A 72089-nucleotide genomic window follows, 5' to 3' on the forward strand; every position below is an offset into this window, starting at 1 on the left:
TTGGCAACAGGGCCCTTCACATGTCCTAGCTGACTTTCTTCTTAAGTTGTACACTCTCACACTGGCTAGGTTGAACTCTCAGACCTTAGTGCCCTTGCACATATTATTCATTGTCTTTATTTCTATGTCCTTCCCCCATCCTCATCTTCACTTGCCCAACTCCATCTCTCCTCCTGAGTTTGAGGGGTTGCTTCCTTGAGAAAGCCATCAGTGACAAACTCCCTACCCAGATAGCTGCCCATCCTCTCTATTCTTACAGCTTTCTTCAGATCTCTGAAATAGCACCTAAATATCTGTCAGTTCCCTCGGATCAGGAACAAGGACCACTTCTGGCTTCCTCTTAACCCCTGTGCAACAGGCATTGGATGGCTAAGCAAACATGAAGCTTTCCATACTGTAAATCACTTTCCACTCTGTTCCTAAGAGCATCAGGGCAACTTCCCATATTTTAACTACAAGAGGCCCATCGCCCTCACTCAGGAGGCCCAAGAAATAGGTAATGAGAGTTCTGTAAGCCCATTCCTATAGAATTCCTATAGGAATTTCTATAGAATGAATGGTGTCCTCAGAAAGTATACTCTGGGACACTCCTGGGAGCCACTTGTCAAAAACATTCCTCATGGGTATCTCAAAACAAAATGTTGGGGGGAGGGGACAATAAAAAATATTTCCCTTTCTATTTTATGCAGTGATCCGTGGCCTGTTAGGAACCGGGCCACAGAGCAGGCGCTGAGTGGTGGGTGAGCAAGTGAAGCTTCATCTACCGCTCCCATCTCTCCCATTACTGCTTAAATTACCGCCTGAACTATCCCCACCCCCCTTCCATGGAATAATTGTCTTCCACGAAACTGGTCCCTGGTGCCAAAAAGGTTGGGGACCGCTGATTTAATGCATCATCACAGAGCATAAAGAGAAAGTGAGAGAAAAACAGAGAGAGCAGGAGGGAGGAAGAGCAGTGCAAGGAAGAGAGAATGAGCTATTCAATGTCAGACTCTTGCTGTCTCCCTATACCTCCTACTACTGCCTTTTCCTTGAGAAATCATCCCAGCCAATGCCTTGCCCCTTTCCCATTGATCCTTCTATCTGGGATTTTCCACTGCTGACCAAAAATAAAAAGGAAAATTTGGGTTGTACCAAAAATCCAAATTGTGTGATTTTACTAGGATATTTATCTAGATAAATGTCTATCTTATCAATATAAGTGCCTATATTACATTAAGTAGTATTTATTTTGTTCTGGCAAATAAGAATAATGCAGGGTTTCTCTTGTCTCTGTAACCAGCAACATCCAACAAGTCAATTTGGTTTTTCCTCAGATTCTTTGAGAAATATTCTCACAATAAGATGGCTTATCTTTCTAATGTTTTAAATGTAGATTGTCTGAAGCTGCTTTTCCTTTCTTCAGCTGTTTACTCTAATGTTTGGCATCTGTGGATTTTAGTCCCAGAGTTAGATCAGCCTGGAGAGTTTCTAATTTCTTGATCTCTCAGTTCTGGCCTGATTCCTGCCCCCTGGGAAATATAATGCTGCTTCTGGAATCTTTCTAAATCACACAAGGACTGTTGTATAACAACATATCAGTGATCAGAGTTTATGACTCAGAGCTTTTGAAAGTCTAAATTCTAGTATCTGTTCTTACACTGTCTCCTGGTCAGGGTTTAGGCCTCCCAGTTTTTCCCCACTTCACATTATAGAAACTAGATCCAAGAATTGATGAGACAAACCACATTTGCAAAGATAATGTTAGATTATGATAAGGGCATAGTTTAGAGAAGACAAGAATAGACATAAGAGGAGAGAAAGGTTAGTGAATATTTGGCAGTCATTTAGAAATTAACCCAATATTGAGTATCTACTATATGCCAAGTAATTTCACATATATTCTCCCATTTAATCATTAAAGTAACCCTGTGGCATAGGCATTAGTTGTCTCATTAAAAGAGAAAACTGAAGCTCAGAGGGGTTAAATGCCTTGCCCAAGGGTCCCACTGCTAGTGAGTGTCACAGGATTTGAACTTAGGTCCTTTGACTCCTGGTACTGAATTATTTTCACTGCACCACTCTGTTGAAAAGACTAGTACATTCCACTGTTGGCAATTTGTCATCCTTTACCTGTGATTCACTTTTTAATGTAAGCTTTACTAAAATAAATTCATTTTTATTCTAGTACAACCTCAAAGGTTACCTTGTCTAGAAAAGTGAAACTGAGAGGTTGTCCCTATTCTTAGAATAGTCTAAGCAAGAACTGGGAAAGGTGGAATTTGTAGAGAGTTGATACCATTCCCTGGATCCTTTACAAACAAGAATAAACCCCTATCTAATGCAGACTACTCAATGCTGCCTCCTTTTAGACTAAGTGGGGCTCTTTTACTGAGGAAGCTGCTAATATGGCATCAGGCTATTAATGGGAAAAGCATTTACTTTAGATTAAGAACAGTGTAAAGTAGAGCGGGGCCCTCTATGACTGCCTATTAGGGATGTTAATTAAATATTTATAATGTCTAAATTAGCATAGTGAAAGCTCAATTCATCAATTTGTTCTGGTCTGTAAGGGGGAAAAAAATAACTCCAAATGCCCCTGAAGAAAGATGCTATGTGAGCCAATAGGAAGATGACTGAACAATTTATTATGATTGTGGTAAACTTTTTATTTTGATTTTATTTAAAGGTACTTGTTGCAGCACCTTACCTTAAAGACCATTTACCACAGTCAATATACTGGAGGGCCATGTATTATTCATTGTTATCCAATGAAAAATTTGCTAAGGTGCTTCAATGCTGAATGTCTGATTGATTAATTGATTTCTTGATAGTTACTTCCAAAAAGTAAAGACTAGGTTTAATATTGAGAAGTGGGGCTGGAAGCCAGAAGCCCCAGTTCCTTCCTCTATTACTAACTAGCCTGCTGAAGGACCTAGTTTTCCAAGCCTTGAAATGATATCTTGCTAATAGAGTTGTTTTCAGGCTTCATGGTTAATAATTGAGAGGAATAGTTGGAACTTCTGCTGAAAACTGCTAAGTATGTGGCTGCTTCTCCTTCTGTCTAGTGTAGGGAAGCCAGGAATATTAACACCTAAATGCCCACAGCCTGTGAATGCTTAATGAATGTATTTTACGAATTCCTTTTAAAATTATTTTAACCTCATTTTATTATCAGAAAGTCCCAACCGTCCAATGTATTTTCAACTGTAGATGAGGCTGGCTGCAGTGGAGACTTCGTCACCAATACTTTAAAGGAAGTTGTCTGTAGCTGGCTTAGGACTACAGGTTGTCTGTAGTGGCTCATCACCACTCACACATGTTTGGGTAAATACACTTAATTATGGGTGGAGTTTGGAATTTTTTACAAATCCATTCTCCCCACACTGGCCCAGTAGTTCCCTGATCATATTTAATGAATGTACTTCTCCCCCAAAGCTAAAAATTAAAAAATAAAACTATTAAGATCTTATAGTTTGTTTTGGCTATAATGAACTGTTTTCCTTCTACCTTGTAGGTTTTCTTCTCCAATGAAGAAGTGACCCAAAATACAATCTGACCCCTCTTTATATGGGTGCATCTAAGCACCCTCTTTCTTTCCTGCATCAGACAAGCTGGCCTTCCCTAGAGGGCGGGCTGGCGTGAAAGGGTTAAAGGTTCTCTGGTCAAAATGACCCAACAGAAGGAGCCCGGCCCAGAGCTGAAATCTAAGTGCTAATGACCGCTGCCCTTCACCCTGCTGCTGTCCACCGGCCGAACCTGAGGCCGGGTGGGGGCCGGGACTGGGAGAGGGCACAATGTTCTGCATTTAACATTTGAACTTCTCCTATCCGAGGCAGCAGGCCGTTTTGTCCTGAGGTCGCTGACCCTGGCTCCCCCATCAGCTGCCCTGAAACCTTAATTGAATGACAGATGGTCATCTTCTGGGGCGCCAGAAGCTGCGGGCTGCCAGCCGCGCGGGGGCTGCGGCCCCAGGCCCCAGCGGTCCTGCCCCGGCCCTGCCAGCAAGGGGCGGGCCGGCAGAGGCAGCAGGCGGCCCGCTGGCGCGGCGGGGACAGTGGGCTTAGGCCAAACGCGCGGCCCCGCACCCCCTGGGTAACCAAGGGTCTAAGTGGCCGCGCAGGCGAAAAACCTCTGGATCCTATAGCGCCCTTCCCGGCCTCCCAGGCAAACCGCCCGACACAGGGTAGGCCCAAGTTAGGCCTTGGGCCCTGGAAGGCGGCCGAAAAGGGACAAAACTTCTCGCCGTCTGTGCCGGAATGCCCATATTCCAGCAACCGGGGGCCCAGAGCGTCGAGGTCTGGGATCCGTGCGGCCTGAGACCGACAGGGCAGCGTCCAAGCCCAAGATGCCCACCTACAGGCTTGCCCATCCGCCTGGGCCGGCGATCAGGCCCGGAAAAGGCCGGATTCCACGCCGTATGCCCTGCCGCACGCGTCCTGCCCTGAGCCACCACGAGCGCCTTCGGGCGAGCGCCATTCCCTGCCGGAGGCCACGCGAGCCAAGCTGATGTTCGCACGCTGGGGTCCCGAAACCACCCCATTGCGAGGAGCTTTCAGGGCTCTAGGGTAAAAGATGGGCGCCCGGAGGCACCAAGGTCCAGCAGCGCTATCTCAGCCGCCCGCCCGCGCTCTAGTGTCCTATTTCTTTAAAATAAAAGCTGCGAGCCCTACAATTACTGGGATTACAGTGAGCGGGTATTGATCCGCAGCCGGCATTGTAGGATCAAGCAGGCGGGCGGAGGCAGACGTCGCCGCCCCCACCCCTCGCCGCCGCCTAGTCCTGCAAAGCGCTAGAAAACCGTTTCCAAATGTTTGATTTCAAACGCACCATCAACACCTGCTGCAAAAGAACGACCACCCCCCTCCTCCTCTTTGCCCCCACCTCCTCCTCTCCGCCCGTGGGCCTCCCAGGCCCGAACCAACTACACAGCCACCTTAAGCCCTTTTTTCCCTTCTTTCTTTCTTTCTTTTTCTTTCTTTCCTTCCTTCTTTCCTTCCTTCCTTCTTTCTTTCTTTCTTTCTTTTTCTTTCTTTCTTTCTGTCTGTCTTTCTTCCTCCTTCCTTCCTTCCTTCCTTTCTCTTTCTTTTTTTCTTCCTTTCTTCCTTTCTTTCTTTCCTCTCTCTTTCTCTCTTCTTTCTTTCTCTCTTTTTTTAAATTACTGAGGGAAATATACACATAAGCCAAAAAAAAAAAAAAAAGCCTCCCCGGCAGGCGCGAGCGGGGGTGTTGAGGAGGCCGGCGAAGGCGGTAATGCAATCCTAATGCATAGACAGCTGACATCAACTTCCGTCAGGAAGCTCCTGGAGATCGAACCTTTCGATTGTAACTGGGACAATTTGCATAGTGATTCCTTTTCAGTGCTTTCCCGGGTCCGTAACAAGCCCAGGCAGCTATTCAAATGCAAGATGCAACCCCAAATGCAAGACTGGCCCGACCAAAAAGAGCCATACGGCGCCCGGGAGAAGCGAGACCGTTGCTCTGGATCTCATCCTTCTCTCTTCTTCTTTCTTCTCTCTGTCTCTTCTCGGGTTCCTGATTTAGCTGGGAGCTGTTTATTTATGGCTGCAAATGTGTGCGTGCGAGAGAAAGGGAGAATTGATCTTTGCCTGGACTTAAAGATGGAGCCGAAGACGCTGGAGGGAAGTTGGGTTTGTGCGCCTAGTTCAGACCCCGGGCACCGAAGGGGGCCGTTTGGCACGAAGCCCGAGGTCTCTCTTTTCCGCACCCCTCACCTCGCGACCTTGCAGCAATCTGCGGGCCCTGTAGCTGCCTGGTTGACCCACCTGCCCGGGGCCGAACTGCCGAGAAAGGCTTCATGAAGGGAGCCATCCCGTCCCTGTCTTTAAAATGAGAGCAATAAAAGGTATCACCGGCGACGTGTGCGGATCACTATTTCTTACTGTGCGTTGGCTGAGGGGGGCGGGGAGGGGGGTGGCTTATAGGATACGTGGGAGGGGGAAATTAGGGGACTAGAAATTGGGCTCCCCCGCTTCGTTTCCCGGTTTCTTTCTCATTTGAAATTACGCAGATTGACTCTCGCTTCCCTCCCTCCTAGGGGTCAAATCCTTAAACGCGAACCTGATCACTTGTCACAGAAGCAACTTGCCATGAAATCTGCTAATGCGCACCGACTCGCCCACCAGGGTAAGCCAGTCTCACAGGCGCGTGCGGGGGTGGGGGTGGGGGGTAGGACGGGGCAGGGGCTCCAGGGTCCCGGCGTCGCTGGTCCTGCTGAGCCTGTAGCCACGCAAACAGGGTGGGAGCCGAGGGAGGAGGGCAGAAGCCGCGTCACGGCCAGCGAGCCGAACGAGGGCGCCCCCCTCCCAGCCTGCCCTCACGGCCTCGGCCGCTAACAAGTCCTCCTGGCAAATTTAAAGCAGCAAATGAGGGCGGGGATGAGGCCTCCCAAACAGGGTGTAAATAATCCTGGCGCGCCCAGCGTGGTGGCGGGTGTGCGAGCGCGCGTCTGCGGTTTGTGCGCGGTTCTCCCGCGAAGCCGCGTGAAGCGGCAGAACCGCACCTGCTGTCGTGCGCGTCGTAGAAGTGCAGCTAGCCAGATTCACTGACCCGAGGAAATCCCCAAATTAGAACTTGTCCACACTTCCCTAGGCCGGTTGCCGCTTTCTAAATCTCCCAGGTTGCTTGGCTGTCTCTCCAAATCCAGCCCAAACCTGCTAAGGATGATCACAGGCCACTGTCCTTGCAGCACTGACCGTTCTCTCGATGGCAGAAACAGCTCCTCTGGTCAGACAGCTTAAAGCAGCAGCTAAATTCGTGTCTTTTTTTTTTTCCTTTAATGACGAAAAGAAGCACAGATTTCCTAATGTTCTTTGTTTATATCGGTTCGGGTGCTGCAAGCTGTCTGACCATGAGCTTTTTCGTTGCGCCTGTTTCATGCAGAGCACTCGGGATGTTTTTTAGTCTTGTATCTTAAAATATATATATAGAGAGAGAATGCTTTCCCGATCGTCTTGCAATAGGTTTCTTAAGAACCAGACATGTAGGGAAGCTTTGGGGATTGGATGGTGAGAAAAGCAGACTGGAAGGTACAAATAAACCCAATGCAAATTGAAAACAAATTGAACAGAGGAAATGATTACGAGAGAAGATGAGGGAATTAACTGGTCTGGAAAGAGCAATTTTAAGGTCTGAATTTTTCAGATTTAATGGCCACACATAACAAATTGAAAGGAATTAAATCTATTCTTTTACCTGTGTATTTTTTATTCACAACCAAAGAACACAGGCACTCCTGGGTTTCTTGGTCAAGTGCACATTCTGAGGCATTTCAAAGGACAAGTCAGCTTTGGGGTGCTTTCCTACTTTTTCCATAAACTACAACCAGTTTAATTCTGATGGAAAACAATTTAAGATTTACTTTTGGTTGTAGAAAAAAAGAAAAAATTTTAAATCCTGACAGTTAAACTATTACCAGATTCTAAGGGGTTAATTTGATATAAATAACCTACTTGCCTGTGAGCACAGAATCTGGAAGTTAGAGGCCCTGGTGGCAAAAAGACTCTGTCTGGTGGTGACAGAGCTTTGTGCGTCTGAGGGGGTCTGGAGAGGCTCTAAGCCTAGCTTTGGGTTTGTTGCATCCCTCTCACTCTCTTAAAACAGTAACTCAAGATGTAAGTAAAAGTGTTTTCATTTTTTATTGATCCCACTAACATCTTTCATTATCCAGCATGTAGCCACAGCAAATTATTGCTCATTTGATACCGAGAATTCTATTGACCATCGCTTTCGTTGGAGAGAGAATTCTAACTACTCTGGCTTCTCTGTAGTCAGAGCTGAGGCTGAGGACATTCCTCGGCTAAAACCCAAGTAAATTGAGCCCTCAGCCTCCAGGAATTGATGGAGATGTGTTCATTACATTGAGCCACATGAACATGCATAGAGATCTGCTTTTTACTCTGCCTGCCTTGCCCCCACTCATGCAAAAGGTCGGCCCCTTTGGAACAGATCTGCCTTCTTAGGAGGCTGGGCATTCGTTTCCCTCTCCTGGACCCCTTCTGGCAACTTCTTTTTAGCTCTGGCCAGGGTTAAGGCAAGGGAAATGACACAATGAAAGCCTGCTCTTGTGATCAATCCTGTGCTCAAAACCACCCCAATGTGGACACCTGCGGAAATCATTACCCCCGCCCCCCCACCAAAAAACTCCTAAAATATCCAGATGAGTGACTTTATAGTCTCGATATAATTTTCTAAATTAAGCTGTCATCCCCTTCAAGATCCCATGTCATCAAAGAGGGCTAAGTACGGGAGGAGGGAGCTCTGAGTTCAGCGTCTGTTCTCTCTTTAGTTGGCAATGGGCGTCCAGCCCCGAATGATAGCCCGGGCAACTCACGTACTTGGCCAGTGCCTGAACGAGGATGTGCCCTCTCCCACCCTGGCCTGGTGAAGGCCTGACCTTTGACCCTAGGGCTAGCAGCTCCAGGGCACTCAAGGCTGAAGAGGGACGAAGGTAGGAAAAAGAGGCTGGAGACATGGTCCGGGAGAGGAAACGAGAGGCCAGGTTTGTTCCCCAAGAAGTTAGTGGCTGAATCTGCCTTCACGCCGAAAGGAACCCGAAGCTGCCCTACAGCAGGGGCCACCCGACGTCTCAACCCTCGGGCTGCCTTCCGCCTCCCCAGGGTGGCTTCCTCGGACCTGCGTGTCTGGACCCATGCGCCTTCGTGGCCTCCCTTTGGGCGTCTCCATGAAAAACGACTTGCGGGTGCGCTGACCTGACACTACCCGGGAGAAGAGGGAGACGTCGAGCCCGGCAGCGGGTGGGGCTCAACCACCGCTAGCCCGCCATCGGCGCCCAGCCAGGCCTGTCACATTTCTCAGTAATACATAATCCACGGCTGCTGCCCCATAAGCCCTCAACCCCAAGAGAAGGCAAGGACGACCTTGGAGAAGCCATGCCCGTGGGAACTCGGTGGAGGAGATGGTTCGGTTGGGTTTCATTTCCACAACCACCAGGAGATAAGTCCCCTCGGTTCCAGAACAAAAGGAGAACAAATTACCGACTATAACAAATGAGTCGGCGTGTGCAGCCCACCAAACAGCTCCAACTCCAAAGGTGAAGGCACAATTGGGGCTCTAAGGGATCCGTCTTGGCAGTTATTTTCCTAACGGTGCTAAGTGTGCGTGAAACTGTTCGCACTCTCTCGGCGCTCCATGAAACCTCACGCGTTTGGGAGCTACTTTGTTCTAGAACAAGGTAGTAACGGGGTGGCAGCATGCTCTGCGCACGCTGGACTCTCACCCAAGAGCAGCGGCCTAGAGACGAGAGTAGATTCTAACTCAGCTTGTGGGGATGGGGGGATAGGGGAGGAGTATTTACGCTGAGATTCACACAGTGGATTTTTAGTTGCTGTTGTTGTTTTTTTCTTTTTGTTTTTAACGTAGATAGATAACCCTGGCGTTGGTGTAACCAGCGCGCGCGCGCCCAATGCAGTCGTGTTCCTCGAATGCACGCCCCGCCGGCCACACTTGGAGAATCCAGCCCACAGTGGTTTCGGAAACCCCATTTTCCTGATTGCATCCCAGGCTCTGGAACCCCGCGAGACTTCCGGGGGAGGGAGCCCCATCCGGGCTAAGTAATGGATTAGACACACACACACACACACACACACACACACACACACACACACACAGACGGAGGCAGTGCTTCGTAGGATCGAAGATCCAGGGTGGCTAGATGGGGGTCTGGGAGGCTACGACTGAGGGAGGCCCTGGCGCTGCCGGAGTTGTGCAACCACTAAAGCAGCGCAATCCTGATAATTATTTTGGGAAGAAAGACCTGGGACCTAGGTTTGAGCTAAAGAGGGTAGGGGCAAGTGACAAATGACCGAGCATTTCTTTGGAATGAGGGGGAACTGAGAACTACCCAGCTGGCCCGGAGTTGCCGCAATCTGGACATTAGGAAATATATTCTCCTCGCACACACAGCAGCACACATCTCCGATGGCAAGCTCACCCCTGCCCAGGGAGCCTCTGGCTCGGCCACTGCACCTCCCAACTGCTTTTTCAGCCTCCTTCAGGTTTTACCAGGCAAATGAAACAAGAAGAACTCGATAGTAAATTATTTTATTCAGACTTCTGTCTTTTTATGAAAATAAAAGGCAACACTTTGTCATTTTTAATCATATAAGCAGACAATAAACCTAATTTCGATATTGATTTTTTCCAGAATCAAGTGATTTTGTGCAGTGTCTGTTGTATTTCCTTTCCGAGGAAGGGCCATTTGCTGGTAGATTGTGTGGCTCTAAGACTTCACTACATATAGTTGATTGTGGACTTTGAAGCCAGGTAGCTGAGAGGGGGCTTTTCCTGGGTGGCAGGAAGTTTGGTTTTTGTCTAATTATCTAGATAATGGTTTCAACTTGGCCTCTCCTGGTGCCCTAGGACAGATTTAAGGCTCAAATGGTGCTTTTCGGAGTTATGGCCTCAGAAATTCACTTTAATTTTTTTCAAAATCAAAATCAAATGAACAAAAATAAAAACAACAACCCCCAAAATCTTGATGATGTCAAGGGCCCAGACAACACCATGAGGAGCGTTAGCAAGGGGAGTGCACTCTCCCAGCAGCCCCAAGTTCAGGAAATGGGCATGACCCTGAGCTGGCCAATCTTGGACTGCTGCAAAGGCCCAGCGGAGAAGTGTCAGGGGATGCCAGTTACTGCCAAAGGGCTCAGAGGCATGGATGATTCCTCCGAGTTCTGGTGCTCTCTTTCTTTTTTCAAAAACAATATTATATTTGATGTTGATGCCAAATGGAGTTGGCACCTCTCTTGTGAAAGTCTAGAGGTGCAGAGAGATCGGCCAGGCCTCCACCTAGCTCTAGAAGGAAGAGAAGGAGGGAGGGAATGAGGGGAGAAAGCTGCACAGAAGAAAAGAGTGAGGTGGAGAGAGGAAGGAAAGAAGAAATCAAGAAAAGAGGTGGAGAGGAAAGAAAAACGGAAGGAAGAGGGGGAAGATAGAAATAAAAGGGAAAAGGAGAAGTGAAAAGGACGGTGAAGGAGAGGAAGAAAGGAAAAGAAAAAGGAAAAATAGATTTTAAAAGACCTAATAAAAAAAGTACCCCATCCTTAAGAGGGAAACTGTTTGCTCTGTGGACTACCTGGGACTTTCCCCGCAGCTCCGGGTGGTTTCTCCTCCCCACAGGAACACAGAACAAATGACAGTCCCGAGCATAAATTCAAAGACCCTCAACTCCTACTCCAATCCAAAAGGCTGGACTCAGGGCACACGGACCGCTGGGACCCACCTACTAACCCAGCGTCCGCCGATGCCCCCCACACCCCCCGCGGTGAATGGCAAAGGTTACCCTCTCCCCCCTATCCCCCGACCCCCGCCGCTGCTTCCAAGGGCCTAGGACCCTGGCTCGGGGGAGGGGACCTGGCGGTTCTATGCCTGGCAGAGGGGTATGGAACCTAGGGCCTTCGAGTGACCCTAGGGCTCTGACCTTTTCCGCCGTCCTCCAGGGTCAGTAGTTAACCTTTCGCTCCCCGCCCCCGCCACTCAGTGGCCCTCGGCTAGGGAGAGTGGGTCAATATTTGGGACCAGCATAGGAGCGGGCGGCGCCCAGGCCGAATTGCAAGAGGATGGGGCCCAAACCAGCATGCTCATTCTGCTCCCCACGCCCAGAAAACCGAGCTTCATGGATCCCTCGCTTGCCCGGCGCTGGATGCCAAGGCCCGGTTAAACCCCGTACCTGGTAAAGAACCCGCTGAGGCACATAGGAAGAGAGTGGACTTCTTTCCCATTTTTCCTGCCCTGTTTAGAGCAGTTTCTCTTCTTTCAAAGTGTCACGCACCCCTCAGACACCAGCCACCCGTTTGCATTTTGGGGATACGAAGAGCTTTGGTCAGGTGGGAGGCAGTGCAGAGTCAGACTTGTGCCCCCCTCAAGCCCGAAGCATTTAACTCCTCTGTGGGAATAGGTGCCAAGAGAACCAGTGAAGAAATCGAGCCAAAGTCCGTGCTGCCGGGCCCAGCTGATTGCCTCACCATCCCTGCCGGGACAGCAGGAACCAGCCTAGCGCCTGCCCCGTTCCACTAACTTCCGAAAGCGCCTGCGACCGGCGCCCCAGAGGGCTCTCCCGGCGGGGACCGGGGAAAGGTGGGCGGCAAACCGGAGGCTGCAGAGGCTGGCGGAGCAACCCCCGCCCCCAGCTCCCCGCGGCTTGGGGTTTTCGCGGTCTCCCCAGCTGGAGCCGGGGCCGCCAGGAGCCGAGAGCGTTAGGTTCAGATGCATCAAGGATCTGAAGTCATTCATCCGGTTTCATAAATAATTTTCTTATTACACTTAAGCCCGATGCCTGCCCCCTTCCCGTTTTTATTGCGGGGTTTCAGCGGCTAAAAAGTTTCTAAGTCGGGTGGGCCGTTGTTTTCCTTTTTCCATCATTAACATCTTTAATATAAGCTATCAATAACCCTGTCGTTCGGAGCCGAGTTTCACGGTATTGATCCACGCGGCTATTCATCTCTGCCATGCAAGACACGGAATAATTTTCGCATTACAGTAGCTTGGATTTGCTTTTAATTCATATTTAAAGCTGCAACCGGCTCGGTGGAGCGCTCTGCGAAAGACTAGAGGCGCCTAATTAATAATAAGTTAGAAACGAAGGAAGGCACCGGCGAATAAATAATTAATACAGACATCTATGTCTCTTTGAATATTGCTCCTTTAAAAATTTAGACTTACCAGGACCATACTGTAAGTCTGCAATTTATATTGCAGGGATGATTTAAGAAAGCTATTTTTTTCCTTGAAATACAATACTAAATTATTTACAGTGTTTTTGCAAACCTAAGTTCCTTCATTAGCCAGCCCCTCCGGCTTGTTCCTTCCAGGTGGAAAACACTAATTTAAAAAAATAATCATAATAAGAATCATAATAAACTCCCAGGAACCACTGTCTGCAATTAGCGAAGGGTGGCAAGGGTGGGGGCTGATTGGCTGGAAAAGAGGAGTATGGGGTCTTCAGCCCTCCGAGGGGCTGAGAGCTGCCCCGTGGTGGTGGGCGGGGGCGGGGGGTTGTTAGGAAGAGAAAACAACAAAATCCAAAATCATTGGGCAGTGACTCTGGGCATTCGATGGTTGCAGAAGAAACAAAGTTTTAGGTAAACTCAGAGTCCTCAAGGGGACTCCAAGTGGGAGGAGGCTATGATTGGGAGGGTCCCAAGTCCTTCCCCCTACACCCCATGCAGGAAAAAAATAGAATTTTTAGAGAAAAGCTATTCAAAGCCAGGTCTGGATTCCAGGCTATCCAGGAGCTGCCAGTGGGCTAGAAGAGATAACAAAATTCAAGTGGGTCAGAGTGACTGAAGATCTGACGATCGGACGAGGTTTTGTGTGAGAGAGACTAGGATTTGTTTGCCATATTGTTAGCAATATTGATTTTTTTTGTTACTTGGATTAATGTATGTTAAACAGGGAAATGCAGGCATTAGTCAAGTACATTGTAATCATCTATTGTTGAGACCGACCTTTCTCAGGTGAGTGCTGGAGGCTCAGGACTATGAGGCACTTCCAGGGGCTGAAGACCATCCAGGCCCAGGTAAGGGCATCCGAGATCCCCCAGGGTCTGCCGGTGTAGGGAGAAGACAACCTCAACTCCAGCTCGCTCTCCCTCCCCCCTCCTTTTAGAATTACAGGCTTATTTAACCAACCCACTACCCCGGTATGTCGGGCTCAATCTGTTGCTGGGTTAAATGATGATTAGAGAAATTGAGAGGCGGAGGCATTCTTGACACCCAAAGTTCCTCACTGCTCCCCCACGCATCTTCCCCCACAGCCTCCTAGCCCCGCCTCCAGGTCTATTGGCCCTGGCGACCATCCCATCAACCCCCTTGGGTCTCGACCAAGAGTCCCCAAGGCTGGGGACTCGCACATGCCAGTCAGTGGCCTGAGGCTTGGAGGGGAGCACAGCCCCTGCGCCTACACAAGTACATCAAGTACATGCATAACATGCATCTACACCGTTAGGCCTGAAAAAAAGATAAGAGGTGGGGAGGGAGACGCCTGGAGACCCTCCCGGCCCGACTCAGGACCTTGGGTGCTGGCCCGGCCCTGAGAAGCGTGCTCAGAGACAACGCCCCTCCCCCCATATCGGTCCTCAGGGTCGTCTTCCCCTCACCCAATCCCAGCCCCGCCCCCCACCCCCGCAGGCCTTGCCGCCTCACCCTGCCATTGGGGGAGAGGGGTTCTAAGGTCACACACTCTGCTTTTCTTCCCAACCCCCCTCCCGCGCCCTGGGTCACCGCATTTATGGGGCAAGATACCTTCACGCACGAAGGTCCTGCCGCATCAAGGTGAAGGTCTTTTCCGAGCTCCACCGACCCTGAAGGGCTTGCACAGAATCCCTTGGGCCTTGGACGGTTCAGAAGGGGGCAAGAGGGTGAGCTTCAGGGTTAAAGGGCGGGGATGGGGGTGGGGGAGAGACTTTTGGGCGCCTGACGACTCCATAATCCTTCGCCGGAATGGCGCTCGGGCAGGCGCTCGCCCAGAGCCGGAGGGTCCCACAGCCAGAGGCTGCATCTCGTGCCAGCCACGAGGGTGAAGGGATGAGGAGGCCGAGACATGCAAGGCGGACAGGGCCGGATGGGCAAGAAAAGAAGGAAACGTGTGGAAAGTGTGAAGGGAAAGGAGAGACAAAGGTTGGGAGGGAAAAAGGAGGCTCGGCCTGGAGAAAACACAAGGCCCGGCGCAGCCCGGGAGGGAGGCACAAACAAGGGATGGGGAGCCCAGAACACCGGCGTTTCATTTTTAAATCTTCTAGGTGTCTGCGGGTCAAATAAAGACAAGGGCCGTAACGATTATTCTGTTAAATCTATGGTACTTGACTTCGCAAACACTAATTGATTAGACACCAAAATGATTTGTTTAAAGAGTTTTCCTTCCCAAGGGCAGCTGCTCTCGGGCCCGGGTCGGCGTTATCCTGCGAGGCTGCGGAAGAGATCGGCCAACGCGCCGCGCGCCAGGCCGCAGAGGCCGCAGTCGGCCCGGGGCTGTCGGCGCGGGTCCACGCCCCTTCAGCCTCAGGCTCCCGGCTGGCCCGCACCCCGCTACCTCCGCCCTTCCTGTCCTCCAGGTCCGGAGCTTGCTCCACCTGGGGACCTTCTTGAGCCCACTGTGCTTTCTGCCGCCCCCTTTGCTCTGAGTTGTCCACACTTTGGGTCGCTTTGATCTGCTCCAGAGAAAGGGCCCCCCTCTCCCTTGCCTCTGGCCTCCCCAGCCTCCAGCCCTGGCATTCTCTACCTCGGCGGCGCACGGCTAACCCAGAGTAGAGCCCCAGAAGGGAGGCACTGGAAGAGCATTAACCACCTCCCCAAATCTGGTAAATTCTTTGCCCCTACCCCATCCCGCAGTCCGGATAGGTCTCCTTTGTAAAATACTTCAACAGTACAAAGATAAGACCAAGAAAGAAAATCCACTGAAGGGTTGGCCAGAGAAGGTCACCTGCCCCGGCATCTAGCTGGCTGCGTCCGCAGCGGGGTCCTGAAGCCAGCATGTCCCACCTGGGAGCCTTGGACCCCACCCGAAGCCCCAAGGCATCAGGACACCCCTTATCCCTTCAGCGCTCTCAGCTGGAGACCTTGAAAAGCCCTCGCCGAAGTGGGCAACCGTTGGAACGAATCTAAGTCCAAGAGAAGCCGCCTCTAGCTTATCGGATGGAAGTAACCGGAGATGCTCCCAGAGGGGTCTGAGGTCCTAGAAGCGCTGCCCCGACCGCCCTGTGCACCTCCTATAACCTGGAGTCCTCTGGGGTTGGCACCAGCTGTCAAAGAGCTCTTCACCAGAGCGTCTTCTCTGGGATGTGGAGGGTGCGGTTAGGAGATGGAACAAAGGAGAGTGCAAAACACAGAATAAAAAAATACATTGTTATGAGCAAAAACCGTAATTTACATTAAAAAGGAACAAAGGAAACCGAACAGATGAATAAAAAGTATATGAAGGTCAAAGGTTGATGAAGAGGGCTAGAATAATTGATTACCGCTTCCTTCGGCCCCCATAAAGTGGAGAGAAGCCATTGACTAACTTTTTTTAACTGTTGTCAATAATGAATCATCAGGCCACCCTCTTCTGAATTTTTTGGCGTTCCATTGTAAGCCAATAGCAATTTTCTGGGGGAAAAACAAAAATCTGCAGAGGTGGGAAGAAGACAGGAGAACCTGGCCAGAAGCACCCAGGACCAAATCCTTCACCCACAGTTATCAAGTGCCCTACTGTGCCAGACACCAAAAAAATGGTTCCTCACCGAGGGTTTAATTCTAGACTTGCTACAGGCATCAGAAATGCTGGTGAGCGGACTTCCCTGGTGGCGCAGTGGTTAAGAATCCGCCTACCAATGCAGGGGACACGGGTTTGAGCCCTGGTCCAGGAAGATCCCACATGCCGCGGAGCAACTAAGCCCGTGCAACACAGCTACTGAGCCTGTACTCTGAAGCCTGCGAGCCACAACTACTGAGCCCACGTACCACAACTACTGAAGCCCATGCGCCTAGAGCCCCTGCTCCGCAAGAAGAGAAGCTACTGCAATGAGAAGCCTGCGCACAGCAACAAAGAGTAGCCCCCGCTCTCTGCAACTAGAGAATGTCCGTGCGCAGCAACAAAGACCCAATGCAGCCAAAAATTAATTAATTAATTAATTTTTTTAAAAAGAGAGAGCCTTAAAAAAAAAAAAAGAAAGAAATGCTGGTGAGTTACATTCTGAGGCCCTGGCCAAGGTGTCAGACTCTCCGTGGAGCCCTGGGTGAGGGAATCTTCCCTGACACCCAGGTTTGCTGTTTGTGCGGTCAACAAATGGGAAGTTAGCATTTGATGGCTCAGAGGGGCTAGAAACAGTTTTTTGGAATGGTCCTGAAAACTGGGACTGGGCCATATGTTACATCTCTGTTACTCACAAAAAGCACTAAAGCAGTAACTCTGAAACTCACGGAAGGTTCTCAAAGAACGTTGTGTGGCCAGCATTTGGAGGAAAGACCTTATTCTCATTCTCTTTTCTAAGCCTAGTGGGGTCACCTGGCAAGCTCTAGCCCACCCAGCATAGGAAGGATTGCACCTGTCTCACCACCACCAGCAGCACCCCAACATCTACAAAATAAGTAGTCTAAAATACTTGTTTCCACACTGAAAACATTGCCAGCCACAAGCATCCAGCCCATAGTCTTATTTCCCTTTTTCTTAAATATATACATGTATGAAATGGGGTGGTGACTGACATTATTTTTTTCTTTAAGTTCCCTGCAGCTACTCAAAATCTAACCAGCTGACAATGAGCCCTCCCTTCAGGCTTCTTGGCTGTGATAAAGAACTGTACAGTATCCTGTAATCACATACACTAGACCCACTGAGTAATTTCAAGAGACCCCTCCCTGGCCTCTTTAATCCTCCATAGTGCACCTGATGTTATGCTGGGCAGTGGAAGAGGGAAGGGGAGAGAGGGACAAAATGACAAAAAGCTATCCTAGCCCTCCTGTCCTTCCCCCCCACCCCGCCACACACACACACACACACACACACGCATACATGTGCATTCACCCTAACTAGGCCTAAGAGCATCCATCCCACCCATCATACATTCTTAGTATAGGAAAGTTTTCCAAGACATTGAATAAGAATAAAATGTTTCTGAGAAATTACTGCAATTCAGTCAACTACAAGAAAACAAAGGTTAAATGAAAGGAATGAACAGCCAAGAAAGATTAGGGAGATTTGCAAACTCCCCAAGCAAGTCCTGCACTCACATTAGTCCACCATATACAATACTTATCCAGATTTTTACTTTGGCTACTCCTTTAGGGACCAGCACTGAACCAGGCCCCCTTTTCATGGGGGGTGGGGTGGGGCCGGGGGGGCAGAGGGAGTTAAGCTCACCTGATCCCAGCCCTCTTCAGGTAGACTCCAGGGGCTCAGTCGAGAGCCTCACATGAAGGAGCGTTTCCAGGATCAAGTCCCTAATTAGTTACACAAATAGAAAACCATGAACAATTTGTGCATTTGGTGGTATTTACTTCTTTCTTTTAACAAACTGCCTTTGGGAAAGAGAGTTGTCATAAGGGCAAATCGATCACTTCAGGGGGATTAAAATATGGGGGGGCAAACGGTTTAGCTCAAATTCTGCCTTCTACGTTAACCCGTTGTTTGGTCTCATATAAGAGCTACATGCTCTATGTTGTAAGAAATGAGAACAGAAACAATAAGGAGCCAAGAATTCAGCTTCCCACCAACATATTGTGATCCACTAGGCAGAAAATACGTTTTAAGTTTGCGTATATGTATGTATGACTAGAGAGATGTAGATACAAGAGTAACTTTAAATAGAGTAATTTTGTTTTCTGAGTTCCTTTTTGTCACTGTATTTTTCCCAAAGACCTTCTACTCTCTGGAGGTTTTAAATTCCTAAATATTCATTGTGCAAGCTGATGCTAAGTCCACTGAGATGGACCCCCATCTCCAGGACCTCCATAGGATTGTTTGGACAAAACAGGAATGTCCGTGGTGATGAAACCAACCAGGTTAACCGATCTCAGGACATGACCACTTTCAAGGAAGGCAGGTAGAGTAACCCACTGGCCTTGACCTACCTTGATCTTGATGTTGCCCAGGCGGTGGTAGGGACCTGGGCAGAGACTGGCCTGCTCATGCCTTAGCTGGTGAGAAGTTTCCCCCAAGGATAGACTGGCCCAAGCTTTTGCCTAAGGGACTCAGCCACCACTACTACTACCATTCCACCACCCTGACCTCTCCTAGAGTCGGGAACATTCCCAGCAGAGACACCGGTGGTGGGCTCCGACCCGGTGCCCCAGGAAAGGAACATACAATCTGAGTTTGGCCACACTCACTTTGTTCCATATCCGAACCCATATACCCAGGTTCTGAGAAGCCGTCCCCCATTGTGACCACCACTCGCCCGGGGCTGAGGCTCGGGCTGACCGGGTCATAACTGCCAAGGGCTGGACAATGGGCACATCTGTCCTTTCTCTGAGGGATGAAAGCACCTAAGCAGACACGCTCTGCCTTTTGTTACGGTTTTTTTTCCCTTTCTTTTGTAAATGAAAGAAAGCCGCGGCATGTGGCGGCCGGGTATACGTCCCACACTGGGGGCCTCCCCACGTGTCCCCACCAGGCCCAAGGACCAGGTTCGATTCCGGATTGGACCGTGATTGTGGGAAGCGAACAATTACGCCCGAAGCTGAATTGATTTTCAAATCTGGAGGCTTCTCGCAGGGACGCCGGGAAGAGGGCGTCCCTACGGGCCAAGAAGAGACCGGCGCGCCTGGTCCACCCTGCCGGCGTCAGTCCTTCCCGCAAGCAGCGGCCTCTTGGTGTTTTACCAAGAGGGCCATGAAGAAACCGCAGGAACAGCCCGAGCCTCGGCGGCCCCACCAGAACCGACGAGTTAACATAGGAACCCACCAGGGCACTCAACACACACACACACACACACACACACACACACACACGCCGAGTCATTCACGAAGCGGCGCGCCGCCTTAATTATCAGCTGAACCGGAGAAGGACCCAGGCGGAGGAGGACAGCGAGGTATGGCCGGGGCTGGGACTCTTGGCACTAAGCTCACCTCTTCGCAGAGCATGGAAGAGTCAGGGTGGGCAGAGAATTATCAGGGAGGACAGAGGTTGTCGGGTCAACAGCCACCAGGTTGACCAAGGCCTTTGAAATATTTGTTCCCCTCCCCCTCGAAAGGCCAAGCACCTGAAGATGGGGAGAGCGTGGACTCCCAGAGGCCCTCCCGGGAAACAAGCCAGGGTGGAAGGAGTGATGACACCAGCTGAGGCTCCCCGGGAAACCTGCACCGGGAGGCAGCAACTGGAGAGAGGGGCGATGGCTCTCTAGGCATACTGCGCCACCCGGCAGGCGAGCCCAGCAAGTGTGGCCGAGGGCTGGGAAGGGAGCCCACCCGAGCCAGGGAGCCGAGAGGGGCCCAAGTTTCCCAGGGTTGCGGTAGCAGCCCCAGATCGCGCTCTACGTTAGACACTCGCACGTGCGCACCGCTCCCCCGCAGCCCAGCGCCTTACCAGCGGCGCTGGGACCCCCACCTTCATTTGTACGGGGACGTCACCGGCCGCGCGCGCGGGGACTGAGGGGGCGGGGCTGATCCGCGCGCCTGCGCGCTGCGCCCGGCGGGCGTGAGGGCGGGCCGCGGCGGCGGCGGCGGAACAGCGGCCACAGAGTCTGCAACAGTAACCGAGCCATGGCTGGAGCTGGCCAGCGGCGGGGGCAGGCAGCAGCCGCGGAAGGCGCAAGGGGTGCGTCAGGCGAGCCGGGGGCCTCACAATTCTAGGAAGGAGAGGGACGTGAGGGGGCCGGGGGCGGGCGGGCTGGGGGCACCGCGCTCGCCCAACGGCGCGGATCCTTTCTGGAAATTAATATTTAAAAAAAAAAAAAAGCCGAGGACGCAGAGGGGAAGGTGGGGGCAAGAGGGAAGGCGAGACACACTGAGAGGGAGACAGAGCCCCACAGTGAGAGGAAGGAAGGAAGGAAGGCAGCAGTCGCCAGCAGCCGATGTGAAGACCGGACTGCGTGCGCCCTTCGCCGCCTCTGCCCGGCCTCATCGATGTTGTGTCCGCCGCCCGCTCGCCCAGATCACGATGAACGCGCAGCTGACCATGGAGGCGATCGGGGAGCTGCACGGGGTGAGCCATGAGCCGGTGCCTGCCCCTGCTGACTTGCTGGGCGGTAGCCCCCACGCGCGAAGCTCCGTGGCGCACCGCGGCAGCCACCTGCCCCCCGCGCACCCGCGCTCGATGGGCATGGCGTCCTTGCTGGACGGCGGCAGCGGCAGCGGCGATTACCACCACCACCACCGGGCCCCCGAGCACAGCCTGGCCGGCCCCCTGCACCCCACCATGACCATGGCCTGCGAGACTCCCCCAGGTATGAGCATGCCCACCACCTACACCACCTTAACCCCTCTGCAGCCGCTGCCGCCCATCTCCACCGTCTCGGACAAGTTCCCCCACCATCACCACCACCACCACCACCACCACCACCCGCACCACCACCAGCGCCTGGCAGGCAACGTGAGCGGTAGCTTCACGCTCATGCGGGACGAGCGCGGGCTGGCCTCCATGAATAACCTCTATACCCCCTATCACAAGGACGTGGCCGGCATGGGCCAGAGCCTCTCTCCCCTCTCCGGCTCCGGTCTGGGCGGCATCCACAACTCCCAGCAAGGGCTCCCCCACTATGCCCACCCGGGCGCCGCCATGCCCACCGACAAGATGCTCACCCCCAATGGCTTCGAAGCCCACCACCCGGCCATGCTCGGCCGTCACGGGGAGCAGCACCTCACGCCCACCTCGGCCGGCATGGTTCCCATCAACGGCCTTCCTCCACACCACCCACATGCCCACCTGAACGCCCAGGGCCACGGGCAACTCCTGGGCACGGCCCGGGAGCCCAACCCTTCGGTAACCGGTGCGCAGGTCAGCAATGGAAGTAATTCAGGGCAGATGGAAGAGATCAATACCAAAGAGGTGGCGCAGCGTATCACCACCGAGCTTAAGCGCTACAGCATACCACAGGCCATCTTCGCGCAGAGGGTGCTCTGTCGCTCCCAAGGGACCCTCTCGGACCTGCTGCGCAACCCCAAACCCTGGAGCAAACTCAAATCCGGCCGGGAGACCTTCCGGAGGATGTGGAAGTGGCTGCAGGAGCCGGAGTTCCAGCGCATGTCTGCGCTCCGCTTAGCAGGTGAGCGGGCCAAGGAGCTGGGCGCGCGGGGAGATAAGGTATTGGGGAAGCTGAAGGGACCCAAGGAGGCAGGGTGGGAGAGAGCTCTGTGCACGCTTCATCCCGTCCTCCTTTCACCGAGAGGGGGGTCCCTAGGCCTGGAAGAGCCAGAGCGTGGCTCCCGGGAGCAGACAGCCTCTTCCAGGACTCAGTGCATTGGGCTGTGGAAGGCTCCGGGAACTGAGCAGCGCGGCCTGGGTGATTGCAGAGGAGCATTTGTGCTGGGAGACAGCGCAGGAAGCTCCCACGACCGTAGGAGGAAAGAAATCCCAGCACCTGGCTGGATACGGTCTGTGCATCGCTTCTGGGTTTGGCACTCCAGGTTTGTGGGGGCGAGAGAGGCGACGCGTGCGTGGAACTGCGCGCAGGTGCTGCCAGCCAGTATCCCTGGCGCATACCCGGGCGCTGTGCTGGAGCGTGCGGGAGCTGCCCGCCAATGTTTAGCTGAACTCGCTGCGGTGACCCCGCTCCCGCGCTCACTTTAGTGGCGCGGGGCGGGGTGGGGGGCTGGAGCGTGGGGAGCGCACTCTGGGAGTTCCAGCAAAGGTTCCGAAGCCGCGCGGCGGTGGGTGTGTGGCGCAGACGCTCCGTTAAGGTTTAGGACGCACTCTGCCCTTGTGACCGGCTGTAGAGAGGGAGGCAGATCGTGCCAAGGTCCAGGTGAGGGCGGCCGAGCAACAAGGGAGCTTCTAGCTTAGCCCAGAGACCGATTTCGCTGCCGACTCGCTTAGCGCTTCGCATTTTGTTTTATTCCTCTGCATGAATTTTCGTCTGAATCCCACGCAGGGGGTGGGAGTGTGAGGGAAAAAAACAAGTCTTCGAGCAGAGGTCTCTGGGCCCAAACACCCCGAGGGCCTGGTGTTTCCGATTTGAGCGGGAAGGTCTTGGCGGCGCTGCGTAGACACTGCGCCCAGTTCCCCCAGCCTCTCTAAGCCAAGGTAAGGGGAAGGCTCTGGCCGGCCCACCGGCGGAGGGGACAACTGACCCCAGCCTGAATCACACGGGGGATTTCAATCAGATTCAGCGACTCCCTAGGGCGAAGGACAAGCGGAGAGGTACAGCCAAGGGCAGCTGAGGGTGGACTCGGTTTGATGAGACCCGGGCTGAGTTGATTGACTCCTGGGGTACATGCTGCCACACCCCCACCCAATCTCAGCCCGGCGACCTAGCCTGAGTCTTGGCGAAGAAAAAGGTAAAAGCCGGAATGAGGGTTTGTTAATTAACTGATCGTTCTCCATTAATTCGTCCCTGGAGAACGAGAGAGCGTCAGTCCGCGCAGAGCCGTGGGCACTGAGCCGTTTCACAGTCTAAAATCAAAGCAAGAGGCCAGGGCCCCCTCCGCCACATCGTGCGGGCCAATGAGAAGCTAGAGGGAAGCGGGTGCCGGCGTCCCCGCGAGCCTGCGACTCCAGCCGGATGCGACCCAAAGCAGTCCTGGGGTCTGGGTTCTTGTGGCCTCCCTGCTGGAGCTCCGCACCGTCTGAGCCTCTGCCCCGCCAGGTTTTCCAGACCAACCCCGCGCTCGTTGGCTCCAAAGTCCCCACGAGGACTCTTGCAGCCTGAGCCCAGAAGCCAGGAGAGGCTGGGGTAAGGGGACGGGAGGGGGAAGAAAGAGGTTGACAGGGTACCCTCTGGGGCTCCCGCAATTCCACTCTCTAGCTTTGTGTGCAGCCACCAGATCGCCCCCATCCCATGGGTAGACCGAGACCCGAGGGCAGCTGAAGTTCTGGAAGGGACGGCCGAAAACGCTATTCCTCTCCCAGACTGATATGCCTATGCCGGCGTCCAAGGTAGTGCCTTTTCACACGCACACGCCAGCCTCGAGCCCGGCTTCAGGACTTTTTACCGAGGCAGTGCACACACAGGCAGGTTAATGGGGCTGGGGGAATGGAGGGAGGGGATGCAAATGGAGAGCCGTTCCCCCCCCCACCCCCAGGGAAGCTCGGTCCAAACCCCCCACCTCCTGAAGGCGCTTGCTCAGGACTTAAATGACTCTCCTTCCCCACTGCCTCCTATTGTCCCCTGGAAAGACAGACTGATAAATTAGGTTCAGGGACGACCCCGGAGCCCTGGATACCCGCCTTAGCGCCCTGCCCTGTACGAGCGCCCTCTCACCTCCTCGCATGGGCAGCCCTAGTACTGCTACCTGCACACGGGACGTGCGGTGGGCGTACCCGCCCGGGCTCACGGGACCCAGGAGGTTATCGAAGGGGCCGCTGCCTGGCACCCAGCAGCGCGTAGAAAGTCCTGCCCAGCCTTTGGACAGAGGCGCGTGGCCTTTTCCTCGAGGAAAAAAAAAAAAAAAAAGGAAAATCGGAGACTCTGGCGGGACGTGAGTTTGGCGCCAAACCCGCAGCGAACTCTTTATCCTAAGACCCGGATGCGGGGTTGTCTCTCCCATTTTCCTTTCTTTAACTTCATTAAAGGGGTGGGGCGGGCTGGGATGAGCGCGCGTGCGGAGCCAGCCGGGATCAATCCCATTACGCAGCAAGAGCCAAGGCTTGTTTTTAAGTCACCGAAGAACGACAAGACCTCCCGTTAACATTTTAATTTGGTGGTGGGGGCGGGGGCGGGCGGAACGAGGCCGTTTCCTGAACCGTTCAATGATCTCTGGTAGGCCCTGACTGCAGGTGACTAAAAACGGATTGCAGGGCATGTTGGACGCAGCTGTGAGACATTGCCCCCTGCTCCCCACTGCCAGCTCCCGTGCACGGAGGGAGGTGCCACTTGCAGCTCTTGCTCGCCGTTGCACTCAAAGACCCCTTAAACTCGTTTCTACCCCATGCGAGGCAAGGCCCATCGAGGTCGGCTCCTTCGCTGGGTAGCGGGAGAGTGGCTTCTTCATGCCCTCCTGGTACCCCAGGTTCCATACAGCCTGGTGTGGAGGGTCAAAACCCTCCGCCCGCCCGCGGCAGCGTGTTTGGAGAGGCGCTTTCTCTTCACGAAATTACATCGGCTGGGAGACAGGAGGAAATTCTCACCAAATTAACTACCTTTAAAAAATCAATATATGTTCCCTCAATGTAACACTTGCTGCTTCCCCATTAAAGTGCAGCGCAACCAGGCTCACGCTGCGTCTCATCCCAGGTGGGGAGGGGGGGCTGGGCTGTGCCGGTGGGTGGGTGCCCCGCCTCTGACGTGGGCGCCTATTAAGACGCGGGGAGATTAAGCTTCCAATTAAAGATTCCAGAAGGCTCCGGCCTCAGTAGGGGAGCTGCCGGCGCAGGAAGAAGCTGCCACTGCACACCCACCAACGGGTGCTGCAGAGACTCAGCAGGCGAGGCCCGGGGTCGGGCAGGGGTGGGTGCTGCGCCGCTTCGACCCTGCGGTACCTGGAGGCGAAGAAACCTCCCAACAGCGGCGCCAGGGAGCCAGACGGGTCTCCAGCACCCGGGACTGCTCCTGTTTCCTGGACGGGATTTGCCCCAGGACCACCCGGGGACCGGGGGGCGTGGGGCGGGGGCAGTCTGACCAGGAGGTGGCCATGAGAAAGTCTCGCCCGGACCAACATGGGCCATGTTTGCCATAAGTGGCCTTGCTGCCTGGTTGATTGATAACTAACTGGCTCCCGCGCAAGTCCATTTGCTTTTTGTTAATATTTATACCAACGGGCGACGTTTCAACTGTCCCCTCACTTCTCTGGGCCATGGGAGCAAAGCAGAAGGAGTTCGATGCTGGGCCCTGGGAACTCCACTTCTCCAGTCCTCGAAGACTCTGGGCCGGGAGAAAAGCCACAACTGGGCGTGTGGAATGCAGGAACTGGAAGGGTTCCTGGGCCCAAGAGTCGGAGGAGAAGGTGCCAAGTGGACTGGTTCCCCGCCACGCCCGGCGTCTCTGCGGGGCGGTTCTCGGGCAGTGCAGCTGCTCTCAGCCGGCTGCGGCGGCCCGAACAAAGGGCCCGCAGGGCGCTGCCGACAGCGTCCGCCTAGCAGCCTGGGGGCGATGGGGGCTGGCTGCCCCGGACGAGAGCCACCTCCGAAGCTTTATGCTAGACTACTCCCAGCGTGGCCTGGGGGCCAGCCAGTCGTCAGGCGGAGGCCGAGGAGTTCCAGAGTCCTCACCAACTCAGGCCTAAGGGTCGCCCGTGCTCCCGGAGAGTTGGCTAGGAACCCCCGCCCACACATACACACACACGCCAGCCGAACAGGTCTGGCTGTTGGGGACAATCCCCAGAAGGCTCTGCGTGGGCCTTTCTCACAGCCCATGTCTGACCCCTGGAGGGTGTGGAACAATAGTTCTCTCTTGCGGCCCCCACTGGGGAGCACAAACCCCAGGGAGGAGAGGAAGGGGCGCATGGAGTTAAGAAGTGTGCACGTGGTGAAGGTTGGAGCGGAGAGTTTGACTAGAGTGGAGGAGACCTGCTGCTGTGGCTTGAGGAGGCCTGATGGTTATTTTGTGGTGACCTGGTGTCAGAGCATCGAGCACGGCTGCCTGAGACAATAAACCCTGCGACCTGTCCCGAGGGTGGCTGGCTCTCCCGCCAGCGGGTGCAGCCCCAGGCCCTTTGGAAGCACCCAGTGGGCGATTGGGGTCAGTAGAGACCCAGTCCTGCCGTCGCTGTTTTGCAGCTGGCACTTGGGACGGTCTGTGCCAACAATAGCACCGTTGTGTTGTAGCAGCAAAGCAACTCAAAGCCCAGGCTGCATCTTTCTTTATCTTCAAGCGCTCAGCGCACCACAGGAAGCTAAGCTTGTGCCCTCACTGATGCCCTCCTTGTGAACTCATCTTCCCCGGTAGCTACGCATGCCCCCTGCGGGCCGCGAGGCCAGGCACCCAGAAAGCCTCTGTGGTTCAACCCGCTGCGGAGAGGAGAGGCTTTGTTTTTAGAACATTGATGTCTTAGTGATTTTCAAAATGAAAACTATTTTGACAGGTAGAGAGTGTAGTGGAGGGAGAAAAGGATACCTAGTGGATCTGTCTTGCTCCTAAACAATTCCTGGGTATTACCCCACTGATGAGACAAAATTGCCATCCCCCCAAATTATACCCCAACTCTAACCTCTCAAGATGCATGTTTGGAAATTATATCCAAATTATACTTTTGCTGGCATGTTTTTGTTTGAGACTATCAGGGTCACAGTAGAGAAGGTGACCCTGGCAGTCTGAAATGGGAGGTTGGGGCTCGGGGTATAGTGAAGGGAGGGTGGATTAGCGTTCCCTTTGTTGTTTCCCCTTCCAGCTAACTGATGGGAGTTAGAAGGCTGCCCTGAGGCTTTGAGCTTGAAGGTCTTTGTTTGTTGTCTGGTGGGCTGGGTGAAGGGCTCTGGGAGGCCTAGCGGCCTGGAGCCCTGGTGCGGAGTCAGGACCCTGGACAGGGCCTAGCCAGGCCTGTTGCCAGGGTTTCTCTTGCCGCTGGTGGGTGGCTAGGATGGCTTTGAACAGTTGTGATGAGGAAACAAAAACTAACAGCTAATATTTCAAAGTTTATGAGAAATCGTGAGGCCCCACCAGTAGTACACACGGGCACAGTCAAGTAATGGAAAAGATCAAACCTATCCTCGTCGATCAGGTGGTTGATCTTTTTCCTCCCTCTCCAGCAGCTTTCTGTGTGCGTCTGAGTCCATGGGCACACCTGCTTATACAATCGGAATTCGAGTCCCTATGGGTGTGACAGGGGTTGGATCATTAAGCTAAAACGTTCAATTCAGTCCCTTTGATCCGTGCTGGGGAAAATCTATAGTCATCTCTAATCTACAAGGTCTTTGAGGAGGTTGTTACATGAGCTGTTTTGATGTCATCATTTCCACATTCATGGCAAATTCAGCTAATCAAACAGACGCTGCTACCCAAAGTTCTCAGAAGAAATAGTTCTTACAGTGTATATCGGTAACATTTATTCTTGATTTCCTTGCAAGAAAGAAAATCCTCAAGTCTAATGAAGGTGGGTAATTAAAAAGGAGGTTCTCAGGTGTCTTGCTCCTCAAAATCCATAGTTAGAAGCCTTGCCCTTCAAGTAAGAGTGCTCAGTGTTCTTTGTAAATTCCATATATTGGAATAGTTAAACACCAATTTACTATTTTAAGTCAACCAAGGAGCCTTGACGGATTGGATGAGAAGTGACTAGTCTCATTTCAGTCCCCTTGAAAACAGCAGTTTCCACACTCTTGGCAAAATTGAATGGTCCCCAACCTAAAGTAGCAACAGAAGGAGGGTCCTATTGAAGTCATAGTAGTTAGAGGATAGATTTCCTATAATCTTGGATAAAGGATTCAACAAGTATCCATTTTGTGTGTATTTAAATAAGATGGGTAAGCACCTTTGGGAGAAGAAAGCCACATTATTTTTACATGAAAAGTGTCAGCCTCACAGAGTTTAGCAAAAAGTAAAAAACTGATTTCTAATGTGAATGAATTTAGTGCATAATCATAAATTACTGTCTTCTATCAACAGATTTGCACAGACTTTTATTTTAATACAAGTATGTTAATACTAATGAAGCTTAATTTTCTTCTGAAACTGTAGGATTGGCTTAGATGACCAGACCAATCACAGGGCAATCTTATTATTTTGATAAAAACATATAAATTTATGTCTTATCACAGGGTCTTGCTATAGAATCATCCCCATTATGTTCCTCCCAAAAGATGTTACATGATCATAAAGTTGGAACAAATTAGCTTCTAGAAATTTTCTTCTCCTTAGGTGAGACAATTTGATAAGATAACAGCTGAACAGAACCAGACCTTGAAGTACAACCCTCACATTTGTCTTGGCAAGTGATAAGGAAGTCAATTGATAAGGAAGGAGTTTGTGTCCATTGTGTACATTTTATTAGCCAGGTACTGTGCTAGGCACATAGATGTTCTCATTTAATACTCACTGTCTGTGGCAGTGGCTCCCAAATCTTGCTATGCATTGGAATCATTTAGGGATCTTTAAAAAAAAATGATTCCTGGCTAAAACCTCAAATATCCTGGCATTAGTAGTATAGGGCATGACCTGGGCACTAGGATATTTAAGAGCTCTGAGGTGATTTTAATGTGCAGCAAAGTTTGGGAGCTGCTAGTTTACAGGGAAATTACCATTATTTTTCCTGTTTCTCTGTTCAATGAGGTTGAATAACTTACCTGTGGTAACAGAGCTGGAAATCACTGAGACCCTGAACTCAGCTTTCCCAGCTCAAAGCTCAGAACACCCTTACCCTCCACCCTGTGCCTCGATTATGGGTGCAAGTCCACTAGGTCAGTGGACCCAGAATGTGGAAATGTCTGATCCACTGTCATAAACACCAATCTGGAAAGTCTCTGCATAATAAGGTCTCGAAATTAGAGAATGTGTGTCTTCCCTCTGGGACTCTCAAAGAGAGTTACTTGTGGAAACTTATTTCTTTTTTACTCAAGACTTATAAGAGAGACTTTTTATTGCTCTCTTTTGAGGAAGCAGCCAGAGGGAATGTGAGGCAGTCACAGAGCTAGACGCGGAACCCAAGTCTCTCCATCCATTTGTTCACGTAAACAATTATTCACAGGCAAGACCCATCTCATTAGATGTTTTCTGTGGGTAGGACTGGTCCATTGGGAGCCAGCCTGGAGGAGGGCCCAAAGGCCCAAACCTCCCATTCTTTCAGGCATTGGTGTTGTGATCTGCACTTGCACGGCAGTTATATTTCTTGGCTTCACATCAGTGCCTGTCTTGCTATTCCAAGCTTGCCTGTTACTCATGTTTTAGGACTCTGCACTAAAAAATAATAAATTGACTTAAACTCTGTATATATGTTGGCAATCATCCAGAGGGCAACTTACAATTTCCCTCAAGCACCGCAAGTTTCCAGTTACCCATGCGTTTCTCATCTCCCTTTGCATATGCCATAGGGTACGCAGAATCGACAGTTTCTGAAATCGCTGCTTTCATTTTGCATCTGGTGATGACCTCGTAGTCCCAAAGAGAGGTTATCAAAGGAACATAATAAACTCTATGCTTTTCGCTTTCTTTCCTGATGTCTTCTAAAACAGATCAATGGGGGAAATTAAATAAATAAACGAGCGAAGCGCGCCACCTAGTGACCCGTCTGCTCACTGCAGGTGAAGTGCGTGAGAGGAGTGGCTAACGCGATTCAAGTATTGATGGAGTCACAAAAATCGTTCATTAAGGCAATTTAATCTTTACTATTAAATGTCCTTTCAATTCATTTAGGGTAATTAAGATGCAGTTAAAGTGATTAAATTCTAATTACTTATGCTAGACAAAGACATATTTGTCACACTAATGCGGTTAACTAAGGACTCAGAAAGAAAGTTAACATTTACTTCAAATGATGCAACTGGAAAAATCAGTTCCTCTTTTCGTCATTAATCCAGTGAGCTGGGTGATTATGTAATGGCACTACAAGCTCATTAAATAGGGGAAGTGCTGATTAAAATGACTGCTGGGAGGAAAACCTGAACCAGGAGTACCTCGGTATTGTTTGGTCAGCATTCCTAGCAAAATTACTTGGTGTCCTTTCCCTCCAAGCCCGCCCCCCGCCCCAAAGCAATAAGCAGCTCCTGAGTCGTATCCTGACATTAAAAGAGGGATGCCGGGCTTCCCTGGTGGTGCAGTGGTTGAGAGTCCGCCTGCCGATGCAGGGGACACGGGTTCGTGCCCCGGTCCGGGAAGATCCCACTATGCCGCGGAGCGGCTGGGCCCGTGAGCCATGGCTGCTGAGGCTGCGCGTCCGGAGCCTGTGCTCCCCAACGGGAGAAGCCACAACAGTGAGAGGCCCGTGTACCGCAAAAAAAAAAAAAAAAGATGGATGCCTCTTGGAAAGCTTTTATTGCCAGCCTGCCGACATTGTTAAACCAAAGATATTTTCAAATGGTAAATGGATTCTTGGGGTAGAGAGGAGCAAGGCATTTGGACAGGGGAGGTGGAGGGAGGGGTCCCTGTAGGAAACAGCTCCAGGATGAAGATTTCCACTGCAGGCTTTCGAAGCCACTCTCCTTCACACAGACACCCTTCCTATTCGGCAGTCTTCCCCCCCTCCCCAGTTGCATTTTTACTGCTTCGTATGTGGGGACAGATTCCTTTGTACACATCATGCTTCTTATGCACACTCTGAAGAGCACTAAGTACCTCAGCTGCAAACTGATCTCTTTTCAGAGTTTTCCGACATTCACAAGTAAAGGCGTCTAAGATTATATACCATCGGATTACTGAGGCTCTTTTGCCATAATATCCACAAACAGTTCCCAGCCTCCTACGATAGGTTAATTTTGAGTACTCAGAAGAGGAGGATGAATTGAAATTTCACTGCATTTGAAGTTGGCCTTCCTCATAAAATGGCTTCTTAAGCCCACGCCTATCATTTGCCTGGGGGGATGATCCAAGGATGAGGATGATCCGTTAAAAAATTGGGAATTAATTTCCCCAGGGGATCAGTGTCTTTTAATACTGTTAAATTTGCCTATTGAAAACCGTTACTATGGAGATTGCATCTTTCTCCTATTTATCCCATTGAAATTCAGTATTACTGTTTACTTCACAAGAAGCTGAAGTTATCAAATTCATCAGTCACGGAAGTCAAACAACTACCTTTTAAAGATAAATTAGCAGGTATTTGAATATTTACGGAGTCATTTTTAATTTACTAGATTGTGTTACCTTAAATTACTAAACCAAATAAACATGTTTAAAAAAAAAGCTCTAGACTAAGAAATGAGAGCCCCAGAGACAAGTTCTTGTACTAATTAGCTCTGAGAACTTCTCATTTAACCTTTCTGGGTCTCAGTCTCCTTAAATGTAGAATGAAGGATTTGGCCTTAGGGTCCTTCCAGATCGCACATTCTATGAATGATTGCCTTCTATGATGACTGTGTATCCATGACAGTCTCTTTTCTCAATTTAATGCTCTGTCCCAAAGTCAGGATTCAACAAGGTGTAAGTCCCTGGCACCCATCTCTTGGGCAGAGTCTCAGATCAGGCTCTCCTATCAGATGGCCAGTAGGAAAGAGCCTTTCCAGTCAGGAGCACTGCCTTCTGGCACAAAAATATTTCAGCTTGAGGTTACAATACCTGCGTTGGTAAGGATATGGATCATCAGGAATTCATGCACTGCTGGTGGGGATGTAAATTGCCACCGTTGCTTCAAAAGATAATTTGGCTTATAAACCTGCACCCACAGCTGAACGAAGTCTACCCCTTGGTATATACCCTAGATAAGCTCACAGGTGCTCCTGAAGATGAGTACAAGGATGGTCTGTAACAGCGTTGCTTCTAAGAACAAATAACCAGAAACATCCCAAATGCCCACTGACGAGGAATGCAGGAATAAACTGTGATGTCTTCATATAATGCAGGAGTATATTGGAGTGATGAAAATGAATGAGCCACAGCTATACACAACAGCATAGTTGAGTCTTAGGAACAGTGTTGAATTTCTTTTTTTTAAAAAAAAAAGAAGAACAAGCTATAGAAAATCACACCAGAACAATACCATTTTTACAGCGCTTAAAAGCAAGAAATGCTAAACAACTTACTGTTTAGAGATACATAGGTATGTGGAAAAAACAAGTTAATAATAAACTCAAGTTCCTAAGAGTGGTACCTCCAGTAGGGAAAGGCTAGAGATAAAAGGAGAAAACACCCTTGTAGCTTCACAGACAGCAGATATTCTAGTTCTTTTGTCAGGTGCTGCCTTCACCAGTGTTCATTTAGTTCCTGTGCTTCCTATCTTAAATATACATGTTTTGTAACAGGTAAATATTATTTAATTTTAACTTTGGGGAGGAAAAAGATTGTTTCTGTCTGGTTCCCCAACCCGAACAACTTGGACCAAATAAACCCCAGGACATTTCAATTGTCATTTACACAGTTCTTAGCCCTGTATTAAATGTCAGCTCTCGTAGGAATTATATCTGGCCAACTGTGGACAGGGCATAAGATGTGAAAGAGGAAATTTCATTAGATATGGAAAGAGTGGTTTTTTCTTTTTTCATTTGAGTACAGCTATGACAGTGCTGTGCTCAGTACTGGGGATGTACTGAGCACAAACAAATCTTTTGGAGCTCATAGTCTAGTGGGGAAGAGAGACAAATAGCTTGGTTGCTTTTTTGTGCCAAGAAGGAACGGTTTAGGGTGTGATGAAGGAATAGTTTTGAAGCTCTGGAAAAAAAAAAAAAAAAAACAGGACTTGGTCAGAAATGGGGAAAGAGGTTTTCAGGCAGAGGGAACAATAGCATGTGTGGATGCCGTGGGTAAAACCCTTTTGCAGAAGATTTCTTGGATCCGAATTATTGTATAGCTGGAAGCTTGTTTCTTCCCCAGCACAGCTGAGTGAAATGATGCCTTCCCATCAGTAACAAAAGCTTTCTCCAAGGCTGTAGTTTTTTGTAGTGGGAGGGGTGGGTGGAGAGTTTCACATTCCTCAAATCAGGTTGGTGGCAGAGAGGTGGCAAGAAAATATATGCTGATTAAAAAGCCTCCCAGGTGATTCTACTATAACTCCAAGTTGATAATTAGAATATTGATATTGAGCACTACTATGTATAAAATAAACAAGGACCTACTGTATAGCACAGAGAACTATATTCAATATATTGTAATAACCTATAATGGAAAAGAATCTGAAAATCAATATATATATATATATATATGTGTATAACTGAATCACTTTGCTGTACACCAGGAACTAACACAACATTGTAAATCAACTATACTTCTATTAAAAAAAGAATATTGATATTGAGAATTTAAGAGCAAATGACTTATATTTTTGCCCCTTTGTTATTTATTTTACCCTTTTTCTGGAATAACCTATAGTTCCATAGCTTTACGTTTATTTTTTAATGATATATTATATATATATTATATCATTATATAATATTTTACTTCTTTTATCTCTTTTGACGTTAAAAGTTCCCTCAAAAATTCAATATTCCTAATTACTTAGCCATAAAAAGAAACGAAATTGAGTTATTTGTAGTGAGGTGGATGGACCTAGAGTCTGTCATACAGAGTGAAGTAAGTCAGAAAGAGCAAAACAAATACCGTATGCTAACACATATATATAGAATCTAAAAAAAAAAAAAATTGGTTCTGAAGAACCTAGGGACAGGACAGGAATAAAGATGCAGATGTAGAGAATGGACTTGAGGACACGGGGAGGGGGAAGGGTAAGCTGGGACAAACTGAGAGAGTGGCATGGACATATATACACTACCAAATGTAAAATAGATAGCTAGTGGGAAGCAGCCACATAGCACAGGGAGATCAGCTCAGTACTTTGTGACCACCCAGAGGGGTGGGATAGGGAGGGTGGGAGGGAGACGCAAGAGGGAGGAGATATGGGGATATATGTATATGTGTAACTGATTCACCTTGTTATACAGCAGAAACTAACACACCATTGTAAAGCAATAATACTCCAATGAAGATGTTAAAAAAATTCAATATTCCTATAAGAATGATTGTATCCATACTCTCCTCCATCTGAAAAACTCTTACTGTTCTCTGGGTCCTTACTACTCAGTGTGGTCCCCAGACCAGCAGCAGAACATTAGGAAATGCAGACTCTCAGGTTCCACCCCAGACCTACTGAATCTGAACCTGCACCTTGACAAGATCCCTAGGAAATTCATGTGCCCATTCAAGTCACTGAGGGTCATATTACATCATTCAGAAGGTGCATTTTCCTTCATTTGCCCTCAGGCTGATGGAGTACCTCCTATGTGAAGGGCGCTGGGCTAAGTACTGGGGCTCAAAAGAGGCACAATGTGCGGTATCCTGGAGGAGCTCACGGGAGGACGTGTGCGGGGAAACAAATACTTACAATGTCCTTGATGAGTGCTGGGATAGGCAGGAAAACAGTTATGTGGGAGCAGGGAGGAGACTGGAAAGAAGACTGAAAAGAGAGTACATAGTACCTTGTATGCCTGTGCCATCCAAGGGACTTGGGTCTGTGACAGCAGGAGCTGAAGGAAGTTGTGACCTCTAGTAGAGTGAAGTTGTCAGGCTTGTGCTTTTGAAAGGTAGCATTGTGTGAGCCGATAGGAGAAGTAGCAGCAGCAGGGGACTAGCTAGGAGGGTGGCAATAGATGATGAGGGTCGGATTGCCTGCCATTGTCAGCAGGGATGAAGAAAATATATATTCTTTTTCAGATTCTTTTCCATTATAAGTTACTACAAGACACTGAATATAGATCCCCATGCCATACAACAGTTCCTTGCTGTTCATCTAGCTTATATTTTGTCGTGTGTATCTGTTAATCCCAAACTCCTAATTTATCTCCCCCTCCCACCCCATTATCCCCTTTGGTAGTCGCAAATTTGTTTGCCATGTCTGTGAGTTTATTTCTGTTTTGTAAATAAGTTTATTTGTATCATTTTTTAGATTCCACATATAAGCGATATCACATGATATTGTCTTTCTCTGTCTAACTTACTTCATTTAATATGACAATCTCTAGGTCCATCCATGTCACTGCAAATAGCATTATTTCATTCTTCTTTATGGCTGAGTAATATTCCATTGTATATCTACACCACATTTTTGTGTTTTTTTTTGTGGTACGCGGGCCTCTCGCTGTTGCGGCCTCTCCCGTTGCGGAGCACAGGCTCTGGACATGCAGGCTCGGCGGCCATGGCTCACGGGTCCTGCCGCTCCGCTGCATGTGGGATCCTCCCGGACCGGGGCACGAACCCGCGTCCCCTGCATTGGCAGGCGGACTCCCAACCACTGCGCCACCAGGGAAGCCCCTGCACCACATTTTCTTTATCCATTCATCTGTCAATGGACATTTAGGTTGCTTCCATGTCTTGGCTATTGTAAATAGTGCTGCAATTAACATAGGGGTGCATATATCTTTTCAAATTAGAGTTTTCCCCAGATATATGCCTAGGAGTGGATTGCAGGATTATATGATAACTTTTTTTTAGTTTTTTAAGGAACCTCCATCTGTTCTCCATAGTGGCTGCACCAATTTACATTCCCACCGACAGTGCAAGAAGTTCCCTTTTCTCCACACCCTCTCCAGCATTTATTATTTGTAGACTTTTTAATGATGATCCAGTGCCTTTTAAAAATAACTTCTTTGTAAAATTATTACTACTAATCAAGAAAAAAGGTGACAAGGATCACCCATAACACCCCCAAACAGAGATAACCCCCTTTTTGTGAATATCTTTCCAATCTCTTCTCAATGAGATGATCCATACATACTATATTATAACTTTTTAAATTAAAAATCCCATGTTATTAAATTTATGATAGAATATTTGAAAATACATAAAAGAAAACTGGAGACAATAAAACCCCCTGGTAATTCCACCATTCCTGACCCCCCCCCAAATACCTCACCAGTAGCACTTATTCATTTAGCAGATATGTATAGATAGGGTATTTACAGTTTGCAAGACAGCAAAGAGGTCAAAGCCCTCCCTCTGCTCCTGGAGCGCTCTGGATCAAAAAGCTTTCTGCACATTTTATGTTTTACAGCTATGCTATAATTTAACCAATCCCCTATTTTTGGATGCTTAGGTTGGTCCATAAATTGATTGGGCAAACATAAATTTTATGACTATATAATATTTCAGAAGCATCATAATTTACATAACCTCTCCAACAACCTTTCATTGGACATTTCAATGATTTCAAGTTTTTGGTTTTGTTTTGTTTTTGCTATTATCAGTCAATGGCACAGCAGTCAGCAACATATGCAGAACTTTTCTGAATATTTGTTTTCCTCTTTCAAAAATAATTTTTCTCTCATAACTTTGGAAAATATGAAACACTATAAACATACGACAGGATCAAATCATCCATAATCCCATAACCCAGGGATGATACCTGTTTATGTGTTGGTTTGTTTCCTTCTAGCTTTTTTAAATTACGTAAATAAGGTATATTTTTAATTTTTATTTTTCACAAATAAAGAATTTACAGTCAAATTGATCTCAGTGTCATTAAATATTATTCAAAAGCATGATTTAAGAAAATTTTATTTGGAAGTTTTTTTCAAATTTTTCAAAAGGTGCAAAAATAAAATAAGAACTTAAGCCATTTACCCACCAGTTGACCAGTTGTTAACATTTGACCCATTTGCTTTATCATCTGTGCACACATGCATGCTCTCTCTCTCTCTCTCTCTCAATCTCTCTTTCTCTCTCACTCTCAAATGCACAGAATTTTTTTTCATGAACCGTTTCAGAGTACGTTACATACATCATGGCCCCTCACCCCTACATACTTTAGAATGTATTTCCACGAGTATGAACCTTCCCTTCTGTAGCCACAGTTCACTTTTGTCCGTTGACCCAGTAATGTCCTTCACAGCATTGTTCTCCAGGAGAGGATCCAGTCTGGGATTAAGTTTCATATCTCTTCTTTTCTTTAATCTTAAACATTTCCACAGCCTTTTTTAACCTTTTATAACATCGAAATGTTTGAAGAATATAGTCCCCACTTTAAAAAAAAAAAGATATTTCTCATTTTATGTTTATCTGATGTTTCCTCGTGATGAGATTGAGGCAGTGCTTTCTTGCCCAGAAAGCTGCATGGGTGACGTGTGTCCTTCTCTGGCGATCACATCTGGAGGCCCATGAAGTCTGTCTGTCTCCCACTTAACTGGAGAGTTAATTCTGATCACTTGGTCGAGGTGTTGCCTAATTTCTCCACTGTATAATCACATATTTTTTTCTCTTTCTCTCTTACAGCTAATAAGCAGTCTGTGGGGAGATACTTTAAGATTATGCAGATATCCTACTCTTCATCAGAGTTCCCCACAGATTTAGCATCTATTGATTCTTGCCTGACCTGTTTATCACGACGGCTTCAAAATGATTTTCCATCTCCGGCATTCCTGCCTTGTTTGACAGTCAGCTCTCAGCTTTCTTCTGTGAGCAAGAGCCCCTTCTCTCTCGTTTACTTATCCATTTGTTATTGGATAAGATTCACACATTCCTTTTCTCCCAATGGTTTCTAATTCAGTTCTGTACTTACCTATTTTGGTGCTCAAGCTGTCTCACATTTGACAGTGGGAGCCCCTTTAATCTGGCTCCTCTGTTCTTGTGACTTGTTTCCATCGTTCTTTTCCTCCTCCTTCTCCTCCATTTTTTTTTTCTTTTACTTTCTGGCATCATAATAAGATGTTCCAAGCTCATCTGTTACCTACCCTGTCCCAGCCCTAGAATCTGCCCTTTCCTTGATGAGCCCTGGTTTTTTCTGGTGGGGAATGGTATGAGAGACCAAGAAGGCCTGGTCACTAGTTGTGCTCATGGCTAGTAGCATGACTTTGTTTTTTGGCCTCCTCAGAAAAATCCAGGAAAAATATGCATGTATATTTACACACACACACACACACACACACACCACAAATATACATATGCACTCATACATATATAATATACATGTGCACATAAACATGCTTACATACATATTTTTTAAATCATGAGTTCGCACAAGTACCTCCACATCTAATTGCAATATATCCCCATAGGATTTCTTCTTGCCTACCCTCATTCCATAATTGTGTGTCCCTTCCTCTACAGTGAGAACCCTGGCACTCAATAACATATCCACCCCCCAGCACACACACACACTTACTCATTTGCTCAATCCTAAAATACATCTAAAATAATTTCAAAATTGCTTCAGCCATACCTGTAAAATAAACAAACCTGCTAAAAAATTTTTCTGTAACATTCATTTTCAATTCTTCCCCCATTCATATGCCCCAACATCACTTGGGAACTTGCTAGAAATCCTGCTGATTCAGAAACTCAGGGGAAGAGCCCAGTAATCTGTCTTCTTACAGGCTCTCTAAATGATTCTAAAGCATACTAAAGTTTGAGAAGCACAGCCTGAAATATGCAGAACAGGTTTGTGATATGTGTGTGTGTGTGTGTGTGTGCCTTTGTGCCGACATGTTATTATGTAAAATAATACTTTAAAAGATCCTAAATGTAGCAACCATAAAACAGGTGCAGTGCAGACTAATCACAGTCCTTTTGTCAGCATGTGTGTGGAGGTGTGATGTAAAAGAAGGTAAGCCCCCAGTTATTTGTTTCTGTTCTGTTGCCAGCCTGGTGCATAATCAGGAGGAAGAGGGAGGCATGGGTGTGAAGTACCCTCATTTGCCAGAGGGGGTGCTCTCCAGCTCCACAGCAGCCGCCCCTCTGCCCCTTGGCATTAGGAAGTTCTATCAGTTAATGACAGAATCTCCTCCAACTTTATTCCAAATTACCTGGGAAACTTGTTTAAAATGTGTGTTTCTGAATCCCATTCTCTCAGAGAATCTAATTCAGTAGGGATAAGATAGGGTTCCGGAATATACATTTTGAACAAGCCTCCCCGTCATGCTCCCAGGTGATGTTGATGTATTTGACCCACGCCTTACAATTTCTGCTCTGGACTCTAGACCCTGTTTACTCAGAGTGCCATCCTGGACCAGCAACTGAGTAGTGAGCAACTGGGAGCTTGTTAAATGTGCAGAATCTCAGGCTCTGCCCAAACCTGCTGGATCAGAATCTTCACCTTAACAAAATGTCCAAATGACTCGTTTGTACACTCAAGTTTGAGAAGCACTAATTTAGAATAGTGGTTCTCAGCCTAGCCTATGTGTTAGAATCACCTGGGGACTTTAAAAGGACTGTGTCTCGGATGTCTCCCCATGTTCTCTGGGGCCACATCTGACTTATTTATCCAACAAGGATGCTGAGTATGCCAAAGAAATAATCCATGGTCTACTCTTACAGAACTCATGGATTCCTAGTGAGAGAGATGGGTAGGTAATAACTAATTATCTGGGGAGCACTATGGGTACAGGAGACCACAATTCACCCCAGATGAGAGAGGGGATGGAGAAGCCTTAATAGAAAATGAAATGCTTGAGCTGGGCCTTAATTACATAGGGACAAGAAAGAGAAGGAAGGACATTCTGAGTGAGGGAGCAGCTTGAGCAAAGCAATAGAGGTGTGAACATTCATAATGTATTTAGGACTGACTTCTGAACAGTGTGGCTCAGTGTGGATGGTGGGTGAGCAGTTGTGGGAAGTGAAGTGAAAAAGGTGATTGGGGTCAGAGGGTCAAGGTCCTTGACTATCTTAATGGAGCAGCCAAGAAGGGCTTTCCTCTCAAGCTTACTAGAGACCTTTGTGAAGCCAATTGTATACTACATGTGTCATTGGGAGAACAGCATTTACAATTGACTCTACAGATGACTTTCCAGAAATGCAAACAAGGAAAACCACTAATTTGAAATTAACTGTGAAAAACGTCTGATGACTTGGCGAAAAGTCAAAATTGTAGGTTATTTTTTAAGGAGTTCCATTTTATAACTTCCAATTGCTGTGAATATTATAAAGTGTTATATATGGCTATTAATTAAAGAAATGGGATCAATAAGCTAAGACTTACAATTCACAATAGGCCTGCATGAGATAATAATGCATAATAAGCATGTAATTCATCAGGTCTGCCATTTGTTTTGACTGTTTTGCAGAATCAACATCATAACTAGGGCATCGATATCACATATTTCCAATTATTATTATTATAGCCCAAACTATTGAGGGGCTCTTTAAGATGAGGGAGACTGATGTGATAAAACCCCAATGGATCAGGCATTAACAGAAGTTTAGGAATTTAAAAATCAGAATTCCTGAGCCAACCTTTCATCAAAGAGCCACATTACCTTTTGTTACTGACTGAAGGAGCAGGTGCGAGGCAGCAGCTTTTCTTCCCACCGGTTTTTCTGAAGCTGCAATGCAGGGAAAGAGCTTCGAGGAGGGAAGGGTCTGGTGGTCATGTCTTCTGGTGAGTCTCAAAAAGCTTGGGCCTGTGCCCAGGAAAATGTGTGCATGTGACAGTGAATGGCCAGCTCCTCCTGCCCGTGTAACCATCCTGGGGAGAGTTTTCATGATGTGTCCACCTTGCTGACATCTGCCTCCAGGGCACAGTGGAGTTGGAGGTCACCCAATGAGCCAGCTGCGTGCCCATAGGCGAGTCTCCTGACCTCTTTGACATTGTTTCTTCGCCTACAGAAAAAGACATAATACCCATTTCTACCTCACCTGAGTTTTGTGGGGATCACGTGGGAAGGTTTAATGGAGGTGATTTAAGTACCATAAAGCAAGGTACAGGGGTGAGTTATAGTGATCATTCTTGACTAAGAACGTCTGCTCTTTGCATGTTTTTATTAGGTCTTTCACACTCATGCCCAGATGAGTTTCCATAGGTGCTTGAGCTACCCACAAAGTCAAAGATACCAGAAAAGCTAGCTTGTGTCCAGCAGGTTGTATCGGCCCCACCTCCCTCTCCTGGGCATCACTGTTTCCAGATAGTCTGTGCAGGAGTTCCCTTCCCATGTAAAGGCTGCCCGTGGCCATATCAGTTAGAACTCACTGGAGTAGCTTTTCAAATTGTACTTTATACTGTGTTCTCCAAATTTGCTGCTTAAGAGCTGACAAAACAACTGGGGGCCTGGCTTATAAAAATATGCACAGGACAGCACAGTAACTCAAGGCAAAGCAGATAACACTATGACCCAGCACTCCTGGAGTCTGAGCTCTAATCCTGAAGCTGTGGCAGCCCACCCACTGGCTCTGTGATCTCCACAGGATGGGTGCTGGCCTGTAAAATGGGCTTGGGAACCTGCCACGTTCACTTCCATGGTTCCTCCATTCTTGTTTTACTGAAATCTGTTTTATTTGCATGCTTGTTCCTCCACGAACATGTATTGTCTTGTAGAGTTTACTTTGAAAAGCAGTTTCAGCTGTCAAGAGACAGTGTTTGGGGGCTCAGTAGACATGAACAGCAACCCCCCTTGTCCCTGCCCCAGTCCAGAAGAGGTTTCCTCTCGGTGGCAAGTGGGAAGTGAGAGCAGAGGGCTCACCCTGTATGCACGCCCAGCTACTTCTTTCTTCAATAGTTTTACTAAGAAGTAATTTACATACCATACAATTGACCCATTTAAAGAGTATAAGTCAGTGGTTTTTAATATACTCACAGAGCTGTGCAACCGTCACCACAATCAATTTTAGAACCTTTTTATCATCTCCCCCCAAAGAAACCCCATACCCATTAGCAGTCCCACCCATTTCCCCCCACTACGTACTCAGCCACAGGCAACCACCAACTTCTTTCTGTCCCTATGGATTTGCCTATTCTGGCCCCGCTGCTTTTTTATCCTTTTTCTCTGTCCCCGAAGCCCCAAGCTCCCCAGAGCAGGGTGTGCAGGAATGTTACTACCAAGTTGGTCAGGAATCTGGGTAGAATTTCAGAATGTGCTTTTTGCCTTCCCAGTGCACCCTACCTTCCCTGGAGGCACTGGAGCAGCAAAGGAGCTGAGGGCCCTAGCAGCTGCCTGGACCCGCCTCCTCCAAATCCAGGCCGGACCTCCCCTGAGTGACTTGGGACATCGCAGGCTTACCTGTTCAAGAGCCCTTGGCCCTGCAGGTTGCAGTTTTCAGCACTGGCACCGGCCTTCGGGGGAAGACACTGCGTCACTAGCAGACCCCTTGAGATGACAGGGCAGTTTCACCATGCCCTGGAATCCCAGCCCTTTCCCTTACTGCTCCCTGGCCCACCTCGCCTCAATCACATTAGGACAGCAGACGCTGGAGCAGTTGTATGGAGGAAGTACACGGCCATAGTGCAAGGACTCTCAGGGTAGAAGCCACATGTGATTGGGGAAGCTGCAGGCATACAGTCTCCTTCCTCAGTCCCTCAGAATCAGACCACCAAATAAATGTGATTTGAATCACCCAGGCCTGGCTCTGTCTCAGCCCCGCCCGCGCAGGCCTTTCATCCTGCCTCTCTAGGATTCACCATCCAGGCCCTGAGGCCCAAACTGTCCTCTCCTCAGGTTAAATTCCCAAATTTCCTATTAGATTCGATGCCTCACAGAGCTGTTGCTAAAATTAAATAATGTCTCTACAGTGACAGACCCATGGCTTACCATTCATCTGGCTGCATCCCCATCTTATTCTAGCAGATACTGTGGCTCCCCGGTCACTTGTCTGTGCATCCACCACACACACACATTTCTCCATATTCCTCTTCAGTATAACTAAGATCAGTGAAAATTTTCTAAAGGACCTTTACAAATTGTGATTACAGTTCATGAAGTTCAATTTTCGGGTCTTACCTGGTAGTATTGTTTACTAAGCACACAGGTCTTGTTCCCTTTCCTACCTCACCTGCAAGTGTTCCGTCCCAAAAGTCTTCTCTCCCCACTGCCTGCCAGGAGGGAGAAGGAGGTGGTGGCACAGGGATGGCCTTACAAAAGGGGGGAGGGGGCCCGGGAGGGGCCAGCTAGAGTGAACCGTTCAACGCTCACACTTCTCCGAGTGCCCATTTATGACATAGAAATCTGAACTGTACATCTTCCCTCTGGAGTCATGTTGACTTTACATACATCAAGTCATAGAGCTGCACCTAGAAGGGGTTGCAAGTTATTTAGTCAAGTCCCTTCATTATACAGTTAAGGAAGCTGGACCCAGCCTGGTTAAGGGGTTTAACCCAGCCATTCAACTAATTAATGACAGAGCCAGAACCCTAAACTTTTGACAACTAGAGCAGTGTTTTTACAGAACCTTCCTCCCTCATAGACTGGGAATATAACGTACACCCTCATTCTACCTGGACCCTTGGCGTTCCTTCCATAAGGGCACGTTGAAACATACACTACTGCCCCCATGAAGACAGCCTCTTCTAATCCACAATTCCATCCTATGTGAAGCAGCCAACTCTGGGACAAATATGCCAAGAACCTCAGGGAGCAAGTTAAGCAAATTTTCCTACATTTTTAATGAAAAAGTAGAAACTAGTAAAAATATAGAGTACCTATTGTTTAATGGCTCAGCGTCCTAGGAGGGCAAATGCATAACTGTTCGCAGGGTCTGTGGTAGTTGCTGTTGGTATTGTTTTAATCTCTAAAGCTTATGAGGTCGAAGCAACTGTGAGGAATGTGAGTTTGTGTTTGATCGCCTTCATTCAGGTGAACGTGGATCTGGATTATTTGCAGGACTGGCTGGTGTCCCTGCAGAGCCATTACCTGCTCTTTTTGAGAAGCCATAAGGATGGAGAAGGTGAAATGGAATAGTCAACATAGTGGCTATATATTCTAAAAGACACAGTAAGGTTACCTTGGAAATTTTTTAACTGCGATAATATTAGACTTTGGAAACCAGGAAAGACACTACAGGGGTGTATTCATTGACTCACAGGGCTTTCAAGCCTGCCGGGGCCTTAGAATACTGCCTGCTCATTGAAAGGATGCAGAAAAACAGATCAAGTCATGTGTCCAAGTTTATACCACAGGCTAGAGACAGAGCAAAGACCTGAGCCTGCTGTGTAAATTCAGTGTTTATACTTGCATCTTGACCAAAGAAAAAAGGAAGGATCTGAAAATTAATTTGCAAACATCTAGAACACTTCTTAAGCGTTTATAGTTTTAACAATCACTTCAGCATAGCTTATCTTATTTAACGCTTATTATAATCCTGTGAGGAAAGAAGGCCATTGTCCTCTGTTTTGCAGCTGGGTAAACTAAGGCTCCAGAAGGCGATGGACTTGCCCAAGATGACACATCTATCAGTGGCCACAGAGCTGGGCCTTGAGCTTGTGTCCTGTGAGCCCAGGTTCATCTAAGAAGTTGTATTGTAAGTCCGTCTGGCTTTATAAATGTCTCCCAGGCCCACATGTCTGTGCCTACTTATTTTTTTAATTTGGTACAACAGATCTTTTTTTGGTAATTGTTATTGAACTATAGTTGATGTACAACGTTGTGTTGTTTTCAGGTGTAGAGCAATGTGCCTGCTTGTTCCCGGAAAAATTCTTGGCAGACTTTTGCATAGTTCAATCAGCAGTTTAGATGTTGTAATGTCCTTTGTGACGTTAAATCAGGAAAATGAATATAAGTTGATATACAAATGCTTGGCTGACAGCCGATTCTAGGATGTTACTGTATATCATGTTTTATAAAGTGTATTCTAGGACAGGGCTTCTTAAACAGTGAAGGAGTAGTTGTTTGTTTCCAATTTCCATCTGTTCTGGACCAATAGTTTTGATAATACAATAAAAAATGTATTAGTAAAACAATAATCACAGAATGTTGGAGCAATGTCAAACTGCCACAAAACTTTCTAATTGCTTATTCTCAATTTTCTGATCTTGCTGCAGGTCAGTAACAGTTTACAGACCAACATAGGTCTGGCAACCACATTTTGAGAGACACTGTTCTAAGCAACACCATTCCTGAGAGAAATTCCCTGAATAAAGAGTTGCTTAATCAAATAAGTTTGGGAGACCCCATACGCTAGAAAGTATCAGTGCACATTAGCATATTAAAGGCTCTGAGAAGTCCTGCATTAAAGAAGCTTGCTTAATCATTAATTAACTCAGCATTTCCCAAACTGCCTGACCTCGAAACTCAATATTCATGGAATGCCTTTCAACATCCTGCAGAATTCATATTTCTTGAAATACCCTTGGCTCTGTCCTGCCAACTATGGGCAAAGCATAGGCCCCAGTCATGCCTGAGATGAAAGCTTGTCCTTTGCCCACAGCCTCATGCATTGCTTTTTTTAAAAAAAAAATTCTTTATAATCTTTTATTCTTGTGGTGCACAAAATCATTCTCTGCCTTTTACCGTCTTCCACGTCTGCTTCTGTCTCCCATATAGTACTGACTGTAGGTGACCTCATTCCCAGAGAAGATCAAAGTCACCTGAGACAGCCCCACTACACTTTGCCACTGCATCCTGCAAACATATCTGCTTGCCCACCTTCATGGAGGTGACTCATGACGGGTCTTCTTCCTCTTCAGTACTACCTTACACGTGCAACAGGAATCTTCTTCCCTTTAATCCAGTTCTATAATAACTATTCTATCTTTAATGAAAACTGTACACCCACACAAAAAAGTATAACTTACCCATAAAACACATGCAATGCTCTTCCCTAAGCAGCAGTTCCTGTTGTCAGACTTTGCTCCCACTCTCTCTCTCTCTCTCCACTGCACACTTGTGTGGACCAGTTGCTGATTTCCTACCTTATAATGGGTAATCTCTACCTTGAAATGAATTCCATGGGAATGCCAAAGCACTGCTCTCATTTATATTCTCTTAACAGGTCTCACAACTATAATTCTGTGCAAGCTTCTAGAAGCATGATTTTATTTCTATGGGTTGCTTCTCCTGGGCACCTTGTTGAGGTTACCCACTGACTGTCAACAAGCTTTAGTCCACTCTCCATTCTACAGATATCTCTGCTTCCTTCCTTCCAGAAGCCACTCCAGCTTCTGCACAAAGTTCTTTCCAGGTAAAACCACACACATTTAATCACAGACACCCCATCCAGCACCCATATGGGTACTGAGATCCCCTTATAGCCAGGCACTATGCCAGCCTGCCCTGGAGAGACATTATGAGTCTGCCAGTCTCCTTGCTCCAGGAGAATCCCACTTTCCAGGTTCTAACATTGAGAGCTCGGGTCAGGGACTTCCAAACTGCATTTCCACAACATTAGTATTATATGAGACACTGATAGACAGTCTCTACCAAACAAGGTTCTGGAATTAAATAAATTTGGGAAACAAAATTATATTTGTTAAACACATATTACACTTTTTTTCTTTTTTTTTTTTTTGCGCTGCGCGGGCCTCTCACTGCTGTGGCCTCTCCCGTTGCGGAGCACCGGCTCCGGACGCGCAGGCTCAGCGGCCATGGCTCACGGGCCCAGCCGCTCCGCGGCATGTGGGATCTTCCCGGACCGGGGCACGAACCCGCGTCCCCTGCATCGGCAGGCGGACTATCAACCACTGCGCCACCAGGGAAGCCCACGTATTACTCATTTTGAGGAAGAGGCTATATAGTAGGTTTTTCTAAATGTACTTGGCCTGCAAACCATCTTTTCAAGTAACTCCTATTTGAGGCAGTATCATGCCTCCGATGCCATTTGGGAAAGGGTGGCTCTGCAGTAGCTTCAGCCCACTCAGTCCTGCCAAATGCTAAGGACCACATTGAAGTCATTCAGATACCCTAGTTATGTAGAAAATAGATATCTCTTTGTGATTTCCCTTAGTTCTGCCTTTTTTTTTTAAGATTTATTTTGATGTGGACCATTTTTAAAGTCTTTGTTGAATTTGTTACAATATTGCTTCTGTTTTATGTTTTGGCTTTTTGGCTGTGAGGCATATGGGATCGTAGCCCCCTGATCAGGGATCGAACCTTCACCCCTTGCATTGGAAAGCGAAGTCTTAACCACTGGACCACCAGGGAAGTCCCTGTCCTGCCTTTTGAATGATAAATAAGTTGAGTCTGCACCTGATGCTCAGTTATTTATTTTTCCATAGGTATGTGTTCTGTGCAATTTTCCATCTAGGTCCCTAATGACTTCCCAGTCTGTATTCCTAACCCAGATCTCTTCCCTGAGCTCCAGGCCCCATATATCCTGCCGTCTGCTAGACAACCACCTACTGGAGATCTTTAATAGGATGTCCAACACGCATTTCAAATGGATTTGTCCCACATAGAAGTGATTACTGCTCTCATAAAACTCATTTCTCCATCTGCATTCCCTAATGGCCTTATTACTACCATCCAGTCAGAAACCTGGGAGATGTTCCGAACTCCAGCCTCCCAGCCAGGTTGTTATTACTGATTCCTCTTGATTCTATCTTCCAAGAAGCTCTTAAATTTGCTTCCTATTTTCCATCTTCAACTGCCATTGTCTATATTGGGGTCCTCCTTACACTGATTTTCTAATTGGCTTCTGTCTTAGGTCAGGTTTTCTGAGAAACAGACTCTGAGACTTGCATGCAGGAAGGTTATTGAAGAGGGCTATGGAGATTAACCCCTGTAGGGGGAGTGGAGGAAGTAAGACCAGGCAGATGGATTTGAACTTTGATGTAGCTGCAAAAATAGCCTCAACCAATCCTACAGGGTGCTCTGGAACTAGATAACCCTTCAGAGTTGTCCCTACTTGATGCAAGGGTTTGGGGTGGGGGAGCCTTAAACCAACACATCCCTACTTTCTTCAGCCTCCACCATCCATACTCCCATCCCCTACTCCCCCCATCCCCCACTGGGTGTGGCTAGTCCCCCAACTGCACCCCAGGGTGGCATAACCTTTGGCCAAGGGCAATTCCCAGTATGGACCTCAGCTGAGAGCCACCAGCCTCTTCCAGCAGGTACAAGAATGAGCGAGTGCCTTAGTCCTGAAGGGGGTCAGAATGGCATACACAGAGTACTGGTCCTGAATCTTGATGCTTTCCAATTCATCCCCCACACCACCACCAGAGGGGTTTTTCTAAACCCAAATTTAATCACACGACACTCTTACTCAAAACCTTACCTACAAGATAGTTCAAATTTGATCTCTGTCTACCTGTGAAGTATGTATGTGCTTGCATATACTCTTGCCCCACTACCAATCTACTACTACTTATCAGTCCTTCACGAATGCTGTTCCCCCTGCTGGGAATGAGTTTTTCCCACTTTTCTCACTAGCAAACTCCTATTCATCCTTTAGGGCCTAGTGTAAGCACCCCTCTTGTGTGATGCCTTCCTTAATATCCTCAAGCAGAGATAATATCCCGTATACTCTTTTCATGCTTTTGCAGTTATTTGCTTACATAACCACAGACTGACCTCCTTAACAGAAAGGCTTGTGTTATATTCATCTTTGAATGTAAGTGAATGAATCAACCAGCCATGTGTTTCAGTATTATATAAAGCTGTGTCTACATGGGCTGACTCAAACTAACTAGGCTTGACTTCAGCCTAGTCAGCTTTTATTTTCAGGGACTTAAATCTAGTTGCCCAGTGAAGGCTATGGGTTCCTGGTGGGGAGGGACTGTATTTGGGGACTCTCACCTAGTTTAGTATATATAGCTCAATGCTCTGAGGGAGCTGGGTGTTTAATAAATCTTTCCCATTATGTTGATGCTTTCCATCATGGTGGGCAAAGGGCATAGCCAATGATCTATGGAATGTGTTATAAAAGAAGACCTGGCTAGCCTAAAAATCTCTCTTTTATGACTGAGGTCTCCCCTCATGTCCATTCTGAAATTCTTATTCTTATATTTCCTGATATATTGGACCTGTGGTCCCTGGAGTTAGGCAAATGCACTCTGGGGCCTGGGCAAGCTGATGCACCTGTAGAAGAGAATTTCTATATCTATTTATGTTATTTTACCCCTTTAAAATTTTCTATATTTTGTGTATGCTTTTTAATTATACTACTGTATAATAATACAGTAGTATAGTAACACATGCATATCATTTATAAAGAAATAATGTAAGGGAATGTAATACTCAAAACATTTTTTACTAAATTGCACATGATTAAAAAAACCTGGAGGGCTTCCCTGGTGGGACAGTTGTTGAGGGTCCGCCTGCCGATTCAGGGGACGCGGGTTCATGCCCCAGTCCGGGAGGATCCCACATGCCGCGGAGCGGCTGGGCCTGTGAGCCATGGCCGCTGAGCCTGCACGTCCGGAGCCTATGCTCCGCAACGGGAGAGGCCATGGCAGTGAGAGGCCCACGTACCGCAAAAAAACAAAAAAAAAAACCCCAAAACCTGGGGCTTCCCTGGTGGCGCAGTGGTTGAGAGTCCACCTGCCGGTGCAGGGGGCGCGGGTTCGTGCCCCGGTCCAGGAGGGTCCCGCATGCCGCGGAGCGGCTGGGCCCGTGGGCCATGGCCGCTGGGCCTGCGCGTCTGGAGCCTGTGCTCCGCGGCGGGAGAGGCTGCAGCGGTGAGAGGCACGCGTACCGCAAAAAAAAAAAAAAAAATACAAAACCTGGAGACTCCTAGATTGAACTCCAAAGACTGGAGGCTTCTTCAACCTTTACCCCTTAGCTTTTTAGCTGCTCCGATTGCCTAGCTAATTTGTGCTAACGGGCACCTAAGGCCTTAGGGGATTCCACGATGTGGAGCAGCTGGGAATGAAAGGTAGGGGCAGGCTGAAGAGCAGGGCTACCTGGGGAGAGTACAGAGGCTGAATCTAGCCAGAGCTGGTGAACCATCTAAGGAGGAATTGAGAACCTGGGATACAAAAGGACGGGGTGGGGGGGGGGCGGTGGAGCAGGAGAGAGCAGTAGGCAGGGCAGCCAGCTGGAGGCGACATGAAAGAGCGACAGTCCCTACCTCCGCCAGGAAGACGCCCTGCCCTGTTTGCCTTTCGCTGTGGTTGGAGCGCACATCAGAGTGTAGCCAGCCAGGTGTGACGGTAGCCATGGCTGCTCCAGAACCCCTACACAGGGGAGCTGCGGGACAGGAAGCTGATTGGAGTTAGGGCATAGGAGCTAACCAGAGCACTGTTCTTACTTGAGTTGCATGGTTATTTGGGGATGGCTTGCAGGGATACATTGATGGTGGAGATTGGGGACGGGGAGCGGGAGGGAGTCATTAGCAATTCAGTGCCCCTTTGGCAGGTGGAAGCTAGTGATCTACATTAGGCGAGAAAGAGGAGTACAGCATCTGAGGTGAGGAGACCCTGATCCAGCACCAAACCCTGCGGACCTGAGGACCACATTGAGATGATGCACCAGAATAGCTCTAGCAGCCTAGAGGCAGCTTCATGATACAGGACCAAAAGGCGTGCGTAGGGAATGGGCCTTCTCAGTGGAGATGAGGTGAGGGAGGAGGGGGACTCCAAGAGTAAGACTCTCGTGAAGAACAAAAGAGAGGCACACGGAGACCCCAAAGGTGAACGAGGCTAATGTCACAGGTTTAGCCCCAGTGTCGAGGAAGCGGGTTTCACCACAGCTCCCCAAGTCCTGGTTCCACTGAAGAATCAGTGGAAAACTGTTTGATGGGCATGGTAGGACACTCTGTACAGAGTTTTCTTACATACAGTTTCTTAGGAAACACAAAAAATCAGAAAGGGAGCGAATGCAATTCCTTTTTATTTGGTTTTTACACCCTCACGTAAGCTCTTAGTATTCTACTGGCAGCAGACCGTAAATCCTTTGAGGGCTACAACCACGTCTAGGTGATAAAACTTTGCATTTGTAAAGCACTTTAGTTAACAGTATCTTTTACATATTATTTCATATATGCTTAGCACACCCAGCAAGGTAGATGTTCTTATATCCACTTTACAGATAGTGATATAAAAATTCGAACAATAAGTTCATTTGTCTAAAACCCAACATTCTGCAGATGAGAAATCGAGGCCCAGGTGTCGGTTAATTGATTTACCACCAACAAAATACAGATACTCATCAAAGCCAGGACCCATGCCCAGGACTCACAGAACTCCACCTTCTTCTCACTCTCCATGCTTTTGGTACACTTCCCTCGCAGCCCACGATGGTGCTAAAGTCAGAGGTCAGCAGACAGAACGTGGCCATGAGGAGTGCCTAACAGATTTTATGGGCTGTGCCTTTCTACTCTCGATTCTCCCAGGCAGTCTCTTCTAACACCCCCTGTGCTTCTTTGCAGCATGCAAAAGGAAAGAGCAAGAACACGGGAAAGATAGAGGCAACACACCCAAAAAGCCCAGGCTGGTCTTCACAGATGTCCAGCGTCGAACTCTACACGCAATATTCAAGGAAAATAAGCGTCCATCCAAAGAATTGCAAATCACCATTTCCCAGCAGCTGGGGTTGGAGCTGAGCACCGTCAGCAACTTCTTCATGAACGCAAGGAGGAGGAGTCTGGACAAGTGGCAGGACGAGGGCAGCTCCAATTCGGGCAACTCATCTTCTTCATCAAGCACTTGTACCAAAGCATGAAGGAATAACCACGAACTGAAACCTCGGTGGAAAAGCTTTAAAAGAAAAAAAAAAATTTTTAAAGACCAGGACCTCAAGATAGCAGGTTTATACTTAGAAATATTTGAAGAAAAAAAAAGTGTTATTTATAGTCCAAAGAAACCAAAGACTTAGCTCACCTGCATTCGGACTTTGTTTGGAGACACACACTTCAGCCAGGTGATGACTTGGCAAGAAAAATTACTAGCGGGAAGACACCACTGGATCTTACAGCTTTAGTCCATGATCATCCTCGCTGTGCTTGGCTGTTTCATGGTTTGGAGCTTAGTGATTTTGAGCCATTGAGTGGACGTCTTTAAGATCAGACTTTCTCATCCACTCCACTGCGCCACGAAGGTGTATGGTGTCTCAGTACTGTGTGTGGGTATGTGCATGAATATACACACATACACACACACACCACCACCACCTCCACCACCACCACCATCACCACCACCATCTCCACCACCACCAGTGGTTAGGGACTTAGGCAGGGCTGGTCTTCAGGAAGGGTTGTGCTGTAGGAGTGCAACCAACATAGTGTGGGGTTGTCTGAGTTCATTGGCTTAGGAGTGTGGTTTTGCTCATCTAGCCTAGCGTTTGAACCTGCAGGCCCGCGACCTAAATGCAGATTCAAACTCGGCAAAGAAATTTGAATGACACCTAAACCAGTGCATTCTCTTTGTTTGTTAAGGACTGTTCAGATATTTTTTAAGAAATGAAACAAGAGTCCATCCATTAAAAAACAAAATCACCTAGGTACCAAAGAACACAATATTATAGTGCAGGTATTTTATTGCAATGATTTTAATAACCAAAGCTATTTTTACACAAGATACTATGTAAAGTTATACGTATGAACTGATCTAGCTGTAATACACATACCACGTAGAATCATGACTATTATTTATGACTCTTGAAGCATTTGAAATATTACTTTGCAGAACTGGCAAGAAAGAATGTAGCTTCAGGGAAGCAATATCAGAACAGAGAGGTCAGTGCAGTATACATATACATCCAGATGGCACCCTCCCTTTCGGGATCCATAAATGTCACTTAAGTAAACATATAGACATGATTCCATGGTCTGATCATAGCTGAGAAAACCTAGGGATTCTTCTGAAGTAGGACTGATTTGTAAACTTAGAAAACTAAGTTTAACAGGACAGGTAACTAAATTAGAAAATTCGTTCAAAGTAATGCTCTTTAGTAAAAGGCCACTGAATAAAGGACCCCATACTTAGGTTAATTCGACTTAAGTTTGCTTTATGCATTTGACACCAAATACCTGTTTAAAATACTTTACAAACACACAAAATAAGCAGACCAACATTATTATTAAAATGAACAATGCAGTTCATTATATCCTGAAAATATAATCAACTGATTTTATCGCCAACCCCAGACATTTTGTGACTTGGACACCAATAAAAATAGCAAGTGCAACAGAGAAATGGTGGAACTGCATAGAAAAAGCAAGAGTTCTAGTGGAAGACAAGACCTTGGGTTCCATAGGTATTAAGCTATTTATTTCACTAAGCATAGCCTCTAAAGAATACTACATTCTTTCTTGCTACTACATTAAGCTGGAAATTTTATAACATAGATTCCACTCTCTAACAGGGACAGATTAAAAACTAGACCTGAACTTACAAATACAAAATTTTAAATTTCTATTTTTCCAAATCACTTAACCAGGGCTATAGAAATCAAGGCAAAAAATAATAATAATAATAATAGTAGTACAGTTGTTCTGGTAGTACCCAAGTGAATTGCTTGATTCCCAGGAAAATTCTCTCTGGATTCAGTTGAACTGTAACTCTTGTAAGTAGATGCCTTTTGTACTAGTAGGTAAAGAATTGGGTACTCTTAATCACCACAACTAACTAGAAATATAAAATTAAATATTATCTCAACAGTAAGCTGTTTATTGAGATTTGTTAAAATGCTAAAGAAAAAATTAAACTATTTTGACACAAAACCTAACTCCTTAGGATCAAATCTCAGCATCTTGTCCAGGTCTAGAAGCAGCAGGCACCTGGAGAGATGAGGCTAAACCCACAATCCATCTGTGTCTCCTTCATGTCTGCTGTGGGATGAGAAAAGGAAACCAAGACATACTTCTCCTTTGATGAAATAGTGCATTTGCCTTGACACATTTTGTCTTAGTATTATTTTTAATCTCGCCCCAAATTCCATCTTTAAATTTTCCCTTCTAAATATGGCACAATTATAGTTCAGCTATTAAAAGAGATCATTTAAATGGCCACCCTTCGAGATTTGCTAAAAATGTAATCTTGTTAATGACATAAATGAAAAAGAAAAAAACTGATGAACTTTTTCTCTCTCTCCAGGAAAGGAAGGGGCCAGGGTACAGCTGTATAATGTATTTATCATGTAGGAGGGAGGAAAGCCTTATTTATTTAAAACATGAGCATTTTAAATGCAGGGAAATTCAAGTTGTGTCTACACACAATCTTACCAAATTCAATACCCCAGGAAAAACAAAAGTTGAATTCAGACAACCATGTCTTTTGCTTTGTTTTTCCTATATAACCCCCTCAGATTAATCTGTGATTTACATTTTCAACCAATTATTTTGGTACTGTGTAGACACAGTCTCAAAGAATATTGCTACATTTTTAATATTCCCACCATAATGTTTTTTTTTTTTGGCTGCGCCTCCCAGAATTCAGGATCTTAGTTCCCCAACCAGGGATCAAACCCGTGCCCCCTGCAGTGGAAGCATGGAGTCCTAACCACTGGACCACCAGGGAAGTCCCCATAATGTTTTTTTTTCTTTTTGAAAAATAACCAGTGATCCTATTTGCTAACACCAAAGATAATTTTCATACCAGCATTGGATTTGCACCCATTATGCAATTTCAGGGCCTAGAGATATATTTTCTCATAAACAGATGCACAAATCAGAGCCTGAAAAGCAGTTTTTTTTACTTGACTGTTTAAGCATACCCACAACCTTTGCTTTTTAGAAATCCTAGTGGACAAGCTCAGCTTCTCACAAGCAATACATGTATTACATCATGTATGAGTGACTCTTTATTGCTTCTGACTTGGCACATAGAAAATGCTTCTATTCTTGTTTAGTCTAGCGTTAATTTATGACTCAGGTTTCTTCACCTACCACACTCTACAGAGCAGATCCCGTGCCATTTGTTCATGCATCGTTTCTCAATCCTTTAGCAAAATTCACCTAAAAAGATATCTCACTCTTTTCTTTGTATGCGTGTTTATTCCAAAACTGCACTCCAAATAACACATTTTGGGTTTTTTTGGTAGAATGGAAGTTAGACTGGTTTGGGCCATAAATCATTCAGGTCCTCTCATGACCGGAAGCTTCCCTGAAAGGGGGCCAAGAGAAAGAGTGGGAGGTGTGATGTCTGGACATTCCAAAAGCCCAGACATCAGTAAATGTTCAGGTAAAAGGATTCTGTGTGTCAGACACTGAGTATTCCAGTTCCTGGGTGAAGCTGGAACAGACCCCCAAACCCAAAGAAAATGTGTGGGGAAATTTAGAAGTTCTAACTGAACATGTCACTCACTCTGCCCCTCAAAAGCATAATTTTCCAGGAAAAAAAGTAAAATCTCTGTGCTGTTTTTGGATTCATGCCACTCCCATTGCTACCCCAGGTGAACGACCGGTCTTTGCAGGTTAAATGCAAACTTTGCTATACCAAAGAGTCCTAGGACATTTTCACATGAGCTATAAAGGCATTTTCCCTAAGAAAGGTTCTCCCTTCTTTGTACATAAAGGATGAAAACTATGCATTTAGCAAACAAAGAGAAAGCACTTCTCCCTTTCCTATCTATTTGTTTAGGGTGCGTTCAAACACCAGGGGCCGTTTTGAGATGCGACTGGCTTTCTGGATTATTCTTGTGGTGTGGTTAGCTTTACAGTACATTTGGTAACTATTTCCTGAATAGTAAGGACAAAGAAGCAGAAGGTAAGAAATAGCTACTTCCATGTGTATTAAAAAAAAAAAAAGTGTAAAGATCTACTATTTATAGTGTGAACCAAAGACGCTACCTCACTCGATTTCCATTGGTGATTTTAATCACATTGATGATACCAAAGAATACCAAAGATATTTTCATGCACGGCCTTGGTCTGCAGAGGGAACTCCGCCCCTTCTCCTCCCCCGCCTCTTCTCCCCACCTCACTCTTCACTCAGTGTGTAATCTTGTCTTCATTCTTAATGATAATAATACGATAATGATAACAACAACGTTAGGAGATACTACTCTTATTACTGGTAGCTCTACTTGTAAATCTCTAGGCAAACATGTTGCAACCTTTGTAAACTCCTAGGACGAGTGCCTTGCTTGAACCAAAGTGTTAAACCGCTGTTGACCTCTCTCACCTTATACTCTTTGAATACCTCAGCCTCTTAGAAAGGCCACTAATGAAAAAAAAAAAAAAAGGAATAATTATTCACCGTGGTGCTTTTTCCGTGCAACCATGCAATGAAACTTTCTTTGATACCAAAGGATGACTTTTTTTCCCCCCAATTTCTTGCTGATAGACCAAAGCTCCTCCTCCTTGCTCCCTCTCAGAGTTCCCCCCACTTCACCGAGTCCCTTCGCCAGGCAGGCCGTGCATCACTTTTACCAATTCCTCCAAATACCTCATAGTAAGAAAGTTTTAGGGTTATGTTGTATAGAGAGTCTATGTGATAAGGCAGAACTCACTAGTTTGATAACTGTTAAGGTTACTTTTAAAAAAACTTTATAATTCTTATTTATTTTGTAGTTTGTATGTTGGGGATGTCCCCCACCCCCCACTTCGGTTTGGGGTTTATTTTCTCAGAAGAACTGCTCTGTTGCTCAAGGAAGACTTAATTTCTGGAAATGTTCCCCAGGTGGGTTAAGGGTTGTGTAAAAATGCAAGAATGGAATAAGAAATGATTTTCATTTTGATGGTTACTTATGAAGTTTTGTGTTTCGTAGTAAATTTGTTTCCACAGGGTAAAAAAAGTATGTATAATCTCTTTTTTGTGAAACTGGTTCCTATTTTTCTCTATAATGTGCTGTGATTTTTTTTAATTTAAATTACACTTTATATGAGCTTATTTAATCACTGCATTAATTTATGACTGTGTTGTTTTTAAAATGTATATAGTAGAATGGAAATGGCCAAAGCTTTACGTTACAATCTTTTTGTTCTTGATGCTAAGATAAGCTGAAGGCAAGAGCTTCTCTTAACTGCAGGGTGTATCTTTAGCTTTTCTTAGCAGGCACTTCAATGTGTGTTGTGAACACTGCCAGGCTCCCCCCTCAAAATTTTGTACATGCCAAAATGGGTGTTTCGAGGTAGTCTTTTTTTTTTTGTCACTTAGAGAGAAGAAAGGCATTATTCTTCTTCTTCCTTTAATTTATTAAGTTGTTTTTTTTTTTAAGAAAAGATTACTTTGCAGGTTAGACCTGAAATTCCAAAGAATTTAAGACTTGTTTAATGTTTCAAAGCACCGGCATTTGTGAGAAACTTTGCTACTTTTTTTTTTTTTAACCATTCCCCCGGGTGTGAGAAGTAAAAAGTGTAAAAACCCAAAGAGACAAGCTAACTTGAATTTGGAAATCCTCTTAAGTTTCACCAAGTTTCTGAACTGCTTCAAGGCAGGGGACAGGGCATGGAGACACAGTTCCTTTCACAGAGCTAAGAGAGTATCACAGTTCCATACCATACAGAGAAAGTCAAGCGTAAGGGGCAGCTGACCTGGCCCCAGCCTTTCTAGCCACCCCACGGAAGAAGCAAAACACGATTGCTGAGCCCCAATTAGCAATCAAGTTTAAGAAAGATGTTTCAAAGCTATGTATTCGTCCCCACGTTTTTTTCTTGCAATCTACTACCCACAATTACTCCCTTCTCACCCCAAACCACCTCCCCACAACCAGAATTAGAAGAATTCTCAAATGTCAGAGTCCCAGGGCTGAATGAACTTCAGACTTATTTCAGTTCTCACTCTTCATCTTCCCACTAGTTTTCTTGTCCACACTAAAGATGGTCCCTGCCCCAGGCCCCCTTAATTGAGGCTGTTCAGATAGATACTTGGCCCTGCTTCAGATCAGCACACATGAAGAATTCTCAGCTGACTAGGGCATCCTCAGAACACCCGGTGCCCACTATTTCGTTTTGTTTTGCTAAAATAAGTTGCTTCAACTACATGGCATAAATCCATAGATGTAAATACTTTTTCTCCCAATACAAGAATTTTACCTTATTTTCTTTTGCAGGGGTGTTTGGGGTGGGGAAGGTAAGGGAGGGTTTAGACTTTGGGTCAAATGTTACATTTTCTTAGAAACATTTTTATACTCGTTATGTATTTTAATAGGGCAATAAATCTGCTCTGAGTTGCAGGATCATTCAGTGCTCTGTTGGTAAGCATTGATTAATTACTTGTTTTTAATACAAATGCTGTGAAGTGAATTATAGAAAGCCCAGGAAAATGGTTGAGGGAGTAGACTTTTACCATCAGCAATGAAACGCTGAACAGAGTTATATTCACAAGGTCGTATTTTCTGTTTCTGTGTGAGTCTCGATTTTTTCATGGTATGTTCTGCATTTATTACATAATCATTGTGGGTTCATTTTACATTTGCCGTCTAAACCAAATGACAAGTATTTTTTAACAAAATAAACTTTAAAACATTGTCTTCCACTTGCTTCGGTAGTTGTCTTCATATCTCCCTGTGTTTCCTGTCCCGTCTGAAGTCAGCCCATCTGTCACTCACTTAGACCTGTCCTTTCCCCCTCTTCTATTTTCAGTACCTTTGACCTTAGCTATTGTTTGAGTGTGACTCAGTTTCCCTGTTCAAGTTAGCTTGATGGTTTATTATGTAAGGAGGGTGCCTAAGACAATCATCAGGTAAAAAAAAAAAAAAAAAAAAAATTAAATTAAAAAAAAGATCAGTAGAGTAGAAAATCTTCCAAGAGCAGAGGGAGTTCTTCCTTAGCAATGAAAAAAAGAAAAAAAAAGGTAAATACATAATTAAATAATAATTTTAAAACCTAACCATGAGGGGCTTAGAAGATTTTTGATAAAAGACAAATGTTGCTGTCATTTTCTTTGTCAATTAGAAAGCAGTGGTAGTTGCTACGTTGCATCTACATTTCAGACTAAATGATTATTGTACCCAGTTATGGTTGTTTGCTGATATTTTGTCTCTCTTTCTCTCTGTCCAATGCTTCTTCTGTATTTTTGTGTGTAGCAACAAAAAGTGTAATGAATTAGGCGTTATTCCGGTTTATGAGTATCTCCTGTGCCGCATTAAGGTTTCTTTCATTTGTTTTAAGCTTCGCTACTGTCCTCACTTTATGCCGTGCAATATCATCAGCTGTGTTTGCTCTAAGCAAAAAAGGAAAAAAGAAAAAAAGAAAAAAAAGCAAGTGATGTTGCCATCATGCTTTTCAGTGTTAAGATGTTTCAGCATTTATGTAGTCACCAAAATGTAGTAAATAAAATGTTGGATTTTCCAGCACTTTAAATTTAGACAATTCTTGCCTTCTTTTGTTTTTATTCTCTCTGCAATCCTAAGTGAGTGGCTTGTGGGTTTTCTTTGGAGGAAGGGTGAAGTTAAGAGGACAACAGGCTTGAGAACTCAAGCCAGTGCCGTGATTTAAAGAAAGATTAATTAAGGGGGAAAAACAGAAAGAGGTGTTCTCTAGTGGAGCTGGAGGACGTTTTTAAATGGAAGCGGGACGTTCTATTTATAGATGTTAGCCATTTATATTAACCTGATTGACCCTCGGAAGAAATGAAAATTATTATTAGAGAGGATGGCCTTTAAAATCCTGTCCAATGAAATAACTTGCGCGTGTGTGTGTTGTATGTGTGTGGAGCTAGGAGAGGGCTGAGAAATTAGGACCCTCTTGTATTTTAATAGAGTATATACTGACTGAGTAAGAGGCCTGGCTCAGGGAAAAGAGAAACTGGGTTTGGAATTCCTGCTATACTGATTACTAGCTATGTGACTTTGGGCAAATAATTTAATTATTTAACATCCCTAAATCTCAGTTTCCTCATCTGTAAAATGGGGATAAATATCTATATTACAGGGTTGCTGTGAGAATTAGAAATTTGAAGTGAGTTAAGGTTAGCACAGTGTCTGGCATATGACAGATCTTCAATAAATCTTAGCTATTTGTATTATTTTTGGTAAATATCTTAAAATGCAGATTTTTTCCAATTTAAGAAAAACACTACTTTCTAAGTCAGGTTTTTTCATTTTTTAATTATAAGAGCAGGGCTACTTGATTGACAAAATCCCAGTAATTCCATCATATTCTCCAAAGGTAGGTGGGGAAAGCTGTAGAATGAAATGTGAATGTGGCCCCTCTCAAGTGGTCCAGTGGGTTGACCCTGAAGAGGTCTCCATCTTAATGTCTATGTACCAGGACACTAGAAAGGAAAAAAGAATTATCTGTTGGGTGGAAGTTTTTGAAGGGCAGGTGACTTTGAGCCTTACAAAGGACAGGGAGACTTCTGCAGGCATCCCAAACACCATCCCCTAAAGGCTTCAACTGTAGAGTCCATAAGAGAGTGGAGTTGATTTGGGTAGATTTAGGAAGCGCCACAGGGAGGACCTAGGGGGATTAAAAGTCCCTGAAGAAGGGTTATAAATAAAGCCCAGGGGAGGGAAGCCAGAAGAAACATGGAAGTCTCCAGATGGGGTCAGTATTTCTCTTCTGTTTCACTGAAGCGCTGAAAATAGTCTGTGTACATACTGCTTGCAGATGGCAAACAAATATTTATAACTTTTCATTTATTTCAGTTCCTTCCAGAGCAGTTTTTCCTCTCTCTCCCCTCCTGGGCAGGGTCCTCACTTCCAGTGATTACACTTGTGAAGAGTATGATGCACTCAGTAAATGGGTTCACAGGCATGAAGGAGGTGATGGGAGAGAATGTGCCTTGTTCTTTTCTCAGGTGTTTAAACTTTACCCAACCTCCAACCCTCTGACATGTTACTGAAACCGTGGGTAATCTTTAGTCAAATCGTTTCACCTGCCTTCACTAATCAAGGTCATTTGAATTGTTGCTACAAAAGACTTTGGTGTCCTCTAGGGGCCGGTAGCCTAAACAGTAAGATGTTTGCCTGAGTTGTTTTCCAGCTGTGTCTAGTTCAAGCTGAGCTGGTGAAGACTGGATAGGACCACTGACCCTCCAACTGGGTATGCAAGGGCGTCCGCTCAGTGACCTTTTGACATCAGAGAGCCGAAAACTCCACCTTCAGATCATGCCAAGCACCTCCATTCATGAAGGTGCCGAGCCCTGTAGTTTAGTTAACGCCTATGCAGAACCACAATTCCCACACCTTTTTCCAATCACCTCTTCCCATGCTACCCAAGCCTCAGACCGCCCTGCTTCTTTATTCTTTATCCCATAAATACCACAAGCCCCCTGCTTTCAGGGAAGTGGGTCTGAAATTTGCTTTCCGGTCTCCTAGCTTGGCTGTCTTGTGAGTAAAACCCTCTCTTTGCTGCAAACTTTGGCATCTCAGCCCGTCAGGCAAACCAAACTTGGGTTCAGCAACAGAACCACAAGAAGTTTCCACTACCAGGTCATTCACTTTGCTCCACTTGAATTTTAGTCAAGTTGCTGTGGTCAGGACCACAGTGTTTATTACATCAGCCAGTTCCTTAGAAAACGTTAAGCGGGAGTATTTTTGCCTTTGGTGTCTTCTTTAAGGTTTTTTGATTTGGAGTCGGGGGAAGGGATTAGGTCTCAAAAGCCACTTCTCAAAAAAAAAAAAAGAAGAGGGGATTCCCAGGTGGCGCAGTGGTTGAGAGTCCGCCTGCCGATGTAGGGAACACGGGTTCGTGCCCCAGTCCGGGAAGATCCCACATGCCACGGAGCGGCTGGGCCCGTGAGCCATGGCTGCTGAGCCTGCGCGTTCGGAGCCTGTAAAAAGAAAAAAAGCCATCTTTCCAAGACAGCAAGAATTTTGGTCATAGGATATGGCATCTTTTTTTAACCAGCAGCCTAAGAAAACAGCTTTTGAAACCAACGCCTGGGGAGTGACATCAGCAAGATGCCCAAATAAGAAGTTCCTCACTCATATCCCCTCTTCAACAATAACAATTTGGCATCCATCCATGGAAAAAAGTGCCTTTGTGGGAGCTGTGGGATCCAGCACCATACACCAAGGAACCTGGGTGGAGTCTCGCCCACCTGTGCATTGGGTAATAGACATACAGACTTCGGTTGCAGCCACGGACCCTCAATGGACTGTGAGCTGGCTGCACCCCCTCTTGGCTGTGGTCTAGGAGCCCCTGGAGAACACTGTCTTAGGCAGTTACCCATGGACAAGAGAGCTTTTGCTGAAGTCCAGGAGTCCAGCAGAGAAGTTCCAGCACAACATTAGAGCAAAAATAAGTGAGATTGGATGCATTGGGGAAGGTAAGAGGAACAGTTTGACTTTAGTGCATCACCCAAAGCAGCAAAGCTCAGGGCCAAGAGATTCCTTCTTGGCCTGTGATTTCTTCCACAGGGGAAAATGAGAGTATGTGAGTGAGCACCCATTTTCCCCAGCTGTGCAGGATGCTGCCAAAGAGGTCCATTTCTCTCTCACTCCATCCAGAGTACAGAATTGTGAGCTCACAACTGGTGTAGGAAGTGGCAGGAAGAGTGGCAGATAGGACTCTCAGTGGGCATTAAAATGATGCAGACCCTACTAACTACATCACAGACTCCATCAAGAAGCTCACCCATGATCTACTGGGGATGTCTTGCAGACAGATAGATCCCCTCCAACTGGCCGTGGGCACCCCCAGCTTATTAAGGAAAAAATGGCTAAAAACTTACCAAACCTGGGGAGAGATTTAGACATCCCAAGTTCATGGAGCTCATAAGTCCCCAAACAAACTCAAAGAGCTCTTCTCTAGGACAAATTATAATAAAACTGTCAAAAATCAAAGACAAATAGAGCACCTTAAAATAGCAAGAGAAAAGCTTGTAACTTACAAGGGAACCACCAGAAGGCTATCAGCGGATTTCTCCACAGAAACAGGTCAGGAGAGAATAAAATGATATATTCAAAGTGCTGAAAGAAAAAAATATATCAATCAAGAATACACTATCCAGCCAAGTCATCCTTCATAAATGAAGCAGCGATAAAGACTTTTCCGGACAAACAAAAACTAAGGGAGTTCATTACCACTAGACCTGCCTTATAAGAAATGCTGAAAGGCATTCTTCTAGCTGAAATGAAAGGATGCTACTTAGTAATGCGAAAACATATGAAAATATACAACACACCAATAAAGGTAAGTATATATTCAAATTCAGAATACTAAATATATTATATGGTGGTGGGTTAACCAATTACCTCTAGTATAAAGGTTAAAGGATGAAAGTATTAGAAATAACTTACCTATAATAATTTATTAATGAATACACAATATAAAAAGAGGTAAATTGTGACATCAGAAACGTAAAAGAGGGGAAGTAAAAAGATAGAGTTTTTGTATGCACTCAAAGTTAAGTTGTTATCAGCTTAAAATAGACCATTATGTTGATAAAATGTTTTACGTAAGCCTCATGGTAGCCACAAAGCAAAAACCAACAGTAGATAAACAAAAGATAAAGAGAAGGGAATCAAAGCATACCACTATAGAAAATCATCAATTCACAAAGGAAGGAAGGGACTTCCCTAGTGGCACAGTGGTTAAGAATCTGCCTGCCAATGCAGGGGACACGGGTTCGAGCCCTGGTCCAGGAAGATCCCACGTGCCGCCGAGCAACTAAGCCCACGCGCCACAACTACTAAACCTGTGCTCTAGCCCGCATGCCACAACTACTGAAGCCCACATGTCTAGAGCCCGTGCTCCACAACAAGAGAAGCCACTTCAACGAGAAGCCCACGCACTGGAATGAAGAGTAGCCCCTGCTCGCCACAACTAGAGAAAGTCCGTGCGCAGCAATGAAGACCCAACACAACCAAAAATTAAAATTAAAAAAAAAGTTAAATAAGTAAATTTTAAAAAAACAAAGGAAGGGAGAAAAAGAGGAGGAAAGGAACAGGGAACTACAAAATAGCCAGAAAAAATTAGATGGCATTTGTAAGTCCTTACTTTCAATAATTACTCTAATGTAAACGGATTAAATTCTCAAATCATAAGGCACAGAGTGGCTGAACGGATTTAAAAAAAAAAAAAAAGACCTAACTATATGCTGCCTACAAAAGATTCATTCCAGCTTTAAGGAAACACATCGGCTCAAATTGAAGAAATGGAAAAAAATATCTCCACGCAAGTTGGAACCAAAAGAGAGCAGGGCTACACTTATATCAGAGAAAATAGACTTTAACTCAAAAGCTGTAAGAGACAAAGAAGGTCGTTAACTCAAAAGCTGTAACAAGAGACAAAGAAAGTCATTGTATGATAAAGGGTCAACTCATTAAGAGGATATAATCATAAATATACATGCACTCAAGATCAGAGCACCTAAATATATTAATCCAATACTAACACATCTGAAGGGAGAATTAGAAATCAATATAATAATTGCTGGGAACTTCAATACCTCACCGTCAAGAATTTGATAAACTCTGTGAAACAGTCCGGCTGGTTATGTAAAACCTTCTGTTATTTTGTGGCCCAATCAATTGTCCTAATCAAGGTTTATCTTCTCCCCAAAACACATGGCTCTCCACTGTAGTTAGGATAAAATTCATATTCTTAACATTCATGTTGTTCACCATAGCCTATAAGTAAGGTAACCATAAAATTTATCATCTAAACCCTATGCCAGGCAAACCAGGACACACAGTCACTTAAGATCCTGTGTGGTGGGCCCCTTAATGACCTACTAAACATCATGCCATCTTCCCCAGGCTTTCCCTCCCAGCCCCAGCCTGCTTAGACTTTGAAGGTAATTCCTTTTGTCTGCAATGCTGTCCCTCCCTTTATCATGCAGAATTGCTCACTGATCTTCACAGCCCGGAGCCTCATCCTTTAAGTCTCTTAAACATTTTTTCCTCGTGACCAACTAGCTGAAATAGTTGGTTCCCTCCCTCTCATTCTCTAGCACAGCCTCTTGCCCCTTATCTCCATGACTCTTTTCTTAATTTTTATTCATGTATCTATTTGCCTGCTTTTGTCCACTCCCTCTTCCAGCACACACACACACACACACACACTCACTCTCCAGGTGGGTGGACACCACATCTGGCTTGCTCACTTGGGCATATACCATCATTCCTCCCAAAATATCTGACCATCACCATTCTTTCCTGTTGCTTAGATTTTACATTTGCAATCATTTATTTCATGGCCCCCTCTACAGTGAACCGACCAAAAGACAATTTCAGCGTTGAAATGTCTCTTAACTGTCTCAGGAACCTCACATGACACATCATGATGTTCTCAACATATGAACTCAGAAAAGGGCATGTGACATTCTGATCCTGATCACAATCCTCTGTGCCCAATCCAGGCCCTCAGGACCTTAGCATTTTACCCTGAGGAGAAACAGACTTGATAAGACAAAAATAACAACCATGGAGGAGTTACATGGGTATCGAAAACGCTATGAGTTCTGAATGTTATCACTGGCCTGCATTGGCTGGCTTCTTTGCTAAGAGGGCACCTGGACACAACTCTGTGCTTGTGTCCCTAGGACAGGGGGATGTTAGAGTGAGGATCTCCAAAAAGCCACTCCTTCATAAAAGCAATGACAACACTGGCAAAAACTGTCAAAATTAACTTTCTCAGAACCCTAGGAATTAACTCACAGATTGCAACAATCTGAAGAACGTTTACTTAAGAAAGACAGCTGAATCTCCATAAGAACAGTGAAAACCAACAGCCTAGCAGCCACTGGAGAGGGCAGACGGGGTTGGAGCTCTCCTCAAACACCCTTCTTGGAGAATTATCATTATCTGACCTGTTGGGAATTTTCTAAGAAACCTCCTACTTTAGTTCAATAGTATGTAAAACTTTGCTTCCCTATAGCTCTATTCTCTCCTATAATGGTCAGTTTTATGTTTCTGGTCTCCAGTTATCAATCAAACACTAATCTAGGTATTGCTATGAAGGTATTTTGTGGATGCAATTACAGTTCATAATTTGACTCTAAGTAAAAGAGATTATCCCACACCGATGTGCATAGATGTCCAGATTCCCAGGAATCCTTCAGAGCTTTTCAGAACCCTTTATGGATATCTCATTCCCCAGCTTTTCCTTTTGTTTTTTAGTCAGCTTCTTGTTTGCCCCACCTGCTGTCACTACCTCAAGCAGCTGCAATGTTAAACAATTGTACTTGACTCTTTTTGACAAATGCCCCAGGGAAAAGGTTATTGAAATTGAGTGAACTCTGACTCAGGTGAAATTTAAAAAAAAAAAAAAAATGCCCTGTAAATGGAGTTTTCATCAGCACCAGCACACTAACTGGTACATGGGAGGCTTTTAATACCCTTCTGTGGATTTAATTAAATCCACAATGGCTACTCACAAACAACACACACACACAAATACACACACATAAATACACAATAGGCAGGAGTCAGGAGATATGGGTCCCACTTTTGGCTTTTTTGTGTCTACGATCTTCAACAAGTTTCTCAGACTAATATGCACACACATCACCTGAGGTTCTTGTTAAAATGCATATTCTGATTCAACCTCTGAAGTGGGATCTGAGATTTAACATTTCCAGCTCCCGGGTGATACACACATTTGATTGTCTCCTCGGCCTATGCCTGACTCAAGGATTGCCCCATCTGTCCTCAGTTCCATAGCATCTATGGCTGCCATATACAGCTGTGCCCATGGGAAGGAGGGGCTGGGAAGTCTTTTTCTTCATATAAAGTCTACTTCCATCAGGCCAAGCCATTGGCTACATACTCTTAGATTTCCTCCTTACATAAATGTTCACTATAAAAAGAATAGAAAGATAATCTAGTCCTTCCTCCAGCAGTGATTTTCAACCAGGCGTGATTTTGCTCTCCACGGCAACACCAGCAAGCCAAATTCAGCAACCTATAAAAAGGATGATACACCATGATTGAGGGGGATTTCTCCTGAAAATGCAAGATTAATTTAACATCTGAGTATCAATTCTTAATACAGTAAGGAACAAAATCCATATGATCACCTTAATGGAATGCAGAAAATGCATTTGACAAAATCCAACACCTTCTCATGATGAAAACTCTCAACAAAGTAGAAGTAGAAGGGAACTTCCTCAACCTGGTAAAACACATCTATGAAAAACTCACGGCTAACATTGTACTTAATGGCAAAAGACTGAATGCTTTCCTCCTAAGATCAAGAACAAAACAAGAATGTATAGGATCATCACTTCTATTCAAAATTGTACTGGAGTTTCTAGCTAGGGCAATTAGGCAAGAAAAAGAAAAAGGCATCTAGACTGGAAAGGAAGAGGTAAAACTATCTCTGTTCACAGATGACATGGTCTTGTATTTAGAAAATCCTAAGGGATCTACAAAACAATTAATAGAACTAATAAGTAAATTCAGCAAGCTTGCAGGATACAAGATCATTATACAAAAATCAACTGTATTTGTATACACTGGCAATGAACAATCCAAAAATGAAGTGAAGAAAAGAGTTCTATTTACATTAACAACAAAAAGAATAAAATACTTAGCAATAAATTTGATGAAAGTACAAGACTTGTACACTGAAAACTACAACACATCAATGAAAGAAAAATATGATCTAAGTAAATTAAAATATGATAAATGGCAGGGAAGATGAGCACAGGAAAAGATGCTCAGCATCATTAGTCATAAGGAAAATGCAAATCCAACCCACAAGGAAATATTACTTCATGCCTACTAGACTGGCTATATTAAAAAAGATAATAAGTGTTGGCAAAAGATGAGAGAAATTGGAATCCTCCTGCGTTACCAGTGGGGATGTAAGGTACAGCCACTTCAGAAAATGAATTGTCAGTTCCTCGAACTGTAAGTCTTAGAGTTACCATTTGATCCAGCAATTCTACTAGTAGGTATATAACCAGAACAACGGAAAACATATGTTCACACAAAAACCTGTACACAAATGCTCATAGCAGCATTAATCGTAACAGCTAAAAATGTTCATTATGTTCATTAACTGGATAGATGGATAAACAATATGTGGTATGTCCATGTATTGAACCGTTATTCAGCTATAAAAAGAACTGATACATGCTACAACATGGATGGGCTTCAAAAATGTTATGCTAAGTGAAAGAAGTCAGACACAAAAGGCCAAATATTGTATGATTCTATTTATATAAAATGTCCAGAATAGGCAAGTCCATAGAAAAAGAAAGTGGATTAGTGGTTGCCAGGGCCTGAGAAAAAGGGGAAATGGGGAGTGACTGCTAATGGGTACGGGGTTTCTTTGGGGGGGTGATTAGAATGTTCTAGAATTAGACAGTGGTGATGGTTGCACAATATTGTGAATATACGAAAAACCACTGAATTGTACACTATAAAAGGGTAAATTTTATGTGAATTATATCTTAATAATTCTGTTATTTCTAAAATAATGAGGCATGTCGAAGGGCACAGGAGCAGGCTTCAGAAGAGCTCCCAAAGGCTTCAGCTTGAACAATCTGAACTACAAAATAAATAATGAGAGTACTGGATTATAACCCATACAATAAAATAAATATCCATGAGTTTATACTAATATAAATACATAACTGAATAAATAAATTAATGGGAGGAAGGGACAGCCTTTCTCTACAGTAGAATTCCAATTAAAAAAATGTAGGAGAGACTGAAATAGATAATCACCACTAGCCAAACTCCACCCCGCCGTAATAAGTGCTGCAGACAACAACAATTGATGAATGCTAAAATCAGTAGGTAAAAGTATGATGAGAAATTGGATACATGCAAAACCTTGAAGTATCTTCCCAGAAGATGCTTACTAATTACAAAGGGGAAAATAGTAACTTTACAGCAGAGAAACCTGACAGACAGCTCCTTAACCAAGAGATCAAAGTTAGCATCACTATTTATAAACCAGGCATATCAACATCAGTACCCCACCCAAAATATATTTCTTCAATCTAATCATCAGAAAGTATCAGACAAACAGAGGAACATTATACAAAATTAACTGGCCAGTACTCTTCAAAAGTGCCAAGGTCGGGACTTCACTGGTGGCGCACTGGTTAAGAATCCGCCTGCCAGTGCAGGGAGCAGGGGTTCGAGCTCTGGTCCGGGAAGATCCCACATGCCACAGAGCAGCTAAGCCCATGCGCCACAACTACTGAGCCTGCGCTCTAGAGCCCGGGAGCCACAACTACTGAGCCTGCGAGCCACAACTACTGAAGCCTGCGTGCCTAGAGCCCATGCTCCGCAACAAGAGAAGCCACGGCAATGAGAAGCCCACACCCCGCAACAAAGAGTAGCCCCCGCTCTCTGCAACTAGAGAAAGCCCGCACGTAGCAATGAAGACCCAACGCAGCCATAAATAAATAAATAAATAAACTTTTTTTTTGTTTTTTAAAGTGTTAAGGTCAAGAAAGACTGAGGAATTGTCGCTATTGGAGAAGACTCAGAAGACTTGACAATGAGAGCTCCTGGACTGGATTCTGGACAAGAAAAAGGGTATTAGTAGGAAAACAGTCAAAATTCAAATTAGGTCTTTAGAGTAGCTAAAAGTATTGTGTCGATGTTAGTTTCCTGGCTTCAATAATTGCACTATGGTTATGTAAAATGTGACTATTAGACGTAGCTGAATAAAGGGTAGACAGAACTCCCTGTACTATTTGTGCAACGTTTCTGTAAGTCTCAAATTATTTCAACATAAAAGGTTTAAAAACTTTGCTTTAAACAACTTTGCCCAAATTCATTTTTCTCTGAAAGTGCAGTTGTGGACCCCTTCTTTGCTTTATAGGTTGCTAACAGAGTAACGTGAATAGCAGCAGCCCTGTCACTTACAACAAAGCACCTTGTCTTGGAAACCCTGGGTCTTAACGTTTTCCAGGACACAGCTCCTTAGTTATATACATTTTGACCAGTAGGTGGCAGCACTTGACCAGTTTCTCATCGGCCAAACCCAGGAAGAACGAGCGATGAGTTTGAAGAGAGGGAGGTGAAACAATGAGACGTCCTGGACACAGGAGGTAAAGGTGACATTGTCATTATTTGATGTACAGTCACTCTAGGGTGATCCATTTTTATGGGCACTGAAGTGATGAGGCATGGAGGAAAGAACTTGTAAACAGTGATGTAAGGCTTGGAGGCAAAATCATCCACTCCACCCTATCCCTACTGGCTCCCACCCCAGCCTGGAGCATCAGGAAGAAGCCCTCCACACTGCCTCCACCAGGTGCTAATGCCACACTATTGAAAGGACAACAACGGGTGACTTTGCGAGACTTTTAAAGAATGAATTACAAAGAAACTATAAATCATTAATAGTATAAAAGTTTAATAATTTTAAAATAAGACTGTTTACCAAATTTCTTTTTGGTTTTTCTGAGAATGGTGGGCCTGGAAGGAACTCCACTCATTCTCTTTCTTCTCTCTGCCGACTTCTCTCCCAAACCCCAGAACTGCTCCCATCAGAGTCTAACGCCTGACCTCAGTGTCTCAGCCATCTTTTGGTAGTCGCCGAACCCCAGGCGGTCAGGAGAGACCACAGGCAGCAAGTGCCAGAACTAGGACTTCAAGCCAAGACTTCGATGAGTCCATTTCTCCTTCCATGCGGTGGAAACTCATCCTAAGGCCCTGCCTTTCATGTGTGAAGGCGTGGGCTCCCAGGGGACAGGGGTGGGATGATTTCCGGTACTGGGTACCAAGGAGTCCGCGATGAAGCTGAGCTGTGCTAAGATGAACTCTACCTGTAATTGTTAAAACATATATATATTTTGTTGTTGTTGTTGTTTTGTCTTGGTTTTTTTTGGCTGCACGGCATGCGGGATCTTAGTCCCCCGACCAGGGTTCGAACCCGCGCGCCCTGCAGTGGAAGCGCGGCGTCTTAACCACTGGTCCGCCAGGGAAGTCCCTAAAATATATATTTTAATAATACTTTAGATTCTGATTTTTCTAGACCGAGAGCTTTTCTTCCTTATTCCACTATCCAACCTGACTAACCTTTTCTTTCCCCCACTGAAGTGGGAGGATGGATAATGGTTGTGAAACATAAAACCCCAAAATTCTGACCAAGGCTTCCTGCTGCTTCTGAAGCTTCTCAAAGAGTGACCTCAATCACTAGGCCTGAAACCAAACAAACAAGAGAAATCTATTTAAAGATACCCTTCATACCACACCTAATCCATAGTAGCCTACTGCTAATGGACAGATGGACATCATGCTGCCTGCTCGGTGAGCACTCACCACCTGGCCTCCTGCAACTGCCCCCCCCCCAGCCTCTTCAGCAAAGCAGCAGGTTAGAAGGATGTGTGGAAGGACATGGCCTTCAGAATCAGCCAGAACCAGCAGGGACGTCAGCCTGAGAGATATTAGGACTGACAAGGATAAGCTTCAGGAATCAGTTCCAGTAGGAGCTGTTCTTGAGTTTCTGGTCCAGTCCAGGTGGAGGCCACCAAGGGCAGCTGTCTCTACGGGAGTCTCAAGGTCTAGTCCAGACCAGCCATCACAGAGCTGGAGGGCCCAGATCACAGGTAATCCATCTCATTGGTGCTGCCTGAGAAAGGACTCCTTACTTAGAATGTCAAGGCGCAGACAATTCTGAGGTCTGTCTGCTTGGGGGACACTGAAGTCCCACACAACTCAGTCCCCGCAGTTCACTTTGACCTACAGCAGACTGAGGCCCAGCGCACAGGTTGCAGTCCCAAGCCTTTTGTGCGGCCTCGGAGCCTCTTGCCACATCTGCAGCTGAATGTGACAGGATGTGGGTAAGAGGGCTTGACGACTGTGATGCAACAATCCCTGGCTTTACATAACACATGCCTGCTCTGCTGAATGTGCAAAACTTAATTCAAGAACTCAACCCCGCAAAGAGGCAGCTCAAGAAAGACAGCTATGCTTGGCTGCAAACACAGCCCACAGTGCCCTGGTTGCCAGTGGTGACACTTGTTTTAACCAGAACAAAAGTGAAAATGTAGCCCAGCCCTATTATCCTACCCTGATCTGGTAACATTCATTTTAAGAGCTTCAAGGTCTGGGGGAAACAAAAAAACAAACAAACAAACAAACAAAAACAGTTTGTTAACTTCAGTACACATCTTTTAATTATTTTATTTATTTATTTATTTTTTGGCTGCATTGGGTCTTCGTTGCTGCCTGTGGGCTTCCTCTAGTTGCAGCAAGCTAGGGCTACTCATTGCGGTGGCTTCTCTTGTTGCAGAACACAGGCTCTAGGTGCACAGGCTTCAGTAGTTGTAGCACGTGGGCTCAGTAGTTGTGGCTTGTGAGCTCTAGAGTGCAGGCTCAGTAGTTGTGACACATGGGCTTAGTTGTTCCATGGCATGTGGTATCTTCCTGGACCAGGGCTCGAACCCGTGTCCCTTGCATTGGCAGGCAGATTCTTAACCACTGTGCCACCAGGGAAGTCCTGACATCTTTTTAAAATAATATTTTTTTATAGTCAAAAGAACATTTTCACATTTAGCCAAATTAAATTATATAATTATATTCCTTAATATATAATTCCCAATTCAAATTCAAATTTCTCAAATTGTCCTTAAAAATGTCATTTAAAGCTGGTTTGTCTAAACTAGGATCCAATATAA

At 46.1% G+C, this 72089-nt stretch overlaps 1 protein-coding gene across 1 annotated transcript; it reads left to right on the forward strand.

Moving 5' to 3' along the window:
• Positions 1–20401: 20401 nt before the first annotated feature.
• On the forward strand, positions 20402–51521 carry ONECUT1 (one cut homeobox 1). Its single transcript, XM_022579531.3, has 2 exons — positions 20402–21697; positions 51098–51521. The coding sequence occupies exons 1-2, from the start codon at positions 20593–20595 to the stop codon at positions 51388–51390; spliced, it is 1398 nt and encodes a 465-aa protein (XP_022435239.1). The 5' UTR covers positions 20402–20592; the 3' UTR covers positions 51391–51521.
• Positions 51522–72089: the final 20568 nt, after the last annotated feature.

Source organism: Delphinapterus leucas, chromosome 2 (genome assembly GCF_059928025.1).
Source record: "Delphinapterus leucas isolate spDelLeu-1000000601 "Yukka" chromosome 2, BTC_Dleu_Yukka2, whole genome shotgun sequence".
Lineage (NCBI taxonomy): Eukaryota > Metazoa > Chordata > Mammalia > Artiodactyla > Monodontidae > Delphinapterus > Delphinapterus leucas.

Coding starts and splice junctions, on each gene's coding strand:
- ONECUT1 (XM_022579531.3), top strand. CDS start 20,593: ATGAACGCGCAGCTGACCATGGAGGCGATCGGGGAGCTGCACGGGGTG. Junction 21,698..51,097: donor GTCTGCGCTCCGCTTAGCAG/GTGAGCGGGCCA, acceptor GCTTCTTTGCAG/CATGCAAAAGGAAAGAGCAA.